The sequence below is a fragment of the Mytilus edulis genome, chromosome 8 (assembly GCF_963676685.1).
Source record: "Mytilus edulis chromosome 8, xbMytEdul2.2, whole genome shotgun sequence".
NCBI classification, from domain to species: domain Eukaryota; kingdom Metazoa; phylum Mollusca; class Bivalvia; order Mytilida; family Mytilidae; genus Mytilus; species Mytilus edulis.
The window spans coordinates 39,519,188-39,591,276 of NC_092351.1; the positions used below are offsets into that span (position 1 = coordinate 39,519,188).

General features: G+C 31.6%; 4 protein-coding genes across 6 annotated transcripts; 1 reads left to right on the plus strand and 3 right to left on the minus strand.

Annotated features, from left to right (window-relative positions):
* Nucleotides 1-4,172: 4,172 nt before the first annotated feature.
* Nucleotides 4,173-7,339, plus strand: LOC139487001 (uncharacterized). Its single transcript, XM_071272026.1, has 5 exons — nucleotides 4,173-4,251; nucleotides 4,423-4,893; nucleotides 5,691-5,834; nucleotides 6,313-6,394; nucleotides 7,195-7,339. Exons 2-5 carry the CDS (start codon nucleotides 4,830-4,832, stop codon nucleotides 7,283-7,285), a joined length of 381 nt encoding a protein of 126 aa, XP_071128127.1. The 5' UTR covers nucleotides 4,173-4,251; nucleotides 4,423-4,829; the 3' UTR covers nucleotides 7,286-7,339.
* A 7,623-nt stretch (nucleotides 7,340-14,962) lies between these two features.
* Nucleotides 14,963-47,692, minus strand: LOC139485525 (cubilin-like). 3 transcript variants are annotated; one of them, XM_071270070.1, is made up of 21 exons: nucleotides 47,636-47,692; nucleotides 40,048-40,101; nucleotides 37,223-37,459; nucleotides 36,510-36,608; nucleotides 36,128-36,240; nucleotides 35,345-35,442; nucleotides 34,590-34,705; nucleotides 33,928-34,029; nucleotides 33,290-33,452; nucleotides 32,084-32,160; nucleotides 31,052-31,399; nucleotides 30,369-30,534; nucleotides 29,495-29,682; nucleotides 28,931-29,032; nucleotides 27,672-27,834; nucleotides 26,561-26,637; nucleotides 25,583-25,942; nucleotides 24,417-24,582; nucleotides 20,923-21,113; nucleotides 20,323-20,451; nucleotides 14,963-17,791 (listed from the first exon to the last, which is right to left on the minus strand). In XM_071270070.1, the coding sequence occupies exons 2-21, from the start codon at nucleotides 40,097-40,099 to the stop codon at nucleotides 17,646-17,648; spliced, it is 3,093 nt and encodes a 1,030-aa protein (XP_071126171.1). In that variant the 5' UTR covers nucleotides 40,100-40,101; nucleotides 47,636-47,692; the 3' UTR covers nucleotides 14,963-17,645. The 3 variants fall into 3 exon arrangements, with proteins under 3 accessions (XP_071126171.1, XP_071126170.1, XP_071126169.1); XM_071270069.1 differs by lacking the exon at nucleotides 47,636-47,692 and adding an exon at nucleotides 44,352-44,445; XM_071270068.1 differs by lacking the exon at nucleotides 47,636-47,692 and adding an exon at nucleotides 41,785-41,833.
* Nucleotides 47,693-57,102: 9,410 nt separating this feature from the next.
* LOC139484082 (uncharacterized) lies at nucleotides 57,103-59,949 on the minus strand. Its single transcript, XM_071267806.1, has 3 exons — nucleotides 59,863-59,949; nucleotides 58,354-58,987; nucleotides 57,103-57,255 (listed from the first exon to the last, which is right to left on the minus strand). Exons 2-3 carry the CDS (start codon nucleotides 58,984-58,986, stop codon nucleotides 57,103-57,105), a joined length of 786 nt encoding a protein of 261 aa, XP_071123907.1. The 5' UTR covers nucleotide 58,987; nucleotides 59,863-59,949.
* A 6,810-nt stretch (nucleotides 59,950-66,759) lies between these two features.
* LOC139485526 (uncharacterized) lies at nucleotides 66,760-71,545 on the minus strand. Its single transcript, XM_071270071.1, has 3 exons — nucleotides 71,283-71,545; nucleotides 69,399-69,587; nucleotides 66,760-67,014 (listed from the first exon to the last, which is right to left on the minus strand). Exons 1-3 carry the CDS (start codon nucleotides 71,524-71,526, stop codon nucleotides 66,779-66,781), a joined length of 669 nt encoding a protein of 222 aa, XP_071126172.1. The 5' UTR covers nucleotides 71,527-71,545; the 3' UTR covers nucleotides 66,760-66,778.
* Nucleotides 71,546-72,089: the final 544 nt, after the last annotated feature.

Genomic DNA, 72,089 nt, shown 5'->3' on the forward strand with positions numbered 1-72,089 from the left:
AATTTAACATTAGCAAATATAAATGACTCTTTATAAATTATATGCGACCAGAGCGCTTTTCCGTGTTTAATTTCATTTTGGAAAGCCAAATTCATTGATTGGGTTCGTGTTGCTTAGTCTTTAGTTTTAAATTTTGTGTCTTGTGTACTATTCTTTGTCTTTGCTTTGTCTTTTTTTTTTTGCCATGACGGTTGTCAGATTATTTTCGATTTATGAGTTTGACTGTCCCTCTAGTACCTTTCGCCCCTCTTTTGCATGCCAATGGTGTACAAGTACCGAATACTTTCGAACAAATGGCTTAAACTTTGCCATCAACAACCTGTTGGTTTTTCGAAACTTCTCTTTGTTTTCAATAACATTTTCTCCAAATTCTAAATCAATGATTGATTACTTTTTAGCCTCTAAATAGCAACAATAACATTAAGAATAGTCAAGTTTACATTTTAATTGGATGGTAATTTTTAACTTTTGACCTCTCAATTACAACATCCAGTTTCCACTCGAAGATTCCTTGCCCGGCTTTGGTTATATTTTTGTTGTCCTTTTCTATTATAGCTCTTTATATTTTTTAATAAGCTTTGGATTTTCAAATGAGTTTGTCCTTGAGCATCACTGAAGAGACATTGATTGTCGAAATGCACATCTGTGCAAAAAAATTGGTACTGTTTATATTATTACTACCACTGGATCGATATCTCTGCTGCATGGTGGATTGATTGTCCCCGAGAGTATCACCAGCCCAGTAGCCAGTACTTTGGTAATGGCCGGAAAATATGAATTTTATGTTATTAAAATTTGCTGTTACAAAATTTGGTAAATTATTTAAAATTAAGGAATGCATCTCCCTCGTACAAAGCTCTATAAGTCTATCAATATATACAGAACACATGCATAGATGACTGAGCTACCAAAACCCGAAGGCTCCGTAGGGGTATGCAAATCCAGCTTCACATGCGGCACCCGTTGCATAACTTTATATTCAAAAATGATATAGTAAATATATTCTTCCTAATGCTTAATTTCCTTCCACTAGTTTTAATTCTTTAGTCCAGTTTTGCTTTTGCCATTGAAAAATACTAAAAGTTTCGCATGTAAAGAAAGATTTATGTTTATATCATTCCCGTTCGGTTGCAATTGGAGATCACAATGTGCATACGTTTTATTGTTTGTCCATGTATACATTTATTACTTGTGTCTTCTTACTTTTTCAATTTTAAGGTGTTTTTTTCTGTATTTTACAAGTTTGAGGATAATAGTTATTTTTGATACATAACTTTAAAAAAAAATCTTTGTTAGCAAAAACATTTTGTATCCAAAGTTCCAGGGGCCTGGTTTTCGAAAGTATCTTATGACTAAGACATGTCTTATGATGGTCTAAGGACATGTCATAGTCGTAAGATATGTTTTCGAAAGTTTCCTAAGTTACGATTTGTCATAACTTTTGTCGTAAACTTAAGACCTCTCGCGACATGACTTATGATGGTCTTATGATTGTCAGCTAAAATTTTAATTACTTTTCATGACTTTTTTGGCATAATTTCATATTAATTGTAATAAAAATATTTGTTGCGTTTCTCGGGTTAGCTAAATAGTAAAGAGTTTATTACTACGTGAATTAAAATTTGAATCTCCTGCGACATACAATTTGGAATTATTTTCTAACTTATGGTTTTGTACAATAGATAATCATATTATTTCGTTCCTTACTTATATTTAATAGTAGTTATATTAACGTATCTGCACGGGCATTTCGTTAAGCGGGTACTCGATGTACCGAATCTAGAAAGTTTTCACAGTTAAATAACAATGCATGTATGATGATACACGAAAGCGAAGTTCAAGATTAAACATATATAACAAACTAAATTTAAACAAATTATGAACTCATATTTCAATTCCTTTTAGTATAAAATTTCAGGTTCATTATAATGAAAAAATAAAATATTCGTAAATATTAAGAATAGTAATAACTAATATGTTCATACATACATTTTCATTCTTATATTTTATACTTTTTAAACATTATTTAAAATAATAGAAAATAATGTTCACTTATGACAGTCATAAGAGCATCATAGCTATGACTCTCTTAAGACAGCTTTGATTTACATCCTATGACATATCATATGATAGTCATAAGATGATCATAAAATATGTCCTAAGATATATCTTATGACATATCTTATGATACTTTCGAAAACCAGGCCCCAGATTAATAAGTCACGAGATGTTTAAATTTTTGTGTGTGTGCCGTTTCTGTATAATGGTTGTATCGTGACTATCGTCCATACCGATTTCATGCCATACTACAAATAAATACAACTACAGCTAAGCAGTGCTTATGACGGTTCTCCCCAAATGATAACAACTATTTCAATCAGATAGAAAACGGTTATCTTTTACATAAATAAAAACCTGTTATTTCTGTTTTGATCAGAAAATAAGATTACTCATTATTTAAGCTTTCACTGATTATTATTTACCTTCTGGTGGTAAAAATACATTGTCTGGGGAAGTTCACACGTATTTAACATAAATGGTCAATTAACGAAATAATAATGCAGTTCTACAAAATTTCGACATTAACTAAACGGACAAAAAAATATTTAACGAAAGTCATTTGATGTTCCGAAAAAGCATTTGTGTACGAAACCGAAGTTACGAAATCGGAATTCAGAAATCTGAACTTTAAAAGAACCTTGGCGGCTTTCGTATTAATGTCTCCCAAATTTTTATAGAAAATATGGTCTTAAAGCTGTTTTGAAATAACTGCTGAGATTAAATTTGTTATACATTGTGAGGGGTGGAAAACTTTTCTTTTTAAATTTTCTTTTACAATTTAATTTTTATGTGCATATATTGTAAATAATTATTCTATAGCAACTACATTGTAGAAATTCTCAAATGCATGTTTCCCATAAATCAAGGATTTGTATAGTTTGTATAGTAACTATACAAATCCTTGCATAAATTAATAAATTTAATCTTTTTCATAATAACAAATAGTGAAAAAATTGAAAAAAGATAATTTTTATAGGCCTCATTCTATAAATCCTTTTGATTATAATATTTAGACACGGTTTCAATTTATACAGAGACGTTATATGTCTCTGATTTATATAAGAACTAAATGATAAAAATAATGAAAAAAAACATGCAAAATCCTACATAATTTGTATGAATTAATAAATTACGGAAGTGTGGTGACATGTAGATTCGGTCAGCGTGACTCCTAGTATATCAAAGAATAAAATCGTCAGTAGTATATTTTTTATTTTGATTAAGCACAAAAGCTTAAATCGTTCTTATATATTTTATTATGATTAGGTACAAAAGAGGATTATTCAATTATTAAATCAGATATAAAGTTGTCAATCACCCCACTGATAACTGTCACTATAATAAATATGTTAATTAGAATTAGGTCAATATTTACATAATTTGGATTTTGACGTTTTATTCCCTGAAAAGGAATTACATTCTTTACACGTTGTCCGCGGGATATTTTTGTTTGATTCTTTTTACAATAAACTGGTTGTCCTGAAAATGTTGATAATTTACTTCGAATGCAATGGGAATGGTCACTGTCAAATGTTTCGAAAATTTTGGATATTTTATTATTTTTCTTCATATAATTTCCGCTGACCACAGTTTTAACGGTAAGTAGATTGTTACACTAACAGCTAGTTCTATACTTATTTATACAAATGTCTGCTCTATGGTCGGGTTGTTGTCTCCTTGGCACATTCCCCATTTCCATTCTCAATTTTATAAATATTCTAAATACTTGTTAAATGATAGTGTCGATGGTTTTACCAGGCTTTCCATCGAATATATCTTTACTTTTACTTTTAGCCTTTTCTATAAACACTAATTATGATAATAGTCAGATTATATTTGTTTCAAACGGGAAGCCGATAGATTCCGTATCTAAGATTGTAAATAGAAATTGTCCTACTTTAATTTCTATATGATTTTTCTTCTAATCAATTTCTCACATTTTTTCGATTTAATTTCAAATTATGCATTTTCGATATACTGATATTGATAACAAGAACAATAAAATGATCACTTAATTCAATAGTTTTTTTTTTTCGGAAAAAGAGGCTGTCCAGAATGATGCGTGTGAAACGTTGACTTCCATTGGGAAATCAGGAAATGAAAAAAATTCACTTCCTAGATGTCAACTACTGACACAACTGCATCATTCAGATCAAATTACAGACGACCACTAAAGAGAATCCTGACATTGTGAGTCCTTCAATAACTAAGTTGATAAGTCAAAGCCAAAGAAAGTTAGACCCCTCGCTCAGTAAAGTGTCAAGATGTGTACCTAACTCTAATTAGCAACTAAAAATCAAATGAATAGATGCAATTTAAATGTTGATATTGGTAGTTGACATATATTTGTTTCTTTTTCAGATATAGTGTTTGCAATAGAACGGTCATCAAATGTCACAGAAACCGAGTTCCTTCATAGTATCGATTTTATATACAACTTGACGGATTTCTTCTCCATTGGACAGAATGACACATTAGTCTCTATATTGACATTTTCGAGTTCTGCTCGAGTAGAATTTGCTCTAAATGATCACAAAAATAAAACATCACTCTTAGAAGCAATTTCATCCTTAAAAAGTTTGCGAACTGATGAAGTTGCCAATATTCCTTTGGCTCTTAACATTATCCAGGAATACATTTTACAAGAACAACAAGGAGCAAGATCTGGTGCCAACAGAACTATAATAGCACTAGTTAAAGGCAGGATTAATGTTACCTACATTTCTGGAATACTTTTAAAGGATGAAATAAATGTTGTCTGCATTGACATGGCTAAGATAGAAATAACAAATGCACTTTGTACAGTCATCTCATCAGTCAGGCCAATAAAAGGTATGTTTATTGTATATAAAATGATATCAAAATAAGAAGATATCGTGTGATTGCCGATGAGCCAACTTCAACAATGAACATAGCTCATACCGTATAACAAGCATATCTTATGTATGAGAACTTACAATTGTCAAAACAATTCTAGGTGTATTTTTTATTCTTATTCTAATACCTCGTTTAATAATGAACAGCACTGCTAGTGTTTTAAGCAATAAATGGAACGAAAAATACGTGATAAAATGGAAAAGCAGGTAGATTATCAAATGAATAGCATTCATTTGCAAATCAATAGATAATTGAGACCAAGTCGGAATTGAAATAATACAATGTTGCGGAAAATAATGGCATGTATGGAAATTGTATTGTATTTATAGATTATCGGTGATCATCTCAACGAGATTGATTTTCTCGCTTGAGCCGGAACGGCGAAAGCGAGAAAGGCAATCGAGTTGAGATGAACAATGATAATCTTTTTATCGCTATTTTACCTATGACGACGGTGTCAATTTCATGTCAATTTCGTTAGCAACGCCACGTGCATGCTTAGTTTCTAGCGATAATTTTCCATCTCAAGCGAGTATCTTGATATGAAAATTATCACAAAAAAAGATCAAAGGAAAAATGCACAAAATAGCGATAATGTCTTGTATCGTTTCCTTTGTTGACTAGTATATCTTTGGAAGGAATCGTATATTTTTAAAACCAAATAATATTTAGAAACTACCAATTCAAACAAACCTTAACAGTATTTTGTTTAATTTATTGTTGTATAACCTTTCAATATATGTTTTTTTTAGATGACAATTTCAACATAACATCTACAAACTGTGTGTCTGACGACATTTTCAACGTTAGCCAGTCAATTTCACAAGACGATATTTTCAACGTAAGCCAGTCAGTTTCCAGTTCTTTAATAAATAAAGAACCTGAACACACTTATGGTAATGCGATATAAAAATATTCTATATATTTTTTTTAAATATGAGTTTTTGTGTATACAACAATCTTTATACAAATTATTATATACAAATTATTTATCTCCATTTCAATAATACTATTAAACAAAAATTCGACTGAGTAAAAACTCTTTTATGGAAAACGTTTTCGGAATTGTTGGTCCTCAATGCTCTTCACTTGCGTTCTTCTTTTGGTCTTTTTTTATTTGAGCTTCACAGATGTGTCTGGCGAATAAAATAATAAGTCTGTTAGTATCCCTGATTAATTTTATTTCGTATATACTGCACCTTTGAAAAGAAGTTCCAGTGGTTTTATTGTATCAGCATTATTAATTTGAGTTGCCTCTTTTCTGCATCTGCATCTGCATTTGTCTCAATACTATAAAGAAATTCGTTTTACTTGTTACTTTTGAAGAATTTCACGTTACTTTTTCCAGTATATACATGTTTTTCCTTATTTCAGACATTCTCGTGATAATATTCGCATCAGTTGCCATAGTAATAACTGGAAATCTAATTTATTTTACAAGAAGATTTTGGAATACGTAAGTATATACATTAAGGAAAAGATTATAAAAATAACAGCCGTTACGTTGGGATCAGTGTATTAACACTAGCTAATATTTAAATTTGCTTATAAACAAGTGTGGACACAGATCAATGTGGATAGTATGTTTGGATGTTTGGCCGTGTTTTCTGACAATTTTTCTTCTTCTGATTTTCCTTATAGGGTTCTATTTTGAACTGTTGTGCACAGTGACAGCCAACCTATACCTATCACTGAAAATAGCAGCGTCTTTTATTTGATATTGAGTTTTAATGTTCAAAACGGTCATGGAGGAGACACTACCTTAAATAAGTGCTGACCGTTCATAGATTTTATTTAGCTAGATATTGTTAAACTTAATCTGGGACTATCGTAATATAATTCGTCCCATACTTCACGAAGCTTACTCTTGTAAAAAATGTATTGCACATTAAACATTAGTGTATGTTAATTTAATCACTTCACAATACAACACTTCAGAGATACAAACCCTAGAAGAGTAAAACTTAATATATTACCTCCAGAGACCAGATACATGATGCTGTATGGGTTTTTCTGTCTCTATCTTTATAATATTTAAGAACCTGTTGTTCTGCAGACCCGCCATTACCTTCTGAACTTACACAATGAGAATTCGGTCTAATACAAAGGAAGGATCACATTAAAAAAGGCTCTCGTCTCGCTATGCATGTAATATTTGCCACTTGACGTTTAAAACCAATTCATCATTAACAAACAATTAAGAAAATTCATTTGCATTAATTTAATATAATATATGTAATTTTTTTGTATTTTAAGGTGTTCCAATCTAGGATCAAAGAAAAGGCGAAAAAAATCATTGGAGATTGAAAACAATTCTATGTTGGACTCGATAAGTCGGAACAATTAATATCGTTAACTTATTCCATATTTGTAAAATATTTTCATTTTTATTTATTCATTTATAAAGAATCATTGCACAGAATTACTTCAAGTTATATTTTTCTTGTGTTAGTCATGCTTGAGCAATGAAATTGAAAATGGAAATGGGGAATAAGTCAGAGACGAGAACCCGACCAAAGAGCAGACAATAGCCGAAAGTCACCAATGGGTCTTCAACGCAGCAAGAAATCCCAAACCTGGAGGTGGTTCTCAGCTGGTCCCTCAATAGTAATTGTATACTATAGTTCAAAACTACATGTATGAGGGCCCTCATGGGGTTTTTGATTATGTGATTACTTGGCCGTTTTTTTAATGATTATTTGATTATTAAGCCAAATATTTCATGATTATTTGATTACCTAGGACTGTATTTTTAGTTTATGATTATTTGATTACTAAAGATAAGCAAATATTTAATGATTATGTGATTATATTGGCAGAAAAATGGTGATTATGTGATTACTAGGACCCCCCATGAGGGGCCTCATGTATATGTTCATACTATCTTAAAAGTGCATACTTTATTCACATTTATCATTTCAAACCAACATGAAAGAGAAAGTGGATGTTTACTTAAACTTGCATTGAAACATTCATTTATCAAGTTAAGAAAATCATTTGGCATCCATCTCTGGAACATAACACCTGATAGTTAAGACCATCAAGATAGATGTTAACCATCCAACATGTACAAGGTTATTGACAAACAGTCATTTTGAACAAACAATACAACCATCAAACAAGGTTTTATTTCTTATGCTATATATATACTAAATTACAACAAAACATCAACTTTAGAACTTTTTGTGGTTTGCTAGTTTATGAATCAGTAACATGTTCTGATGGGAAGTAACATCTCCTACAAATTATCTAATACAACTGCATACCCATAATCATAGACTTCTCAGGAGTGGTTATCTTCATAAACCCTATCATTTAAACTGTAATAGAAAACTTTTTAAAAATGGTATTTCACATCCTAAATTTTACGGTAATATTGTACTTAAAGCGAGGAAATCTCATCAAACCTTTAAACAAACTTATAAGTAAAGGTTGTTGTACCAATATTGTAATAAGATCTCTGAATATAGTTTAGATTGGCACTAATATCGATTTTGTCATTAGCAAATTAAAACATAACTAAATTGTATCTTCTTTTGAGGCGGGATGTATAGAGATACAGACACGTTCATTTTTATCTCTATAGAAGTCGCTCCTCACTATCCTACTACCTGTCGATACATTTATTTGGCATTGCACAAGTCATGTCTTCTCTGACTGTTCATGACGTTAAAATACTAAATTCCTGGGATGTGTTTTAGTTGATTTTAATCTCTGATGCATGATTTTTTTATCATTAATTGTTTTTGGCTTTTTACTAGCTGTTAGTAACTGGGAGTACTCTCACATCATATTTTCTTGTTAATTCGACCTGTTGATACTGTTTATAATGCTTTTTTGTTATTTCATATTTATATGGATCTTGTCTATATACCAGCTTTGATTATTTGGAATATATTCTTAGTTTCACTTCTTCTTACTACATTTGTATATACTTCAAGATTTACCTGTATTTTTTTTAAACCGTTTTTTTTCTTTCTAAAGTGAATATTTTCAAAGGGTTAAAAATTTCACAGTGGTGACTTGCCATGGCTTTGTTTGGACTTGTTTGTTTGTTTTTTGGCCTTGATTGTTTGTCCCTAACATTTAATTGCTTTGCATTCAGATATCGCAGATAAAATTTATTAGTTTATAGTGAATTAATGTATGTTTTTTGATTGAGTTAAGCCTGCTAATTGATATTTTACCCTGTGTTTTTCAATGTTGTGATGTTATGCTATTGTTTCAAAAAAAGGGAGAAGGTTTGGATCCATTAAAACGTTTAACCCCGCTGCAAATGTTTGCACCTGTCCTAAGTCAGGAATCTGATGTACAGTAGTTGTCTTTTGTTTATGTTATTTATACGTGTTTCTCATTTCTTGTTTTTTTATTTAATATAGATAAGACCATTTTCCCATTTGAATGGTTTTACACTAGTAATTTTGGGGGCCCTTTATAGCTTGTTGTTCAGTGTGAGCCAAGGCTCCTCGTTAAAGGCCGTACATTGACCTATAATGGTTTACTTTTTTAAAATTGTTATTTGGATGGAGAGTTGTCTCATTGGCACTCACACCACGTCTTCCTATATCTATGTGTTTATTTCTGTTAATAGACATCAACAATTCAACAATTATTGTGACATACTTTATTTGTATATTCAATCTATAATATTTTTAAAGCACAAAAATATAAATTTTATGAAACATTAAATGAAAACAAATTCGTATCCCATTCTACTAATACAGGATATTCCAAATAAGTTTGAAAATCGACAATCCTGTTTGCAGCCTAGTAAAATATAACCTAACAAGGGATATCCGAGTTACCCTCCCCTTAATGCTTCTATCACATAATCTTAACTTTAAGTCATCTTCTCTTCTTTGAAATTACAAAATACAAATCATGCATTACTGTTACTTCATATTTTAAATAAAAATAACAATATAATTTGGTGCATTGGAATTCTCTCACTTTTAAATTTTTTTAATACTAGCTATTCATGTTTAAAGTGTTAAATGTTTGAATGGAAATAACAGAAAACAAATGAAAATATAAAGAAAAAAGATTCTTAATAGACATATTAACTAAGGGCAAGTAGAGAGATTCTTAGGCCCTATATTAACTGAGGGGAAGATGAGAGATTCAAAGGGGTGTCCAAAATTTAAATAACGTGCTAGTTAATTTATATCAAGGATTTGTATGTATATCTTACTTTACAAATCCTTGTTTATATGAATAACAAGAGGCTCTCAAGAGCCTGAATCGCTCACCTTGATTTTTTTGCATTTATCTTTTGTTTAAGAGTTTAAGTGTTCAATTTCATCGTATTTTGTTAGTTTGGTTGGAATTGGTTCATTAGTTTCAAAGGAGAAGATTTTTAAAGTTTGAAAACATGATAAACAAATTTTGTAAAATTGTCCTTAAAGGGTAATAACTCTTTAAGGGGTCAATTGACAATTTTGGTCATATGAACTTATTTGTAGATCTTACTTTATTGAACATATTTGCTGTTCAAAGCAATCATCTTTATCATTAATACTATTCAAGATAACCAAAAACTGCAAAATTTCCTTCAAATTACGAATTAAGTGGCAGCAATCCAACAATGTGTAATTAGATTCATCTGAAAATTTCAGGGCTGATAGAACTTTACCTAATAAACACTTGTATCCCTTGTCAGATTTGCTCTAACTGCTTCGGTTTTTGAAATATAAGCCAAAATTGGCATTTTACCCCTATGTTCTATTTTTAGCCAAGGCAGCCATGGCAGCCATGTTTTTTGATTAAACAGAGTATAAAACCCAAAATTTATTATTGACACCCTAAGGATCATTCAGCTTAAGTTTGGTTTGAATTGGTTCAGTGGTTTCAGAAAAGAAGATTTTTTAAAGTTAGAAAACATGATAAACAAATTGTGTAAAATTGTCCTTAACGTGTAATAACTCTTTAAGGGGTCAATTGACAATTTTGGTCATATAAACTTATTTGTAGATCGTACTTTCCTGAACATATTTGCTGTTTACAGCAATTATCTTTATCATTAATACTATTCAAGATAACCAAAAACTGCAAAATTTCCTTAAAATTACCAATTTTGTGGCAGCAACCCATCAATGGGTTATTAGATTCATCTGAAAATTTCAGGGCTGATAGAACATTACCTTACAAACACTCTAACCCCTGTCAGATTTGTTGTAACTGCTTCGGTTTTTGAGATATAAGCCAAAATGGCATTTTACCCCGATGTTCTATTTTTAGCCATGGCGGCCATGTTTTTTTACCAAACAGAAAATAAACTTTATTCTAGATACCCTAATGATCATTCAGCTTAAGTTTGGTTGGAATTGGTTCATTAGTTTCAGAGGAGAAGATGTTTGAAATAGTTTACAACAGACGGACGACGATGACGGAGGACGCCAAGTGATGGCTAAAGCTCACTGCTCCTTTGGAATGGTGAGCTAAAAAACAAGCTGACTAGCAACAGAGATCTCGCTTTACAAATCATTGCAAGTGAGCACATAAAAATATCAACTGAAGGGTTAAAATGATGAGATTCCAAGATAGAAATTAAGATAAAGAATTCAGTGTGTAGAACATATGTTTTAGTTTATTTTTTAAATTATTGACTCTAAAATTGTCATGCACAAAGTAAAATAACAAAATTCTGAATTCAAAGGAAAATACCTTTAAAAATCAAATGGCAGCATTACATAAATGGAAAAAAAGATATCAGTAAAAAATAAAATAAATTAAGTGAACGTACTTCATATGATGTAAAACAATAAGGTAACGAACAAATCAAGGTGTAAAGAAATTTCATTAACACATTCCTGGTATGCATATATACCACTATGAATTTGCAGGACTGTAAATTTATAACCAACATCACTAACATTTCAATTATTTAACAGTTTCATGCAACATCTGACATCACACAGTCTGATAATTGAACATGTATTTTTTCCATCTTTGCTGAAAAGTTTCTACAATTCAAATAGAAATAGATTTTTTCAAATTTTTTAAGAAAAATTGACAGAAAATAATACAATATTAAAAAATACAACTAATAATAAAACAAAAAAATTCAACAAAATGTGCCAAAATTAAATGCTGATGATTGCAATACTTATGAATATTTTTCTTAAACATTCTAAACAATTTTATTTCTTAGTATAAAATTACATATAACTAAATATAGCCATTTTTTCATTTGCTAAAAGCAAACTTATGAACATTTCTATAAATCACAGTATTAAACCATTTATACAAATTAAGAGACAACAGGAACAAAAACAATATCTCTTAAAATATCATAATTGAAAGTGTTAACACATAAACATTTGAAAGTAAAACTTAATTCCAAAGTCATTTAATACTGAGCAGATAACAATTGCAAGGAATCTCCAAGTATGCAAAACATCTAGCTGTAATTACCTACTGTTTCACGCAAATAAAACTTATTGCTACGTTATTGAATGTATGTACAAAAACGGCTTTAAAAAAAATTATTATATAAATAAATCTATTGTAAGCAATTAGATTAAAGATATTATAAACTATGCTTTAACAACCGATTTAACATGGGATTTTAGTAAAGATTGCATGAAATGCAATCAAAAGCCTATGTTACTGTTTTGATATTTAAATCTTCCAAGGCTTATCACTACCTTTTTGATACCCAAAATATAGTGCATTGATCATAACTTTCTATACATTGTATCCATGAACATTTTCAGAAATTTATCAATGTATATATATATATGCTCATATAGTTAAGTCACAAAACAATGTTTCACCAGTCAAGAAAATAACATAACTTTTGCAAGGTGCAGGAATCTAAATCTTTTCTAAAAATATAATTCGTAATAAATGATGTCATTTTTAAAGTCATCTTTTAGTCATTTTTAAAGTCATTTTTAAAGTCATCTTTAACCAGGTGCTCCGCAGGGCGCAGCTTTATACGACCGCAGAGGTCAAACCCTGAACAGTTGGGGCAAGTATGGACAAAACATTCAAGCGTGATACAGCTCTGAATTTGGATTGTGATCGAATTTTTGACATTACATGGTTTTTTTATACACAAAACAAATGTCAAGATTTTACAAATCAATTAAAAATTTCTTCTTCAAACTTTTTAAATCTAAAATTAAATAGTTGACACAGCATAGGTTTCTGACACAGAATGAATGTGGTTTAATGAACTTAAAAGTTTTTTTTGCCTTTGAGCAATTCACTATGCTGTTGAATATTAATCCTCTCAAAAAAATGTTTGAAGAAATTTTCTTTTTATTTATGAAATCTGAAATGACAAAAATTAAACCCCCCCTCCTTTTTTTCACATCCCCGTTTCCCTTTTTCCAAAACTGATATCAATTCAAATTTCTAATGGAGTTTGCAACAATAACTACTCTTTTAAATACATCATAAAATATTAAAATGTAAAATAAAGTGCTTGTTATCACTGAATGGTAAAGATTGCTTGGTAGTAAAAGTGAATATACATTGTTTATTGTATAAAACAATAAAAAAAACTTCATCAGCAACATTTTATATTGGCAAATTTCCAATGAAGTTATTTACATAAAGTTATTGGCAAATAAAAATAGAAAATGACATCATAGTCATGTCTGGCAAATGTCCAACATACATTATCTAAAAACATTTTAGATAAGATAAGGAAAAAAAGCTTCATCAGCAACATTTTATATTGGCAAATTTCCAATGAAGTTATTTACATAAAGTTATTGGCAAATGAAAATATAAAATGACATCATAGTCATGTCTGGCAAATTTCCAACATATATTATCAACTACTATTCTATACAAAGAAAGATAACTCCAATTGAAAATTAATTGCTATTGCACAATATTGTGCAATTAGATATTTCTTGCTATTGTGCAATACTGTGCAATTGAAAATTTCTTGCTATTGCACAATACTTGATATGGAATCCTGATTTGGACCAACTTGAAAACTGGGCCCATAATCAAAAATCAAAGTACATATTTAGATAAAGCATATCAAATAAGCCCAAGAATTTAATTTTTGTTAAAATCAAACTTAGTTTAATTTTGGACCCTTTGGACCTTAATGTAGACCAATTTGAAAACTGGACCATAAATTAAGAATCTACATACACAGTTAGATTTGGCATATCAAAGAACCCATTTATTCAATTTTTGATGAAATCAAACAAAGTTTAATTTTGGACCCCCATTTGGACCAACTTGAAAACTAGGCCAATAATTAAAAATCTAAGTACATTTTTAAATTCAGCATATCAAAGAACCCCAAGGATTCAATTTTTGTTAAAATCAAACTAAGTTTAATTTTGGACCCTTTGGACCTTAATGTAGACCAATTTGAAAACGGGACCAAAAATTAAGAATCTACATACATAGTTAGATTCGGCATATCGAAGAACCCCAATTATTCAATTTTTGATGAAATCACACAAAGTTCAATTTTGGACCCTTTGGGCCCCTTATTCCTAAACTGTTGGGACCTAAACTCCCAAAATCAATACCAACCTTCCTTTTGTAGTCATTAACATTGTGTTTAAATTTCATTGATTTCTATTTACTTAAACTAAAGTTATTGTGCGAAAACCAAGAATAATGCTAATTTGGGCCCTTTTTTGGCCCCTAATTCCTAAACTGTTGAAACCGAAACTCCCAAAATCAATCCCAACCGTTCTTTTGTGGTCATAAACCTTGTGTCAAAATTTCATAGATTTCTATTAACTTAAACTAAAGTTATAGTGCGAAAACCAAGAAAATGCTTATTTGGGCCCTTTTTGGCCCCTAATTCCTAAAATGTTGGGACCAAAACTGCCAAAATCAATACCAATCTTCCTTTTGTGGTCATAAACCTTGTGTTAAAATTTCATAGATTTCCATTCACTTTTACTAAAGTTAGAGTGCGAAAACTAAAAGTATTCGGACGCAGGACGACGACGACGACGACGACGACGACGACGACGACGCCGACGCCAACGTGATAGCAATATACGACGAAAAATTTTTCAAATTTTGCGGTCGTATAAAAATTGGAGTTATCTCCAATTGTCCAGAATACTAGTTTATTTGACTTCCTACTGATAAATTAACACAATATATACCCGATTGTGCTTACAAGCACTTTGATTTTTCCTTTACCCCATTTACCTTTGTCTGAAAAGTTTAAACAGATTCTCGTTCATATTTCAATTAAATTTCTTACTATAAAATACATGTAAAAGGAGAACACAACTATCAACAGAATGAAAAATACAACATATACAATAACAAGCAATCAATAAAGTCTAAAAGATAATCTGTAAGAAAAAACTGTGAATCAACAAAACAAAAGTAAATAAAAAAATGTCCATAGCTGTGTATAATACGCATCCACTCTATCAACTAATTTTCAGGGGTAAAAATGTGTACTAAATACACCTAAAGAGGGCAAATGTCATTTAATTTTCATTTCAGATATTATGCTACCATCAAAAATGAAAAAAGAAAATATTGAACATACACAAAGATCTGTCAGAATTCTCATCTCTATTATACAACCTTATTAATTTTACATCAAACAATATTTTTTAGCAACATTTCAGATTTTTTAAAAGTAATAAGGCTTACAATAACCAAGGATTTGTATTGTTTACTATAAACAAGTGTGGACACAGATCAATGTGGATAGTATGTTAGGATGTTTGGCCGTGTTTTCTGACAATTTTTCTTCTTTTTTTACTATACACATCTTTGCTATAACCTAAAGTGGGAATTTAATTGATTCAGAACATTTTGTTTCCAACATACAGTTCATTTTGTTAATGGGTTAAATATGTATTGAACTACAGTAACTAATCTTGATACTTCTTGGAATGTGTAATAACTGAGCATTGGCATCCAAGGAATCCTACTAAGCTATATCATATATATTGAAGCAGGAATGTTGCTGAAATCTGTACATATAATAAGGGAAGTAAGAGAAGTGTCCTTTAAAGGGGCACTAGCTGTCTAATTCATGTTCACCGATTTTTATCAAATTCTCATATTTGATTAATAACAATGTAAAACATCTATCAAAACTATTAAAAGTCTAAAATAAACAATTAAAAGAGCAGGGGCACGAACAAACATAGCTTCGTTTCGTGTGTAAATCAATCTAGATGCCATCTAATCAACTATCAAGTTGACCTCTACAGTCATCCAATGACCATATAAGCGATGTAAACATAAATATAGATTATAGATTAAGCAAACTCGTGCTGTTGTGTTTTTCTAGGTCTTTTTAATTTCATATTATAGTTGGAAAATAAATGTTTATCATCATTTTTACCTGTATAAGAATGATTGTTTGTGGATCGAATCAGTCAATCAAATGAATTACATTTGTTTCACTTTCAATGTTGACATTCTTTTCATTTAAATAACTTTACACATATAATTCACGTGTTATTCATCTCAAGGTTAAGGGTTAAATTGAAGTTCACATGAATACCGATTCAATGAGGTCGAATTATTCAATTGCAAATGAATAATTCATAATTAATGGTTTTTTTTTTGCTTTTTTGACAAAACTGAACCGTACTTGCTGCTAAAAATAAATTATTATTTCACTATTTGCATTACATTAATGATTGAGCAAAAACATTAATACATTAGAATTTTTATATATCTCATAGCTCCTCTAAACAGAGAGGAAATTTTCACATTTTTTTAAAAAATAGCACAAATTTGCAGAAAGACACATGAGTTGCACATGGATGAATTGATTTTTTGTTGCTGATAATGATTCTTTTAGAATGAAATAGTTTTGATGGAATATGCAGAATTGTTTGAACAATCAAATCATATCATACATCCTGTGACACAAAAAAAAATTAAAGAAAAAGTCAGCATCTTTCGCCTATAAAACATTAAACAAAAGTAAAATCAAGAAGTATCATAGTATTATGCTGGACAAAAAAATTGTGTAGACCAAGTATTATGCTAGGAAAAGACCCTTAAATACCTTAGAAACACCTAGAGGTTGAAAATATCAAAACAGGACATTTTTCCCTTTAAGATTTCAAGTTAAAAAAACTGCCACTAACATAAATGTTATTTATAGAGACTTAAAAAAAATATTATAAACAATAAAAAAAAACAACTTTAAAATGGGCAGTTAAAAATGGTTTATATTTCAAAACCTGACAACCTGAATCATAACATACTAACATCATACATGTCTTCACTCATCAGTAATGTAAAATACCAAAATAACAAACAAAAAAATCTTAAGTTTAACAATAAACAATGTACATCAGATAACAGAAACCTGTTAAGAAGCAAAATAAGTATTAGATAATATATACATAAATTAAATATTGGTCTCATTAGACATACTTCAAATGTACATTGTATTTGCAAAGGGCACTAAAAAATAGCTCAAAATTGTATAACCTTCTCTTTTTACCGAAAAATATCTGTATCAAAAACTGTAAGATAAGTTTTTATCAACGTTAAAATACATTTTACATACATGTTTGCTTAGACAAAAATCTTAAGTTTTGCATTCCTATATTTGTTGCCTTTGACAGCTATTATATTATTTACATACTTTAGTTTATACTACAAGTCAATTACCATAGTTCTGTTTTATCATCAAACATTTTCTTTCTCACAAAAGTACATTTGAAACCAGAATATCATTTCAGTGACTATTGTCCAATAAGAGCCTCCTTCTAATCAACAATTTATGAGATTGATGGATCCATGATATCTTTCAGTTGGTTGTAGTTAGGATATTTCCACCTCTTGTAGAGGGCAGGCAGTACTATTGTCAAGACAACTCCAATCAGAAAGCAGATGATGCACAAGACAGCTGTCAACCATGCTTTTACTAAAAATAAAATAAGAACTATTTATATTTTGATCAGCAATTTGTATCTTTTGTTAGTTTAAACATATCTATTTATAGTGGATTGGGAAACTAGTTATTGCAACTTATATTAATCCCTTTCCACTTTGCAGGTGCAGTTGCTGCCTTGTAGCGGCATTAGTGTACTCTTTTTCGAAATCTACAAGAGTGTCTTTAACGTGTAAGAGATATGGCTCTCTCTTAACACAGGTCAGCCATTTATCGTTCCGTTCAGACAGACTATCATCATTTCCTCAAGACCATACTAGCAAATGGTGTCAAGGGAGAGTCAAACTTTTTGTTATCTTTTTGTGTATATTTTGTTATCTTTATCTTCTTATATCAGTTACTGGTGTAGGTTATTATCTTAACAATATAATTGACAAAGAAGCATATAGTGTCATTGAACAGAGCAATATAATTAGTATTTTATCAATAGAATGTTTTGATTTGGTTTGGTAAGAGAATTAGATGAGGTCTTTTTATTAAATTTTTGTTTCATGGAAGAAGCCAGATTTGAACTCACAACCTCACTGTTGACAGGCTATTGATACAGTAGTTTGACTACTAAGACCACTTGTCCACTAAAGGTCCCTGAACAAGTTATTGAAAAATCCAGTCTATTGTTACACATGACTTACCTCCCTTATCTTTATAGGATGAGATACAATCTGCCTGGTCTGTATTGTCACCACAATCATCCAAACCATTACATTTACAGTCAGGATGTAAACAAATGACTTACCTCCCTTATCTTTAGAGGACATGATACAGTCTGCCTCATCTGTATTGTCACCACAATCATCTAAACCATTACATTTCCAGTCAGGGTGTAAACACATGACTTACCTCCCTTATCTTTAGAGGACATGATACAGTCTGCCTCATCTGTATTGTCACCACAATCATCTAAACCATTACATTTCCAGTCAGGATGTAAACACATGACTTACCTCCCTTATCTTTAGAGGACATGATACAGTCTGCCTCATCTGTATTGTCACCACAATCATCCAAACCATTACATTTACAGTCAGGATGTAAACAAATGACTTACCTCCCTTATCTTTAGAGGACATGATACAGTTTGCCTCATCTGTATTGTCACCACAATCATCTAAACCATTACATTTACAGTCAGGATGTAAACAAATGACTTACCTCCCTTATCTTTAGAGGACATGATACAGTCTGCCTCATCTGTATTGTCACCACAATCATCCAAACCATTACATTTACAGTCGGGGTGTAAACACATGACTTACCTCCCTTTTCTTTAGAGGACATGATACAGTCTGCCTCATCTGTATTGTCACCACAATCATCCAAACCGTTACATTTACAGTCAGGATGTAAACACATTACTTACCTCCCTTTTCTTTAGAGGACATGATACAGTCTGCCTCATCTGTATTGTCACCACAATCATCCAAACCATTACATTTCCAGTCAGGATGTAAACACATGACTTACCTCCCTTATCTTTAGAGGACACGATACAGTCTGCCTCATCTGTATTGTCACCACAATCATCCAAACCATTACATTTACAGTCAGGATGTAAACACATGACTTACCTCCCTTATCTTTATAGGATGAGATACAGTCTGCCTCATCTGTATTGTCACCACAATCATCCAAACCATTACATTTACAGTCAGGATGTAAACACATGACTTACCTCCCTTATCGTTAGAGGACACGATACAGTCTGCCTCATCTGTATTGTCACCACAATCATCCAAACCTTTACATTTACAGTCAGGATGTAAACACATGACTTACCTCCCTTATCTTTAGAGGACACGATACAGTCTGCCTCATCTGTATTGTCACCACAATCATCCAAACCATTACATTTACAGTCAGGATGTAAACACATGACTTACCTCCCTTATCGTTAGAGGACACGATACAGTCTGCCTCATCTGTATTGTCACCACAATCATCCAAACCATTACTTTTACAGTCACAATGTAAACACATGACTTACCTCCCTTATCGTTAGAGGACATGATACAGTCTGCCTCATCTGTATTGTCACCACAATCATCCAAACCATTACATTTACAGTCAGGATGTAAACACATGACTAACCTCCCTTATCGTTAGAGGACACGATACAGTCTGCCTCATCTGTATTGTCACCACAATCATCAAAACCTTTACATTTACAGTCACAATGTAAACACATGACTAACCTCCCTTATCGTTAGAGGACACGATACAATCTGCCTCATCTGTATTGTCACCACAATCATCCAAACCATTACATTTACAGTCACAATGTAAACATATGACTTACCTCCCTTATCTTTAAAGGATGAGATACAATCTGCCTCATCTGTATTGTCACCACAATCATCCAAACAATTACATTTACAGTCAGGATGTAAACACATGACTTACCTCCCTTATCTTTAGAGGACATGATACAGTTTGCCTCATCTGTATTGTCACCACAATCATCCAAACCATTACATTTCCAGTCAGGATGTAAACACATGACTTACCTCCCTTATCGTTAGAGGACACGATACAGTCTGCCTCATCTGTATTGTCACCACAATCATCTAAACCATTACATTTCCAGTCAGGATGTAAACATATACCATTTCTACACTGGTGTTTACTGCCACAGCCTAGAAAATAAATAAACAAGAATGGAAAAAGTAACTTATCTTAACTTTAAATTAAACCTTTAGTCACAGATATGTTTTGTAAATTCAAAACACAAATATGAAGTGTCATATAAAGATATTAAAATAGTACTCTTGGTTAGTTTCAAAAATCAAAATCTGTCAATAGAAAAAAAAGATTTGTGTTACATATTTTTGAGTGCACAAAGGAATAAAGACTTTATGAAATTGACATTCTTAACTCATTTAAAAAATTCAGCTTATTTTCACAACCTTCACCAGTTGAAAAATTAAGCAAATATAATTGTCGCAAAATTCAAAATTCTATCATTCCTTATGATGGCTTATCAAATAATATCAAGAAAATTTGACATTCGCAAATTAGATCATGGCTAAATAGGGCTAAACCCAATGTAAAGTATCCTAATAGTTGGTTCACAGTATATCACATTTACTTCCCTTTAATAAACTTACTGAATGTCTTGAAAGACAACTTGAATGAGAACTTCGTGTCTGACATGATGATGTCCCCTGTGGTATTTCTCCTGTAGTGGATCCATAATACATTATATCTGGTTAGGAAAGATAAAGACTTTGTCATAGACAGATCATGATTCAACAGAGGTGATGTTGCTCTTCCACCGTCTCTCAGCTCTAAATTCTGCCTGTAATAAAAACAATAGACACATGTTTTTAAACCTTGAAGTCTTTTGGTTATTTTCATTGTTTGGTTTCTGTCTCAATGACATATACCACCACATCTCCTTCTATTCATAATACAGCAAATCAACTGTTTAAAATTAGAACCAGGTGCTCCACAGGGCGCAGCTTTATACAACCCCAGTGGTCGAACCCTGAACAGTTGGGGCAAATTTGGTCACAATATTCAAGCTTGATACCGTCTGAATTTTGATTGTGATCAAATTTTTGACATAATATAGGTTTTTGCCACAAAATTAATGTGGTTCAAGATCTAACACATCTATTGCACAATACTGTGCAATTGAATATTTCTTATTGAAACTTTTCAAAATTTGAAATTTGAAAAATGTTGAAAAAAAAAAAAAATCCCTTAAAAAAAGGGTAAACTGAGATCCCCCCCCCCCCAATTTATTGAAACCTCCCCCTTGGAGCAATAACCCTTCAACTCAATCCCATGCTTTCCTTTGTAATATTGAACCTTGTAGTACGATTTCAGAGAGATCCATACACTTAAACACAAGTTATTGTCATGATTGTTTGGAAACTAGAAACATGCTTCTTTTTGGCCCTTTTATGACCCTTAATTCCTACATATTTTGGGCAATTAACCCAAAACTTAATCCCAGCCTCCCTTTGTTATATGGTACATTGTGGTACAATTTCAGAGAGCTCCATGCAATTACACACAAGGTATTGTCTGGAAACTAGAAAAATGCTTGTTTTGGCCCCTTTTTGGCCCTTAATTCCTAAACTTTGGCCCCATAACCCCTTAAATGAATCCAAACCTTCTACTTGTGATTTTAAACATTGCAGTATACTTTAAGAGCAATTGAAATACTGGTAAACCAGTTATTATCCTGAAACTAGAAAAATGCTTGTTTTGGCCCCTTACGGGCCCCTAATTCTTAAACGGTTCGGACCATCATCCCCAAAATAAATCCCAACCTTCCATTGTGGTATTGAACCTTCTGAAAAAATTTCATTAAGATCTATTCACTTAAACTAAAGTTATTATCCGGAAACCAAAGTGTCTTCGGACGACAACGACGCAGACGACGACATCATACCATTATACAAACCCAAAATTTTTTTGGGGTCGAATAAAAATATGAAAAGAAAAATACTTTATTTTGATTTTTGATGCCTTAATGATTGTTCAATAAAATAAAATAAATAAAATAATTATTTCATTATAGTGTCACATATTTGATCAGACAATATATATATATATACAACAATTCATAATACAAACAGAGATCAAATATCCAGCCTTAGAATAGACTTATGAGACACTTTAAAACACATCAGACAACTGTACATTTATATAAAAAAATATAAAACTAGTAAATTACTTCAGGAATGACTGTAATATTTTTTATGTCTATGAAGAAATAACATAAACAAGAGGCTCTCAAAAGCCTGAATCGCTCACCTTAATTCTTTTGGTTAAATCTCTCATCAATGATTATTTTGGCTTTTCAATTTATTTAAATGTTTTTTGGATCGTCCTATTTTCTTCAAAAGCCAAAAAAATAATCATTTTCTCCTATGTTCTATTTTAGCCATAGGAGCTATGTTTCTTGACATACAAGGAAATAAAATATAAAATTTATACTAGATACTCTGAAACTCATTTAGCCTAAGTTTGGCTGAAATTGATACAGCAGTTTCAAAGGAGAAGATTTTTTAAAGTAAGTCAACATGATGAACAAATTGTGAAAAAAGTCTTTAAAGGGCAATAACTCCTTAAGGGGTCAATTGACAATTTTGGTCAAATTGACTTAATTGAAGATCTTACTTTGCTGAACATTATTGCTGTTTAGTTTATTTCTATCTATAATTATACTCAAGATAATAAACAAAAACAGCAAAATTTCCTTAAAATTATCAATTCAGGGGCAGCAACCCAACAACAGGTTGTCTGATTCATCTGAAAATTTCAGGGCAGATAGAAATTGACCTGATAAACAATATTACCCAACGTCAGATTTGCTCTAAATGCTTTGGTTTTTGAGTTATAAGCCAAAAACTGCATTTGACCCCTATGTTCTATTTTTAGCAATGGCGACCATGTTTGTTGATAGATCATAACTTCGGATACAATTTACAAACTAGATACCCTAAGGAACATTCAGTTAAAGTTTGGAAGTATTTGGCCCAGTAGTTTCAGAATAGAAGATTTTTGTAAAAGATTACTAAGATTTACGAAAAATGGTTAAAAATTGACTATAAAGGGCAATAACTCCTAAAGGGGTCAACTGACCATTTCCGTCATGCTGACTTATTTGTAAATCTTACTTTGCTGAACATTATTCCTGTTTACAGTTTATCTCTATCTATAATAATATTCAAGATAATAACCAAAAACAGCAAAATTTCCTTAAAATTACCAATTCAGGGGCAGCAACCCAACAACAGGTTGTCTGATTCATCTGAAAATTTCAGGGCAGATAGAAATTGACCTGATAAACAATATCACCCAACGTCAGATTTGCTCTAAATGCTTTGGTTTTTGAGTTATAAGCCAAAAACTGCATTTGACCCCTATGTTCTATTTTTAGCAATGGCGACCATGTTTGTTGATAGATCATAACTTCGGATACAATTTACAAACTAGATACCCTAAGGAACATTCAGTTAAAGTTTGGAAGTATTTGGCCCAGTAGTTTCAGAGGAGAAGATTTTTGTAAAAGATTACTAAGATTTACGAAAAATGGTTAAAAATTGACTATAAAGGGCAATAACTCCTAAAGGGGTCAGAGGAGTAGTTTCAGAGAAGATTCTTGAAATAGTTTACGACGACAGACGACAGACGACATTTATTTTAAAGTTCTAAATTCCATTTTAAACCAGAGTAAACCATGGAAAAACTATGATGATGTCACGGTCACATGACTAAATTATGTCTATGAGCCAAAATGCAATCAGAAGACGCGTTACATCCAAAATTAAATTATATATAAATAAAGGAAATGTGGAGTTAATATCAATATTTAAATAAGACAGCAACCAATTACAGGAACATTTAACAAATGTACAGTTTAGACATTCACAACATGGATAACCATAATTCAATTCGTCAATCATGAATTAGATTGGGTTTAATCTTTTAGGACTGGTACACGAATATCTTTATCATTATAACATGAAAACCAGTTTTTGAAGAATGAAATTGTAATGAATTGTAAATTAATGCTCACACCCAAAACAAGATGTTTGTCCAGACAACCTCAACTTAGAAAGCTCCCATGAGTAAATATACTTACCATTTAGCAACTCCTTTAATGTCTACATTGAAGGAGACAATATTCACTCCAGTTTTGCCTGTTGTAGGAGGCACAGTTATCACCCAGATGCATTCCGAAGCATTTGTTGGAATATCTGTTAAACTACTCAGCGTTCCATTCTTTGCATTCAAACTAGCACCACATTCTATGAAAAAAAATCAGAATTATTCAAATTTTGGAAAAGGCAAAAAAATGGCAAGATTGCGCCTAATGTTTTTTCATCTTTCTTGATATTTTTTTTTCTTTTCAATATTTCACATTGAACATATAATTATATTCTCCAACAAGGAAAACAAAGTCTTTGTATTTTTATATACCTATTTGTTGATTATTTTTTTTTACAACTTCATTTCTATTCCTCATTTTGATTGATGTTTTTCTTAATTCAAGGCTTTTGAAATCATATTAGATTTCTGATTATACATGTCTGGCCTTTGTTAGTCTTGTATTATTTTAATTTTAGTTTCTTGTGTACAATTTGGAAATTAGTATGGCGTTCATTATCACTGGACTAGTATATATTTGTTTAGGGGCCAGCTGAAGGACGCCTCCGGGTGCGGGAATTTCTCGCTACATTGGAGACCTGTTGGTGACCCTTTGCTGTTGTTTTTTATTTGGTCGGGTTGTTGTCTCTTTGACACATTCCCCATTTCCATTCTCAATTTTATTAGTCAATAAAAAATACCCCTATATAATTTTCTTTCCTTTTTCTGCCCTACATTTATATTCAGTGTTTATGTTTTTTTTACTCTTGAAGTTTTAAATCCAAACCTGGAATCAGTTCATACACTAGAATAAAATCAAATTTCAATTAAAAAAAAAACACCTTGCACATTGTTTTTATATATATGTTTGATAAAATAGAGGAATACTTTTATAAGGGCTTAATAAGATCCACAAAAAGTGAAGAAAACAACTTAAGATCGACTCACAATAAATACTAGCAAAAATCTTAAACAAAACAGGCTTACATCAAATCAAAACAAAATGAAAGTTTTAACCCTGTAAAGTATTGCAACACTAATTGGCATAAATTTCTAGATACTGATTGAGTTATTGAGTTGTGATAAAAAGAGAGTAATATCTGTTCATAATAAGAATATTTATCCATTGGTACACTTTCCAGTTTTTATCATTATAATTACCCAGAAATCTATAGGACAAGCTAAATCCATATCCAGGAGTTTCTAATCCAGTTCCATTATTCATAATACTAGAATCAAACACAATGGAGGCTGTAACATTTTCTGTAACCATGGCAACTGTGTCAGGTAAAAGTTCACTTCCTGTGTAGTATGACAGGGGTTTTCCCTTGTTGATGACCTTGACATTGTTACCATCTCTAAGATCTACTTTGTTGATAGTTACATATACAGATGCTGTTTTGTTTCCTGGTAAAGGTTTAGTGGTCCATGTACAGTGTGAGTTCAATGGATACTGGTCTGGGTATAAAGGACTGGTCAAGTTTTTAATGGTACTTGTACTAACTAGGTCAGCAGAACAATCTGAAATATCATATGGTAAATTATAATTACTTTGGAATCATTATTATTCATTGTAAACCAATTATTCGTGGATCTTGTTGGAACTGGGGAACCACAAATCTAAATGTTCTACAAATTACAAATTTTGCCAAGCCACAAAATTGGATATCCATGATAAAGCCAGTTTTCCTCATTCCATCTTCATTATCATGATTATTGAAACCACAATGTGCTTACTAAACAATTTTGAAAAAGTGCATAACTCTTTGGATTAGCAATAGACGAAGATGCTCTACTGATACGGACACCTGCATGTTAGGCTATTTCAACTTACAAAGTTTCGTAAACACCTGGTGTTGGATAATATGCATCAATAAAAAGCATACTAAATAGGATAAACAAAATCTAAGTTCAGGGGTGGATGATTTCAGAAATACTCAATCCAGAAAAACATTCTTTATACATGTACTACAAAGTAAACACAAACTATAGTAAATATACAGAGGACTCAAGAGTTCATTCATTCATTGGTTTATTTGTTCTTTCGTTCATTCTTCCAGAAAGAAAAGACAGAGTAATTCCTATATACCTCATCCCAAAACTTTTGTAGGTTATAAAAAATATCAAGGAAACATTTACCTGGTACTGTCCAGTATGACCCCTGTACAACAACAGTAGAGTTACATGATGAACTTCCATCTTTTTTCATGTACATGCTGAAAATATTGCAATTGATTATCAATTAAAGGTTTTAATTTTGCCTTATTTTATTAAGAAATTGCATATGACATCCATTTTTATTACCAAGGGAAATTTTAATATATAAATCACAGTATACATTATTTGTAAACTGATTTCATACAGACTGATTAAAACTGTCTCAGACCAAAAGATGAAAAGAAGTTACTTCTTGCAGGGTTCAAATTACAATGGTGGCACTTTTTATGTATTGAGTGGTAGGGATAAGACACTGGAATAGGTCACCTTTCAAGCTTCATAATATATATCATCGCTATTTTACTAAATTTTCCTTTGATCTTGCAGACTGATAGTTTTCTTTCTCAGCGAAGTCGAATGATATGAAAATTATCACTAGAAACTAAGGACGCACATGCCCGTTTTCATGAAATTAATAATGACGTCATAGGTAAAATAGCGATAAACAGATTATTATTGGTCATTTCAACTTGATTGCTTTTCTCGCTTTCGTCGTACCAGCTCAAGCAAGAAAATCAATCACGTTGAGATGATCTATGATAATCTATAAATATTGCAGTAAAATAAAGATGAAATATAACATGGTAGCTGATTTATTCAGATGTAGATTTTTTTTTGACAGATGAGATTTGAACCATATAGTTTAAAATGCATCAGACATTTGTCTAATCTAATTGTTTCTCTGTGACAAAGGGGTAACGACCGTAACGATGATAGATAAATATGATAGGGTACGCAATTTGCCCAAAATGTATAAAAGGGTAGGTCAGCTGCTCACCCTTTCCACAAAAGATTTGAATATATTTTATAAATAGTATTATTTATGTAATTTTTACAATGCTTACTATTTGTTTGTCATTTTATGCTCACTTCCAGTGCTGTCACATATACAGAAAAGGGTAGTTTCATTTAAATTGTGCACATATACATATACATGTAATCTTATAAATTTCAGTACAAAATAAACAAAGTCCTCAACCCAAGAAAATAAATGAAGCCACTGTATATAATCATTAAATGATGGCAATCCTACCTCAAACCTTTCTTCACAGATGCAGAAAATTTGGGATATCTGGTCGATTGTGTTGTCTTGGTAACAGTTCCTAATTTTCTACCAGTCAATGGACCACCTTCATACACATACAGTGTTTCATTATCACACAGGTCTGTTGATCTTATTTCAAATATTATGTTTCCTACAAAAAGAACAAGATGTTTTTGTTTTGATGGTGTTAACTGTTATGGTCATTCAATGCTTTTTCAGCATCAGTCAATTTTCACACAAATTACTTTAGCCATCAATTTGAGACGTATATCATTAAAATATAAATTGGATTAAAATGAGTTAAAGGAATATCTTTTAAATGTGAAAATGTTTATATTATGTAGATGAAGATGTGGTATAAGTGCCAATGAAACAACTCTCCATCCAAGTCACAATTTATAAAAGTAAACCATTATAGGTCAAAGTACAGTCTTCAACAAGGATTTTTTTTACTAAAAAACATCTATCGAAATTTGTGAACTTCATAAATTGACCATGGAATGGATTGTACAATAAAGTTGATTTTAATTGATAAAATCATAATGAAAAATAAGCATAGTAATTTAAATAAGTTGTGAATGCAGAATATTTTAACCAGAAATTCAGTTAATAGCATAAAGATAAACAGCTATTTCCTAGAGAGAAATAGCCCATTCATTTCTTTTCATATTACATATTTAAGTTTTGTAAGATGTCCTCTTAATATGGAACTCTTTACAATCTATTTTGACACTACATGTGCTACCAGTTAATAGTATTCAAAATTTTTTTGTATATCAATGCATAGTTTCGATTGACACAATTTTACAAAGAATTGATTCCCTTTTGTCACAATGATGGAAGTATAAGTGTGCAAACTGCTTCATAAATTGACAAAATTCAGCTTGTTATACAGCTTCTTGACGTTATAAAAAAGGCTTTTTCTACATGAACAATTCAAATTTCTTTTAGCCTACCTTGATTCACCACTACAATCAAGTGGGGACCTCTTATCAGACTTGTTATTACACTATTATTTCAGGTAATAGTGAAGTTTGGTTTACTTTTACAAAATGTGACTTGGATGAAGAGTTGTTGTCTTTTATCTATATATTGTATTCATCACATGTTTCAATTTGGTAGGTCAAACAAGAAAATTAACCATTTGCCACTCAAAAATGGTGGAAATAACTCAAATTCATATCATGTCAATGGAAACTATCCATAGGCAAAATCTTCAATAAAGTAAGAAATTTGTGAATACAAACCTGAGGTCTGATCGGGAGATATGGCCCATGTACACTTGGCAGAAAAATTCTTCCTGTGTAGAATATACTCATCATATGGTAAACGGGATACTTTATTGCACACTAAAAATTAGAATCAATAAAATATAATGATTACTTGTTGATTTCTATAAATATATTCATATGATAATTCCAATGAAAATATAATGAATTGTGTTGATGCTCAACATCTAGGATAATATATATAAGCCAAGGACATGTGTTATGATTGCCATTGAGACAACCTTCCAACAGAGACCAAATGACAGGAATTTAAGGAACTAAAGGTCATAAAACAACCTTCACCAATGAGCAAAACCCATACCATATAGGCAGCTGTAAAAGGTTTTGACATGACAAAATGTGAAACAATTCAAACCAAAAAAAAACCAAACTGCTATATATTGCCTTAAAAAATGGTAAATAACTTTTACAAATTTGTTAAATGAAAATCTGGAATTATCTCCCTTCTAATTTAGAGGAAAAACATTTTTAAGTGAACTTAATCAGTAAACAGTATTATCAGTGAAATAATGTTATACTTACAGGGTTTTGTAAACGTATCAAAATATAGATTAAAGGATGTGTTGGCTGCAGCTTCGTCATTTTCTGTAGAATTTCGAGCAAAACGCACCCATACCATGTTGTTTGTGGTCACAGTAGACATAGACTTTAATCCTGAATATAAAAGTGGGGATCTGACTGAACCTCCATCTCTTAGCTCTATCTTGTACCTGGAAAATTATATAAAACAACCTAAAAATTTATGTTCTAGATCTAACTATTTTCTTGGAAATTATATATAAAGTAAAAGGAAAATGTGTCTGAGAACACAAACGCCCTGCTGAAGATTTGCAATTTTCAAATCAAAAAGGGACATAACTCTAGAACAGTTAATCAGTCACCGCCAAAATTGTAACTCTGTCAGCTTTTTGTTGTTTTAAGCATTGTGTGTGAGTAAAATAAGATATGGGCAAGGCAAATTTAAACCAGAGTTAAAATGCAGAAACAAAAATGGGACGGAGGGAAGGACGGTCAACATGGTCAAGGGAAACTTTTAAAAAAATTGTATGCATCTTATCTCTATCCTGTACCTTTTTAAAAAAACATATAAAGCTTGAAGACAATTTTATTTACATTCCTATCTCTAAAATACTACTCAATATGAATTAGGTTATTTATTACTAAATCCCAAAGAATCAATCATGAAATCTTTTGCTCAGATCATGAAATATTTTCTTAATAAAAAAATGAAACTTTCAAAGTCAAAATAATGAAGGAGTTTGAATGAAATATTATGTTTTATTACTATATAATTCTTATGCATGAAATATCCTTAAATCTTAAATTGTATTTAATAAAATATAAGAAAAATTGCCAATAACTATAAAGAAATTAAAATTAAAATAATGTAATTTACCCTTTTCCTCCTCCTGCTATAATTAGTTTTAAGGAAACAATATTCTTAAATTGTGATGCAGCCGTCAGGGGCACAGTTATCACCCATATGCATTCTGTAACATTATCAGGAATATCGGTATCACTGCTTAAAGTACCATTGCCTGCATTTATCTGGTTACCACATTCTGTTAAAAGAAATGTTTAAAATTATATTTATAAATGCTGCATGCATAGTAAAGACAAGAAAAATACCAGTTGTAAAGTACTTTGATAGATCTACTAACTGACTAAACACTAAAACTCCTGTTTATATTTTCACAATAAAAGATAAAATCTCTTCAGATTTTTAAGCAGTCACTGATCATTGAAAATTGTTTTCTAGGACAATAAACATAAACCATTTACATCTGCAATACAACCACTTCTTCTTCACAGAGAGTTTGAAATTTTACAAGACTGAGTATCTTTAGAAAATTATTCATCAAAGATTTCTTGCCTTTAATGAAAGGAAGGATCAGTACCTTTTCAGTAACATTAATGCAACCACAATTAATTACATGCAGCGACATAGGTCCATCCTGGTATTAGTCTTGTTCAGCAAGTATCTACAGATTTTTTTCTATACTTCATTTTTACATGACAACAACTTTTAAAATGTTAGTGTTTATAAGCTAAACTGAATACAATATACAATTAATTTACCCAGTATTTTATAGGACAGGCTAAATCCTTGTCCTGGAATCTCTATCCCAGTTCCTAGGTTACCAGTATTGGAGTCAAACACAATGGAAGCTGTTGTATTACTTGTTACCTTAGTAACCAAGTCAGATGCTGGCAAAGCACTTCCTGTATAATTGGCAACTTGTTTTGATTTGACATTAAGATTGATGGTAGTAGCACCACTCAGATCTAGTGTGTTGAAGGTGACATACAGGGATGTTGCCTTGTCAACAGGTTTTGCGTTCCACTGACAGACATAGTTCAGAGGATACTGACTTGGATACAATGGACTTGTTATCGTACCAGTAGGCTGGAGATCACTAGTACAAGCTGAAAGTAGAAATACATGTATTAACTATGTATTTCCATTGTATCACAGATCAAATTTATTCCTTAATTGTGTGTTAACTTGTGTTACTGTTTTTTAATTGAGTTAAGCCTTTCAGTTGATATCTTATAGTGTGTCTTTCTATGTTGTGATGTTATACTATTGTTTCAGAAAAGGGAGAAGGTTTGGTACCATTAAAACGTTTAATCCCACTGCAATTGTTTGCACCTGTACTAAGTCAGGAATCTGATGTTCAGTGGTTGTTGTCTGTTTATGTGGATCATAAATTCAGTATTTCTCGTTTTTATATAGTTTAGCCCATTGGTTTTCCTGTTTGAATGGTTTTACACTAGTAATATTTGGGGCCCTTTATAGCTTGCTGATCAGTGTGAGCCAAGGCTCTGTGTTAAAGGCTGTACCTTGACCTATAATGGTTTACTTTTATAAATTGTGACTTGTCTGGAGAGTTGTCTCAATTGCACTCATATCTTCCTAAATCTATGATCATATAAGGATAATTATAGTGACTTTTATCAAAGGACAAATGTTCCAATGTTGGTTCTTTAGGTCATATAAAATGATTTTGACAGTATTTCAGAATTGTTTTATAGTTTTAAAACTGTAGAAGCAATAGTGATACATTGTGTAAAAGTAAAAAGAGCAAATGATAATGTCCTCATACTAACCTGGAACCGTCCAATAAGAACCAGAGAATGGAGGTGTTATACATGTTGTATTGAGTGCTGGTCTGTCTAAAAATATGCTGAAAAAATAAAGGTATTGCTTTCATAATATGTAATACACTGTAGATCAAAGAAGAACTTTATTACTGTTAATCATTTTGAATGTTGTCATAAGGTAAACTTTATGTAAACCCAGTTGAAACATTTTATTTAGAGTTATAGTTTTAATAAAATAAATCTTTAAAAAAAGCTTTAAAAAAATTAAGGCTGTTAAAGGAAACAATTCTTAAATTACTCTTGGACTAAATAGAATATGTATGCTTGGCAAAGGAAATTCAAATTCTGCAGATTCATTATTGTTCTTTCAATACCATTTTTTATGGAATTTGTGGGTACAAGTTAACCACAAAATCATATCTTCAAAGAATGGCATTTTTTATACAGGTTTGTATGCAGACTTGGGCAACACCACAGAATTAAACAAACACGAACATACAAGGTTCCTTAATCCACAAAAATAAATGAATCCTCAGTATCACACTGAAGCTTCTTTCAAATATGATTGTATACTGTGCATTCCTCATTATTCGTTGGATACCAATTGTCGTGGATTACGTCAGTACAGGTAAACCACGAAATTAAATGTTCAACCAATAGCAAGTTTTCTATAGGATTGTATGTAGACTTTGGCAAAACCACGAAAAATAAATATCCACGAACATGCGAGTTTTTCCTAATCCACGAAAGTTGGTACCCACAAAAATAAATGAATCCACATTAGAATGTTAATAAAGCATGCAACAGTATATAATCACCATACCATCTAGAGCTCACAAAGCTTTTGAAATTGTCATATGGTAAATTGTACTTTTAGAAGTTGATCCCTAGATGTCTTTTGCTTTTTATTTAGTTACTGTGATAATGCCATAAAAGCACACACCCGGTATCTGCTATTAATCATAATTCAATGTCTTGTTACTTTGGATTAATTATGATTCTTTGGATATCAATTTTCATGCTTTTCGTGGGTACAGGTGAACTACGAATTCAAATATTCAACCAATTACAAATTTTATAGGCCTTGTATGCAGATAGAGAATAAAATCACAAAATCAAATAGCCACAAAAACGCAAGTTTTCTTCAATCCACTAAATTGATACCCATGATAATAAATGAATCCACAGTATCTAACTTTATGAAATATTTACCTCAATCCATTACCAGCTGGTGCTGATAACAAGGGATAACTGGTCAACTGTGTTTTCTTGGTTATGGTTCCAAGTTTCTGACCAAAGGAGGACAATCCTTCATAGATAACTAATGTCTCATTTCCACATAAATCAACAGAGGATAAGTCCAGTATGATATTACCTGGTAAAACAAAACAGTCTTTGGTCAGAATTATTGATTGTATTATTTAAAGAGTGTAAATATTTTGTTTATCACTATGCAAATCCTTAAATCTTGCAAAAAATAAAAACCCAATTTATCAGGAAATCCCTAAATTCACATTTTTCATCTATTTAAGTGGTCTAAAGCAGTTTAGTGAGAATCCTGTATCCTGCATCTTGTTGCCATAATAACACCTGTTATTTCCAGTGGCCCACCAGACTTTGTTTCCCGTTTTCACGCTTAATCAATCGACTTTCAGGTGTCAAACTTTAAAAAAAAATTGTCCAATCCTGCGTTACGCTTAGACCCGAATTAGACCTACTTCTAATCAAAATTCATTCATAAAAAGTTGTTTTATCATTTGTATTGTTGAGGTAGGATCAGACAAAAATAAATGACAATACAAAAATAGTAGATGAAGTATTTATGAATCATTAGCATAGTAAATACTAACCGGACGACACTGTCGGATTTATTAACCAATTACATCCTGTCATTAAATTCTTTCTGTCCAATGAAAATGTACCTGATGACTCAGATGAAACTTTATGACAATCTGAAAACAAAAACAATGTGCATGTATTGAAGCATGCATTCTGGTGAATAAAACATATTTCAGCAAACTGTCTGAATTTGTGCTTTAATTAGTCTGCAGATTTATTCATATTAAAATATTACCACACTTATTCCTAAATATTTTTTTCATGTTGACTAGTTATAAAAAAAACAGGGATAAGCTTATGTTGCCTGCCAAGTCAAGAGACTGTGGTTGTCTTATTGACTGAATGTCACATTTGTGTTATCTCAGGCTGTTGGGGTCGTGTTTGAATAGCTTTACATTCTGTTAAGGCCTTGCATAGCTTACTGTGGGTTTGCTCTTGGTTGTTGTCCATAATATAGTGAACAACAGTTGCTTACAGTTATGTCTTTTGGTCTATGGCGGAAAGATGTCTCATTGGCAATCATATGTCATATGCTTAATTTTTCAAATGAGTATGCCCACTAAATATAATTTTTCTATTCATGAGAATAAAAATTAGATAACAAAGATTTAAGTTCCTTCTGGACAACAAATCTCAAGCCAAAGAAAAAAAAGATGTGTTTTATAAAACATACCTGGCTTTACAGAGTCAAAACTGCCACCAAAGTATAGTGCCTCATCATTAAAGCCTTCTGTGACAATCAATAAATCCTGCTGGCTAGATGTGATAGGAACGAACTGTTCTATTGTCCTGTACATAGATTAACTATTATTAAAGGTCAAATAAATGGAAGAGAAAATAAAAAAATTGTCAATCAACCAATATAAAAAAGGATATCTAGATGTTTAATAACTGCTGTAATTCCATGAAATGGAAAAGAAAACATATTTACAATACATAGTTCTGTTTTTAAAGTCTACAATTAATATTCAGACAATAAGGGATGGAAAACAAAATAGGCTATTGGCATATAAATAATTCTACAACAAATATCAAACAGATATGTCCTGTTCAGGAGAGGATATTGAGGTATAAATACCAGTTGAGAGAAGATAACATTCCATAATGTCTACATGATTGGTATTTTTCACCTCCTTAATACAATACATCCATTTTATTGAAACATGGTGTAAAAGTAGTGTTTGTTTTTCGACTTATGAGTTTTAATATCAATTTGGTATCTTTTGCCTCTCTAGAGAGAGTAAAAAATAGATATCCTTGTGCATGTACATATAAATACTGGTACTATGGCTGCTATGCCAATAGTCTATTGATACTTATTTCAATGATTATCATAAGCTGAACAAAGAATCAAGCTGATGGGTATATATGCTTATGAAATCATCTTGAATCATGCATAAATGTTAAATTGAAATATTAAAATATTACCTGAAGTTTGCCAGCAATGGACCCTGATCTGATATCCCATCGTACACTTTTACAGAGGACTTAGGGTACATCAAACTGTCATTAAGTATTAGCTGGATCTATAATTAGTTAAAAAAAATTAGTTCACCATACAAATACTTACAGAACATGCTGCAAGTTTTTGGACATAAAAAATATATTTGATTATATTTAATTTTATTCTTATTGGTTTATTCTTATTGGGAGGTGAAGAAAGGTCCTTACTCCCCATTTCCACCTTTCCAAACAAACAAACACCATTTTTGACAATCCTTGATCTGCCATTGTAAAGACAAAGTTATGGACAAATTTTTAACTATTGAATATCACTAGGTAATTCCTCCTGTTGTAATCTAATTGATAAGAGAAAAATTGTAAAAATTTTGAATAAAAAAATAACTCATGCCAAGAAACTTTCTGATTATCATTTTTTTTAGGGATAATAAAAAAAATTGCAGTTTAAAATAATCAACTTTTGATTAGTGTAATTCTTCTCCTGAATAACAATTTACTGTGGATAACATCATTATTTGTTGAATACCAATTATTGTGGGATTTGTGGGTTCATGTGACCCACCAATCTCAATGTTTAACTTATTACAAGTTTTCTATAAACTGTGTATGCAGAGATTGGCAAAACCATGAAATCAAAATCCGTGAAAAAAGCAAGTTTTTTCAACTCCATGAAAATTGATACACACAAAAAAAAAATATTTCACAGAATGCCACTTGTCACTTTCATACTGTAGAAACTGAAATAAATACCTGTAGTTTTTCATCAGAATCCTTTATGGTACTGTGAAGCTGGTAGTATGAAGAATTGTCTGTACTATTTTTTAAGGTTATGTATCCTTTATCATAAAATCGTCCACCATTATCTATGATTAACAATTGATTGTTAGTATTATAATTCCACTTTTGTTAATTAAAAAAATGTATTCTCAACAAATTCAAATTTAATGCAAAACAAGCAGCAAGGTGATATTTTCTATTAATAAAACCAGCACCCTAATATTGATGTTTGTAACGATTAAAATTAGTATGGGAGTAAAGGAAACTCAAGACTTTAACTAAACTATGAAATATACAGACACTGACCCTGTACCTAGGTGTGTACAATATTACTCAAATAAACACACACACTGACCTTGTGCCCAGGCTTCAACACTGACTATTCTTATGTCGTTATTGCCATCAAGGTATGTCTGTAGCAACATTTTGTTCTTGCTGGAAATCAAAAATGCACCTGAAAATATAAAACTAATTCATAAATTTACTTTATACATATAGAATACAGATTTCCATTTTCCCTCAATGATCTTCTATCCTTTTTCTGAACAAAACTTGTGTTTGCAATTATCTCCCTATAAATCTGGTTAGAAGTTGCTGTCTATTCCTAGCAATCTCAAAAAAGCTGCTATAAAGACTATTAAAAGCCTTAGGCTTTGCTCATTGTTGAAGGCCATAAGGGGACTTATGGTTGTTAGTTTCTGTGTCACTTAAGAGTTATCTGATTGGCAATCATACCACATCTTCTTTGTTATATTATAAACATATTTTTTTCAGCTTTTTACAAAACTAACGGTAAACAAAGAACTTGCTGAACAAATGATTGATCCACTGTTTCTTAGTTTACTTATTGTAATTATTTAAAACATGTTAAGGTATGCATAAAATAATATTACAATTAAATCTATCAATAATGAAATCTATATATTTTTTATTTTTTTTTAAATCAAGGTTTCATGGAGTTTAATAGACAAACATATAATGCCTTTATGGCTAAAACAAAGTCTAAAGCAATTGGTTGAAATATTAGCCATTTTAAATTAATTGTTCAAATATTATAAATAGAGTCACCTTTCAAGTTACAATATAAGCCACACTGCTGTATAACTGTTTTATTTTCATCTGGTCCATCAAGGGCAATAACTCTATCTAAGCCTCCCCGTAACTGGATGTCAATTATCTTGACAACTATTGTTGTATCGTTAGGTGAATGTAGATTCCAGGAGCATATATTTGGCTTTGTAGTGTCGTTTAGGTCTATGGTTGTTACAGAGCTGTCTATGTTTACGGTTTTATCACAGGTTGAAACTATAAAATAAGACAATTGCGAAATTTTAATGAAAGACAGTATAATTAACTGTTTTATAAATTAGAAATTTATTTATAAAAGGAATGATTTCTTGTATGTCTGAAAGTAATGAAATTTGTATATATTAAAGGGAGGTTATCTATAGTTACATTTTGTCCTAAATTGACAATATTTCACACCAGTGAAATTGATTGTCATGCAATTTTGTCTCATCAAAGGAAGGTTATAGAAATTAACAAATTTGACAATGCTATAATAGACAACTTTCGAGTTCGATGCATTTCCGTCAAAAACTCTGGTTTTAGTGAACGTCATTTGTGCGTTTAGGGGCGTCGTCACTTCCATTCCAATGTTGAGCGAGTGGTTGGAAAACTATAATTCTATATTGTACGAATTATTCGGCAAATTGAATTCTCAAAATTGACAATCAGCATTGCTGTCATTAGGGAATTGTCATTAAGTACCTACAGAACAACCATTATTTCTAGTTTATCCTGCACAATGACGATCACTTAGACGCTTGATGAACGTAAATAGTGCAGGGATACAGGCGACCCCCTCTATCTGGTAAATGACATCATAAAGGCGCCTATAATTGACAAGTTTTTTCCGGTGACAGATGAACTCGAAAGTGGTCTATTGTAGTCAATGGAAGTGTTTTATTTTATTGAATATACAAACTATTGAAAGTTAATACTGTGGATTCATTTATTTTCCTGGGTACCAATTTTCATGGATTGAGGAAAACTTACACTTTCATGGGTATTGAATTTTGTGGTTTTGCCTAGGTCTCCAAAAAGCCTATAGGAAATTTGTCATTTGATGAATAATAAAGGAGTATAGGTAAGGGCAGATTTTGGCCTCAATTTTCAGGTTTATTTGACGAAAGATTTTGGACACTTTTTAAACACTTTAGTGTCTATTTCATTTGATTCAATTAGTTAATGTGAAAGATTTTAACTGAGTTACTCATTAAAAACGCTACGATTGAAGCTTAAATATGAAAAATCTATCAAATATGCCAAAAAATGTCACTTTTCAGATGGTTTTTGTCAAAAATGAAAGTAGCCGCAATCCGTGTTCATCCTCAACTTTAATATATGATATGTATTATCATCAAATACAACTTAAATTTCAATATTAAGAATGAACACAAATGCGGCCACTTTCATTTTAGACGGAAACTAAAATGCTAAAATTGTGAATATTTCAGTAATTTATCATGACTTAATGATGCTAGTACCCAATATATATGCATTGTATTGTCAAAAACAGCCTATATTTATGTAGCTGAAGCATTCTACTTTCCAATAAATAACTAAAAGTTTAAATTTTAACAATTTTGTAAAACCGTTATATTTTGAGGCCAAAAAGGGGTTTTACCGAATCTACTCCTTTTGTGGTTCACCTGTACTCACGAAATTCATGAAAGTAAGTATCCAATGAATAATAATGAATCCACAGTTATATTTATTAACTATAAATTCACATTTAAAATTACTTTTTATATATGTTAAATTACATATTTGTTTGATAGTTATAAACTTTCTATACATGCTATACGAAATTTTTCAGTTGTAAACAAAAACAAGAGGCTGTCACGACGACAGCAAACCGGATTTATTAACATTCATTTGTGTCCTGGTAATATCACAAGAACCATTACTGATGAATGGTGAAAGTGAAAATCGTCAATATCAAATTTGACCTCCATTTTGTCATCAGTATAAACATATTAAAATTTGACAAGCTTAGATTGAATGGTTCATGAGTAAATGCAACAACGTGAATGGAAACACCATTTTACGATCTTTCAAGAACCATAACTCCTGAACGGTAAAAGTCAAAATCGTCATTATTGAACTTGACCTCTATTTTGTCATCAGTAACAACATATTAAAATTTTAAAAGCTTTGGTTGAATGGTTCATGAGAAAATGCACGGACATGACGGGAAACACCATTTTTCAATCTTTCAAGAACCATTACTCCTGAACAGTAAAAGTCAAAATCGTCATTATTGAACTTGACCTCCATTTTGTCATCAGTAACAGCATATTAAAATTTCGGAAGCTTTGGTAGAACAGTTCATGCATAAATGCACGGACACGACTGGAAACTCCATTTTTCAATCTTTCAAGAACCATAACTCCTGAACGGTAAAAGTCAAAATCGTCATTATTGAACTTGACCTCCATTCTGTCATCAGTAACAACATATTAAAATTTGGGAAGCTTTGGTAGAACAGTTCATGCGTAAATGCACGGACACGACTGGAAACTCCATTTTTCAATCTTTCAAGAACCGTAACTCCTGAACGGTAAAAGTCAAAATCGCCATTATTGAACTTGACCTTCGTATAGTTGTCAGTAATAACATATTAAAATTTTAAAAGCTTTGGTTGAACGGTTCATGAGTTAATGTACGGACAACATTTGATTGCCGGCCAGCCGCCCTCCGTACATCCCCAAATCAATAACCGACATTTTTGTCACAAAAAAACGGTAAATAATGTTTTTGTTCTGTAACGACACCAAGCATTAATGATAAATATTGATAACATCAAAAGAAACTAATTATCTATTTACCTGCAGATGCAATGTCAACAAAAATAATCACCATGCACACAAGGCGAAACATTTCTGAAAGATAAAAAAAAAAATCTTTTCAAAAGAATGAATAGATGGTTTATACATAGGGCCTCAGGATAGGGCTTTATACACTATATATATGGGCTAGAATTAAATAGGTGAGATACACTGACAAATGCTCATTGTTAATCTGTTGATAACATCGATGCTACAGAAAATTCCCAAGAAGACAATTTGTTCACTTTAAGATAAAATGGCAAGTAGAGTATGTGTGATTAAACGTACATTATCAGTCAGGGGACTTACTTAAATAAGTGATTTTTAAATCACTTATTTAAGTAGCAAATTCAAAGTTTTGTCACAAATTGTGATTATGTAGTTTTACAAAAAATTTAAACACATAGATTAAATAATATCTTTTCATTAGTAAAATTGAAAAAATAAAGACCTTTTTGCTTCTTTTAGGTAGCAAGGTTTATGCCTTTAATGCTATCATTTAGCTGCAAATTCTATTTTAGTTGAAAAAATGCTATAATAATGGCTTTACATAATAAACTGATACTTTTTTAACCGATTTTTCCCAGAAGTGGAAGTATTTTCCTTTGAAGTTCAAGGTTTCATCTTTCAGATAATGTAATAAAATTCTACTGTTCGTGATTAAAATTTCACTGTTCGGGGATGTTGAAATTAGTGGGGGTTATTAAAATAATGATACTTAAAGAAGTGATTTTTGGGAAGGAAATTGAGGTATGATACTTAAACAAGTGATTTTTATTTCATTATCCTAGATTCAGTACAAGGTCATCACCTGAAATGACCTGGTCATCCTAGACAACACAGATGTTGGTTCTGATAATTTTAGAAACATAATTAATCCCTGGATCATTATATTAGTATTTTATATTTAAAGCTACAATAAAATTAAATCACTTCTTCTAGTGATTAATTTGTACTACTTAAATAGGTGATTATTAAAGAAAGACAACTCTAACTTCCAACCCTTGTGAAAATAATGTTACTTGATTCAGTGATTTAGTAAATCACTCATTTAAGCAAATCCCCTGACTGATTATGCATATAATACACATATTTCTACAAATCTATATATAAAATTGAGAATGGAAATGGGGAATGTGTCAAAGAGACAACAACCTGACCATAGAAAAAATAACAGCAGAAGGTCACTAACAGGTCTTCAATGTAGCGAGACATTCCTGCACCCGGAGGCGTCCTTCAGCTGGCCCCTAAACAAATATATATACTAGTTCAGTGATAATATGTACATAAATTTTGGTTTAAGCTGTAAAGCAGCAAACCAGCTAGCTTGTTCTATATACTGAACTACAACTTGATTGGTTATTCACAATTCTGGAGTTATGCTTCAATGAACCTAATCTATGTATACCAATGAGTGGTCAATTATTATGTTAGTAGGGATTTTTTTGCCAAAAAGTGCAGAAACCTTCATTTTATTCCATAAAACAAAGACATGGTTAGGCAGTTTGGCTGTTCATGTACAAAACTCATTACCAACAGCATACCACAACCAACATTCAATCAATCAATCATTACAGACAAAAATATCTCATCCTCATATTTAAAGTGATATTGTTTATATAGTTTAGTAAAATTTAGGTAGGACCCATATAAGTCAACTAAAATTGAAATAGGTATTCATATACATTTATGAACACTTACAGTCATTGACAGTCCTGTATCCTGTCTATAAATTACCTTTTTTGAGTTTGAAATTCTCACTTTTTGGCATTTACAAACTGTAACGAGTAATTCACTCACAATATATATTTATGAATGTGCTTAATATTATCTGCACAAATACACTTAGATCTCTGATGCACATGTGTATTTTCAATATTGTTCTAAAATTTCACACTATACATTGTACTTATAAAAGTTGCAATAACTTGTTTCCCAATCCACTATAAATAAATAGGGTGTAACCTATTCTTGTGTAATACCAGAAAATGTCAGATTAAGCAGGGTTTCGGATTACTCAGGTTTTTCTGCAAGGATAGGCATATTTTAGGACCATGAAAATGTGTCAGTTAAAGCAGGATGTTAAAATACTCAGATGTCAAATTTGGCAGGTTACACTGTATGTTTAAACTATAAAAATATAACTTTATAAAATTAAATAAGATTGAGAATGGAAATGGGGAATGTGTCAAAGAGACAACAACCCGACCAAATAAAAAACAACAGCAGAGGGTCACCAACAGGTCTTCAATGTAGCGAGAAATTCCCGCACCCGGAGGCGTCCTTCAGCTGGCCCCTAAACAAATATATACTAGTCCAGTGATAATGAACGCCATACTAATTTCCAAATTGTACACAAGAAACTAAAATTAAAATAATACAAGACTAACAAAGGCCAGAGGCTCCTGACTTGGGACAGGCGCAAAAATGCGGCGGGGTTAAACATGTTTGTGAGATCTCAACCCTCCCCCTATACCTCTAACCAATGTAGTAAAGTAAACGCATAACAATACGCACATTAAAATTCAGTTCAAGAGAAATCCGAGTCTGATGTCAGAAGATAGCATATAACTGCCTTACTTTGATATTTCTATTTACAATAGTTTCAGTGTTAAATTTGTATAAATACTGAAAGTTGGAATTTCCACTACCACAAAGAAAAAAGTTGTATTGTGAATATAAAACAAAAACTAATTTGAACATACATAAATCTATAAAAGGGGGCAATAATTTAACGACTGGTAATTAAACTATAATTCATTAAAATTTTAAAATGCATTATATTACCATAGGCATATCCAAAGGGGGGAGCTTGGGGGCCTGCCCCCTCTTTGTGGGAAAAATTTGGATGATTATATAGGGAGTCACTGAAGCATGACTGGAGCAGCCCCCCCCCCCCCCCTTTCGGTCAGTCAGTGGGCCCTTTACAAAAAGTTCTCGATCCACCACTGATTACAATATAAACCTTAGTTATGTATAAATAACATTATAACATTTTGTATCAAAAACAATTGCACTTTCAGTTTATAGTTTATTGATACTAGAACACACCCGCGAAATCGTGGGCAATCAGAGCGTGGTTGAAAGTATGTAAAGTGTTGTAGGAAGAATTTTGCAAAAGATTTAATGACTGGAGAATTTAAGGAAAAGTATCAAAAGTCATAGGTACTTGGGGACAGGAAAATGTTTTTTTTTATCCCTCCTTTATTTCCCAAATTCCCATTTTTTGGTTTTCTATTAATTTCAATATGAACATACATTTAGTATATTAAATACATTCAAATCAGGAGCCTGTGATTCAGTGGTCATGGTGGTTGTCGTTTGTTTTTGTCTTATATATTTTTTTTGTTCATTTTTTTGGTACATAAATAACGCCGTTAGTTTTCTCGTTTGAATTGTTTTACATGCATTTCGGGGCCTTTTATAGCTGATTTTGCGGTATGGGCTTTGCTCATTGTTGAAGGCCATACTACCTATAGTTGTTAATTTCTGTGTCAATTTGGTTTCTTGTGGAGAGTTGTCTCATTGGCAATCATACCATACCTATTTTTTGTTATAATGAATTTTTGTAAAAGATTTAATTGATGAAGAATTTCAGAAAAGGTATCAAAAGTCAGGTGCTTTGGAACAGGACAATTGTTTTCCTAGCCCTGCTCCTCCATTATTTTTCAAAAAATTCCCATTTTTTTTAAATTTCTATTTACATATACATGATTGATAACACATGCATACTTTTAGCGCTTAACTGTATATAATGAACATCCTTTACTTTTAATAAAGTGTATTTGCTTTTTACTTTCAATGCTCAGGTTACTAATCCATCCACGGCGGTCATTTCTATATTATACAGACTCTCTCTCTCTTTCTCTCTCTCTCTCTTTAGTTTACTCTGTGACCACAGTGGATAGTAAACTTGAAAAAGATAGCAGATAGAAAATACACTTTATTCGTAGTATATGTATGTTCAAAGAATACAGAAAAACGCAAACCGGAAGTCTAATATGACTTAAAATTTTGCCCAATGACGGAATCAATATCCGGATGCGTTTTTTCTAGTTTTTCTCCCAAAATAACTCAATCTGAATAATCATAAAAATGGATGACAAATGCGACTATGCACTGTACCTATAGGGCACAGAGGCATGATGATTACTTTATTGTGGAAAGAAGAGAAGCGATACACAAAATGAGGTCTTCTCGTTTAATAGTATAGATGATATGTAAAGTTCTTGTGAACTTGTATCCTGTTGTAGTGTTATCAGTTTTGCATTAAATGCACTTTTATAGACAAATAATAACCTTACCTTTAACAGGCAGTATCCTGCACTGATAGGACACTCTTATAATACACACTTATCACAAGACCATTTATCATAAATAATTATTATACCAACAAGGAAGTTACCTATTTAACCATATGTAAATATATCTATTTTAAACTTTTTTGGGATTTCAAAAATTAAAGTAATATCAAAACCAATGAAGCATAAATAAAATCATATCTAATTTCTTTTTTAATTTTTATAAATCAAGTATCTCCTTTTCATAAAATTGTCCTTATATAGGACAATGGACAGGGAAATGACAACGGTTTTAAATTTTTAGACTTTTTTCCATGGAGCATTTAAAAGTTGTAATTGCACAACTATTGCAAGATATTACTGTAAAAGGATGTTGTGTTAGGCATTTTTATTGGGAATGTTCTAGATGGTTTCACCTAGAAAAAAGATATGGTCTTATATCAGTGACATGTATGCATGGAGGTCTGTTGGTCTCCAAGTAATTTCTAATTTTCAGAATGTCGACCTAATTCCTGGCAAATTGTTAGACTGAATTTTCTTTACAATTGCAACTTATCAGTATCCAAACACTTATAGTTTGTCCAGAAATTTGTCCCAAAATCAACATATCAGAATTTTTTATCACTACCATGACTACATGAGAATCATGGTATCACAAGTAACAAATTAGAATCAAGTAAATGCAGTACATGTATATATACAATAGTAATAGAATTTATTCACTTTCAACACTGATGACAAGTAATTTTTTCAAAGCACATTAAATCTAAATACTTAATATATAATATTATAATAATTACTTTTTTTTAAAAGCAAGCTTTAAGTCCAGTTAAGTTCAATTTTTGTGGGGTAAATGATGAGTTATTAACTAGATGATATGATTATATGTCAAAATTTAATGGATCATTACAGGGTAAATATTTACTGTAACAGAGAAATATACTGTATTTGTTTTAGCACCCTCAAGGTTTATTCAACAGTAAAATCATGATTTAGTCCCAGTATCTATCAAGGTTTAATGCATGAAGTGAGGTAATATTGTCAATTTCAATAAATGGTTATCAAGTGGGACATGTAACAAGATAATTTTGAGATGCATTAAGTGCTTACATACACTTATTGAAAGTGTTAAGATTATTTTAACTAACAATATAATATAGTTAATCATCAGTCTATAAATAGAACAATATTAGAAGGACACAGTTAATTTTAGCCTACGGTGGTAACTATATGGCCTTGAATGTCAACTCTATCATATATCATAGAGATTTTAACATGAAATATTTTCTAAAATGAATACAATTCAAGTCTTAATTCTAGGTAAAAACAAATCCCCTCAGAAAAATGCATTATACATGTAGACTCAAAAGTCAGCACATTTTGAAAAATTTTCCAAAACACAAAACATGTAATTAAAATAAAGTGAAGTGCCAAAACATTAGTAAAAGTAGTATAGAAATTTATAGTATTTGTGGGCTGATTGAAAATACATAATAATCATGATAATCTCAGGATCAATTTTAACCTTTCATGAATCTTCTCCTTAATAAAAAGGGAGACATTCATTACAATGAAGACCCTAAATCTGGAGTGTTTGTCTACATGAGGAAGAATAACAGATCTGTTCATCAATGTACATAAAATGTTGACATTACATATTATACATGTTATACTGGCATTTTGAAGAAGTGGTCCCCTATATGGCTGGTAATGTTGTGGAAGTACAATTTTTCAACTATTGCTTATATAGAATTTACACAGAATTAAGCATTCATGATCCTGAGTGATATGAAAACCACATCACATTTTCAAAATCATACTCATTATCTAAAGATGATTTGCCAGTGCTACACTCTTATATTGCTGGATGGACATCATAAAGAGCAATAGCATAAACATTACAGAAAGACACAGTCTTGAGGGTTGTAATGGGAATACCTTCATGACGTTAACAGTAATTTTTAATGCATGACTATAAAATGTACACTTTCTTTCAGACGATAACAAATATCAGCTGAATTTGACGAATCATGCTATTTTTTTTCCTAAAAATAACGGTAACAATAATTATTTGAGACATCTGACGAATCACGATAAGTATATTTTGTCGAATCACAGTAAAATTTTAACCAATATGACGCTAACCATGCTAACGGTAGCTGAAAATGACCGTTTGACGCCTGACGGTAAAGGGCATTACCACCTTCTGTCTTGTGCAATGACAAGATTATACTGTAAATTTAAAAAAGAAACACAGATAATAGACATGATAGATATTCAAATTAATGTTCAATAAACATTAAGAACATTATAAAGAAAAAAAATCAGACATCTTGCTTGAAAAACAAGACTTTATTTGGTTGGGTGTGAAATATAACTTTTTATTGACAATTTTTCAGAGTAAATCTCCAATTCTATATCAACTCAATTTAGCTCTTAACATTGCTAAAAATGTTTCTCCTATTGCATGTATTGAGATTTTTTTTTCAATGAAATTTCAGTTTCAATTCTGCATTACTATTTGGAATGGTATACTAAAACTTTTAATCCATTGTATGTATGTATGTACTGAGATTCCGCCAATTAAGACGCACCCCTTGATTGACTACAAGGGTACAGCGGATCCATGTACACTCCCTAAGGATTAATGGAGATGTGTCCTTTACAATATTATCCCACCACCAGAACAATCCCCACCCAACACCGCCCAAGGGAGCGTGTAGGACACCGGGAAGTCTGTTATTATGGTGGAGGAAGCCGAAGTACTCGGAGAGAACCACCGGGCCACTCGGTGGAAACAGACAAACCAGAGAGATATCAGATGATCGATCTCCAGGTCAAAGTAGGGGACAACTTTGACCAACCGAGGCCCCCAAAGTACCCATTATTGACACTCAATTCATTATTTTTGTGAACATAAAACTTTAACAAGAACTTTTAGGCAGATGATTTTTTCAAGGTATCCAAATTTAGCAAAATTATATTCAGCACTGACAGTGCTTTTTGTACTCATGTTTGCAAAGAATTGAATTGCACTACCAAATGAGAAATTTCAATACAATAAAGCAAAGGAGATTATTTGTTACAAACTTATCAAGCAAATACAGCCAAAACAGCTATCCAGAACAAACCTGATGTCAGATTTGAACCGATTTTACAGAGTAAATAATGATTTTCACAATGAAGTAATTTGTGCAACAATTAGATAACTATTCAACAAGAAAACTTATATATTAGACATAACATGACAAAATGTTCCTATAAAGATAGAGCTGATAAAAACTTACTCTTATATTTTTCTAGAGTAAGACGCACTTTCACTTTCGACCGGAAGTTTTAATTGTAAATGCCATAACCATGATAACGGAAATGATAGAAAATCCGGGAAATCAATCCAAAGTCTACAAAAAGAGAATTTTTTTTTGGCACTATGATATAAAATGCCAGTTAACCTTTAGAATGACCACTCTAATTTTACCTTATGTTTTTGCTATTTAATAATCAAGTTTATGATTTATGACGAGTTTCTGTCATGAAATAGAAGTTCCTTCATAATAATAATATTCATGATAAGTTCCAAGTTGAAGTGATATTCAGTAATTTAGTCGAAGAATTGTTTAAGCCAAAAAAAAATCTATAAGGGAGCTACCATTTAATTTTTATAGGGGAAAAAAGGGGGGTGACATTTAGAAACAAGAATGTGTCCTCAGTACACGGATGCCCCATCCGTAATATCATTTTCTATGTTCAGTGGACTGTGAAAATGGGGGAAAATCTCTAATTTGACATTAAAATTAGAAAGATCATATCATAGGGAACATGTGTACTAAGTTTCAAGTTGATCGGACTTCAACTTCATCAAAAACTACCTCAACCAAAAACTGAAACATAACTCTAACCTGAAGCGAGACGAACGGATGAACGGACGAACGAACGAACAGACGGACGGACGCACAGACCAGAAAACATAATGCCCATAAATGGGGCATAAAAAGACAGGACAGGGGTTTTAAGTAAAAAAACCTAGTAGTAGCTCCCTTTATTAATGGTTTCATTGTGTTTTTTTTATTCAACAGATATGATCAGATATGGTTACACTTCTCAATGTTGTACTTTTTTCAACCTCTCCTTTAAAAAAAATCCTATATCTGTTAAAAAAATCCATAAAAAGTCTGAAATCCCCAAACTACCAGGTTCTCGAAAAGGTACTAAAAAAATCACCAATTTTACCAAACTGGACATTAATCATAAAATGGGCAATACCTTACTTATATAAAATTTGTGTAATCAATATAAAGTTGAATTTTAACATTGAACTAGAAAAAAATCGAAATCTCGCGAAATCATTACCATTTGTGTACTTATCAATAAGACGTTACCCTCCCCTCAGTGATAGTTTCTCATTATTATCACAATATTAGCTGTTAATGTACACTTTTTCGCATACAAGACAGTTTTATTCATCAGAAAATGCTGCGTTTGAACAGACAGCTACGATCATCTTAAATAAAAGTTATGTTCATCGTTGATAAAATAAAATAAAAGTTAAGATCATCATGCATCGTGATTTTTTGTATCTCGATTTTCATTCTTCTTGTTACTTTTCCATCATACACGAACAAATATTTTAATGTCAATGCTTATAAATATGTTTCTTAATTGCAGTTACGATCATCACGTTGACACCAGTGATATTTTTTCCAACGGGAACACATATGGCAATCGGTTTTTAAAGTCATATGAAACGAGTGACCGGCGAAAAAAATCTTATTTCAACTCTTGAACCAGTGCATACAAACATTATAAACTTAGTCTTCTGTGCAAGATTGTATCATTTTTTTCGCATAAATTTCGTATAATCGTCAATTTTTTTTTTCAATCGGTCAGTGTTGTTGTGAAAATATGGCAGGTTATTAAAGTTCGTGTTTTGAATCCGAAGTTTAACGATTGTCACCTGTTTGTCAACAATCAACAAAAAAGCATGGATATTGAGCACGTGTTTACATGCACAATCAGATAATAGTTTATATTAAGGACATCCATACGTATTGCGATCACCGGATTTTTACGAGATGGGTCACACTGAGGTCACTTTGCATACGGAAAATATGTCGGGGGAAGCAATTAAAATAAAGTAAACTTCTTCTAAATATGAACAAATCAAAGAATTTTCTTATAATGAAAACTATTCATTGAGTTATGAAAAAAAACAAATGCATTATTTTTTTTTAATTTGAGGTTTCTTATGACTTTAAACAAAGTTTCAAGAGGAATTTTATCAGGCGGAACAAATAATAAATATAACGTCATGGTATTTGACCGATTTGAATATCATATATTTTCAATTTCGGGTTTCAATTAAACCTTGCATAATATATTCATATTTATCATTAATACCGATTGTTGTTTTCTAGTTGCTAACCGACATTGTATAATAAATATTCATGTTATCTTTGAAACAGTCGAACATCATAATTTCATAGGAAAAGGAGGGGGGGGGGGGGGGCTCTATAGTCTATTCTGCATGAATGTTAATTAAAATCCTTTGACTGCATGTATGGTAGAGAGTTCAACAGGTCATGCTCAGCAACAAATAAAAGTTTAAAAAAAATAACTTACTGTGAACTAGTAGTATAGTACTCTCATTTCCTTTTTTTTTGCATTTAAAAGTACAAACACAAACTACATGGATTTCTTATATTTTTTTTTGTCTTCGCCGATTTTAATTTCGTGTATTTAGTTATAATAAACCTCAATATGATTCTACAATATCAGCTTGGCAATGTTTGGCATGTACATAAATCTGAGAAAAAAAATCTGTTTGCCGTAATTTGTTAATATTCCCATATATATTTTTTCAAAGAACTTAGCCACTTTTGAATCCTAATTTCGCGTGACATTAGTTGCTAGGATGTCTTGTTAGAACACATGCATGGATCCAAACATTTTGAAAAGGGACCCCGGGGATCTCAGCCACCAGAACACCATGAAACGCTCGCATACTAAAACTTACAAAAAAGTCGATTGTTTTGGTTCCAACCTGCGGAACACTCCCGGCATCCACCAATGGGACATCTGATCTCCATCTTCCGGACGTTAAATCATTTTCGGAAAACTGAAAACTCATGATGGCACATGGAATAGGTCTTGGCATTTCAGTTATATATTAAACATCGCACGATAAATTTGTATTTGACAAACCAAATTCAGAAATTAGAAAAAAACACCATCAAGAACCTATTTATCAAACTGTTCATCTACAACGGGATGTATTTGGCGGTGATATCTTTATTAGAAACACTGAAGATTAAAACTTTACAAAGCCACATTCAGGACACATTTGTGTGTTTGCTCAGCTGTGTATCTGTCACGCAGTGTTGTCATTTGAGCGATATATATTTTTTTTTAACTTTTACTTATTTGTAGATCACTTAAGCTTTTTTCTGGTAATTTTTTTCTGTGTTCAAATTCTGACTGTCTACGTAACGCAAGGAGTTGACAGTCGATTTTGGAGATGTTGAATCATTTTAAAATCATTTCCATGCAGACCTGTTGATCAATTTTGCTGTTAACAGTTTTAACCTATCTACTAAAAATTTCTGCAAAACTAAAAAGTGGATGCACAATCTATTTTGTGGGCGAATAATCATATACCGTAATAAATAGCAGAACAATTCGGTCATGTTGAATTATATATAGAACACGTGCTCCGGATTATCACGGCTTTTCTCATCAACTGGTGAACAATTTGGGGGAACACAATTTAGGACAACAACTCCTATAAAAAGTCGTCCAAAGTGACTTTTAAAATGGTTGGTAGACAGATCTTCGTATTCTGAACATTTCAGTCCTGATTTTCTCTATCCAGAACGGTTTACGACATAGAAAACAATACTTGCATTTCATCCCCTTTTCATATTTTTATTCGCCCGTTATAAAGGACACCGCTGCCCGTTTGCCGTCCATCGTCACCATGTCGGACAATTACTCTAAATGTAACATCATTTTTTTTTATATCAAACTTTGATTAATTGTTTATATCTTTTGACTTAAAGCTTCGATTCTATTTTTATGAATTTCAGATTTTACGTTTCGGAGTTATTTGTATTCATAAAAACAGGGAGTTGAGGATTTGCTAGTTTTTGGACTTTGGTTACTGGTTTATATCTATCAAGATAAGCCCCTTTTATAATATATAGAGAATAATACATGGCAAAATCCGTATCATATGTCGTATCATCCCGAGACATCAATATCAGCCCAAGGGCCTTTAGGCCCGAGGGATGATATTGGTCGAGGGTGATACGGCATGTGATACGGATTTTGCCATGTATTATACACTTTATCATATATTTCAACAGAAGAGTATTATATTATATGAACTGTTTTCTGATCCATAGCTATGGGTTACCTTCAGTTCTACTTTTGTCTTGTTTCAAAGGCCTTAAAAGAACTGCTCAATTACTTATCCGAAGCACCTTGGTTACCTTACAATTTGCGTGCTGTTGTTTTAAAAATATTTTGTTTATTATTGTATTAATTTGTGTGTTTTGTATTTTTCATAGTTGCATTTAGTGTGCCAAAAAAATGAAAACTTGACGTTCGTGACGTCACATACAATATGAAAACTCATCGTTCGTGACGTCACATACCAAACAATGACGTCATTCAAAAAATTTACCTATTTTGAGGAAAATTTTTCTTAAGCAAAAAAAAAACCAAAACTGACATTATGTAAAAAAAAAAAAAAAAAAAAAGTAGGGGTGTGATAAAGGGTAGGGGTGTGATAAAGGGTATGCGATAAAGGGTAGGGTTGTGATAAAGGGTATGCGATAAAGGGTGCGCATCAAAGTTGCGCGATATGGATTAAACAGCAGGCTATTTATCACATATGCAAAACTACTGTATTTACTACTAAACATATGATAAAGATCTTTTTAAAACAACAGCACGCAAATTGTAAGGTAACCCAGGTGCTTAAAGTGATCTACAAATAAGTAAAGGCCCTTGGGCTGATATTGATGTCTCGGGATGATACGACATATGATACGGATTTTGCCATGTATTATTCTCTATTTAATATATATCATAAAGGAGTTATGAAACTTTTTCAATGAAAAGCGACAGGGGATCATGAGCTAATTGCGCATTTCTATATCATGCTGAATTATCACACGTATTTTTCAAAACAGACAATAAATAAAACTTATGCGTGTACTGAATTTTGATGACAACTATTTGACTTGTAATACTGTTGCATGATGATATTATTACAAAAGGAAAAAAATATTAATAGAAATGTTTGCCAACAAGTACCGATTTGAAGATGAGAGAACATTCCTGTCAATGAAACATATCTAAAGATACTCAAACAAGTAAAATAACAAAAACACAGAACTGACAAAAGCCCAAACGCATTATAAAAACGAATTGAATCAACTGCCATTTCAAGACTTGGTACAGTCATTTGATTCGAGCGTCACTGATGAGTCTTTTGTAGACGAAACGCGTGTCTGGCGTATATATAAAATTTAGTCCTGGTATCTATGATGAGTTTATTTCCGTACGTAGTAAATGGTGGAGTAAAGCTGGTTTTATAACTGGTCAAACCTCTCATTTGTATAACAGTCGCATACAATCAGTATTTTGACAACAATATGTAAACAGTTGTCTCATTGGCAATCATACCACATCTTCTTTTTTATATAAAACAAACATACAAGATAAAAACACAAAAAATTGGGGTAAATCAGTCAGCATTGTAATATCATCTTAGCCACTATAAAAACAAACAAATATGCAAACAAAGAAAAAACAAAATGGCATTCAGACAAATCACATACGCAAAAATGAAAGACAAGAATATAAAAAATTACCATAGCACCATAAAACAACAAGTGTATTTACTGTAAATTCTTTGGTGGATCATGTTCAGTTTGTTTTGTTATGGAAGTATTTTTATTTACTTTTCAAGTTTTTAATTTTATAATTTAGCTTGCGTTCAAGGAAAACTACTAGATGAACTGAAAGTTGGAACAGAGTGAACAAGAGATGTTATGGTAAGATCAGTATGGAGGAAATAGCCGTCTACTCAAAGGGGAGAAAAAGCAACATTGATAGACGTGTGATTTGATGAACAATAATAAATTCAATTTATATATTATAACCGTTTCAAGGGTAAAAAATAGATGAAATTGTCGAAATTAAACTTTTATATTCATATCAATATTGTGGAACAGAGCCTGCTCTCCCTTCCGGAGCAACTGAGATCACCGATTTTTGGTGGGGTCTATGTTGTGTTTTGCATGCTGATGTTTGTCTTTTGTTCTTTTTCGGTTTTTTGCCATGTCGTTGTCAGTTTATTTTCGAGGTATGAGCTTCATTGTCCCTTTGGTATTTTTCGACTCTCTTTTACAAACATCTGAATGCTTTTCTTTTAAATATAGGAAAACCGTGAACCAAAACCCCACGGAAAAGAGAAAAAAAAAAGTGAATTGAAATTCTGACCTCTCAGTTGCTATAGGTGGGGATATCTGTGATCACTTGACCACATCTAGAGTTTAAATAGTATTAAATAAATATTCAATTTCTGAAAAGTTATTTTACTGATACGAAAGAATTATAAAAATTCCTTCTTGAAATCAAAATTGACAATCTATAGTTTATATTATAATGTTGTAAAGTGACATTCATTTATTAAAGAACAATGTTGTTATGTTTCCATTGTATGATTTCATTTTCCTTTCCTCTTTTTTTTTTTAAAATCATTGCAAGTTTCATAGTTCATACTTCATGAAGTATTTTGACAATTCCATTAGATGAATGGGTTGTGATCATTTGTCTCTGCTTTGGATTGTATCGTATCGAGGTACAATCCTTGAAGAATGGGTCTTGATCTTTATTTAAAGTTTTGAACTGTTTCCCATTAGATGACACATGTTGTACAGAATCATCTGTACAGAGAACATACAGACTACCATCTTGTAGTGTAGTTATTGAACAAGGTATTGATGGTAATGGTATATTTTTTATGTTGTCTTTGGTGAAGCTATACCAGTACAATTCTTTATTTTCATTTGAAGTTTGTTCTCTGTAGAATATTTTGTCTCCTGCAGCGTGCGAACAGATTGGTTGTCCACCTGTTTTTATTATCTTAGCTGTCTCTCCTGTGTTATAATCAACAAGCAGTAGTCTGCAGATACCACCTACTACTAAAATGTTGTTTATCATTGCAATACCACAATAAGGCTCCATTCCAGGTACTGATATGGATTTAAGTTTGTGCTTGTTGTTTATGTCAAACATGTCTATATAGTTAATATTGTACCAAGTGCTGACCATAACTGCGACTGTAGAGTTGTTGATTGGTGTAACACAATATGAGCCATCATTGACTGGTATTCTTGTTAACTGTGATCCATCTCAGGGGCGGATGCAGGAATTTTCGAAAGGGGGGTGCTAACCCAGGGCACCCAGGGCAAAGGGGGGGGGGGGGGGGGGTGCAAAACATATGTCCCGATACAAATGCATTGATCGGCAAAAATAAAGGGGGGGGGGGTGCGCACCCCCGGAACCCCCCCCCCCCCCCGCTGGATCCGCCACTGCATCTATGTTACAGATCAGCAAATTGCAATCGTGCAGCACGCATATCATCACCAGTCGACCATCATCCATCATCACCACACCGAATATAATTTCAATCGGTCTTATATTGAGTAGTAAATTCAGATAAATCTGACAATGTTGATAGAAGATATCTTGTCCAAGTTTGTCTTTTATGTCTATGAAATATAGAAATAAACATGGTCATCAAATTATTACATCAGGAAATGTTTTTTGGTTGTATCCAGTAATCAAAGTAATCGATATGTAATTTAAAATCAGCAGATTATTTTTAATTTATTCATCTCTGTAAATAAACTCATCATAGATACCAGGACTAAATTTTATATATACGCCAGACGCGCGTTTCGACTAGAAAAGATTCATCAGTTCATCAGTGACGCTCGAATCCAAAAAAGTTAAAAAAAAAAAAAAAAAAAAAAAAAAAAGCCAAATAAAGTACGAAGTTGTAGAGCATTGAGATCCAAAATTCCTAAAAGTGTTGCCAAATACAGCTAAGGTAATCTATGCCTGAGGTAGAAAATCCTTAGTATTTCAAAAAATTCAATATTTTGTAAACAGTTAATTTATAGATATAACATAAATTACTGTAAAGTAGATTCGTTTTGCATGGACATTTTTGGGCCTTTTGCATGAACATTGTTGATTTAATTTTGGTGAATTAAATTTGGGCACTCTGTCTGTCAATACAGATTTAAATTTTTACAGATGACTGGTTTAATTGCAAAATAGAAATGGATTAAAAGCATTGAGACTAATGGTAGTCATAGTAACATTCTAAATATGACAACTTACAAAAAATAAAAAAAAACCCAAATAATAGCAAAAATAATAATGTGAAAGTTTTCTTCGAAAAAGTAGATAAACTTCATTGTAGTATTTTAACATGATAAATGCAGGTAGATCAAATTAAGTTTATTTTTTATATGTTTTTTTACAATAATCAAATGGCCTAGTAACCCGGAAAGATAACTGAAATGTAATAATATCTGATGTACTGATCCTATTGATAATATATAATTAAATTGTTTTAGAGTTATTGCTATTTCCAATGAAATTAAATCATATCACATGTAATATCCTGTCTATTTTGTATGAGGATCAGAATTTATTGTGATGTTTTGAAATATGCAACAGGGTTATAATCTCAATCAATAAAACTCGCATTCTGAAATTTTATATATATATCAAACAGGAACTTTTCTGAATATCGCAAACATTAGAATCGCATTTCAGTGTAAATTCATCTGTTTATTTATAGGTGTTATTATTAATGTTTTAATCATGACTACAGCTGAACAATTACATCCATCTTTTTGGTAAATGCTTAATCTTATTTGTAGTGTTTTAGTTAGTCCATTTCATTTAAACCACAAAAGATGACTTTAGCCAAAAGCAAAATCACGAACATACTGAAAATTTTAAAAAGAGTCCCTAATCAAATGACAAAATCAATAGCTCAAATACATCACACGAATGGATAACAACTGTCATAATCCTGACTTGATACAGTCATTTTCTTATGTAGAAAATTGTGGGTTAAATCTGGTTATAATGCTAGCTAAACCACTCATTTGTATGACAACATATCCTGCTAATGTATGGTATCTATCAATACACTGAGGATATGAACAAAATCAAAATTGAAGGATGTTTGTTGTGACAATTTACGGTAAACCTGTTGACCTTGTTCACTCTTTTTTTCTAGCAGTACTAACCTATTGCTTCATTTCTAAGGTTATTCAATAGTTTCTGTAAAATATAGTAAATTATATACAGTAAGAAAAGTTTTATTTAGTTGTTTCTATATATATTAATGAAATCAGATTTTGCTTTGAAGTAGAATAATGATTTCTTGATTTGTAATTGGTTATAAACTCTTATAGACATATCACAAGATCTATTTTTAATCATCTTTACACTATGATCATATCTTAACCTGTGGATGATTGAAAGCAGATAAGACTCCATATTTGGTTTTGTAATTGTTATCCTCTTCACCTGCTACATACTTGCCATATAAAAATAGTTACTGCAGATGCCATATATAAAAACATGTTTTGTCATGGACCTTCTTTAAAATCTTTCTTTTTAAATTGGTAAATTAGAAATGGATTGCATATTAAAAAAGCTAAAATGTGTTGAGAATAAGCATATAAAATAGACATATATCTTCAATAATGACAATATGAATATCAATTCCATGAACAGTTGCACCAATTCCTTGAATTGAGCTATCAATACCATGTACAGATGAGCCTATTTCCTGAATTGTAATGTCCATCTGTAAAAAAGAATATGGATTAAAATCGTCAAAGTTCCAAACTACATAAACAAGTTGTTAAAGCAAAAGATCGAATAGGTCGCTATCATTATTATTATATGTATATCAAAATTTGTAGGCAACAAATTTTCCCGTCACGTTAATTAGACATGTTTCTATTTGAATTAACCAACTGAACTTAACCGTTTGTTCTGCTTCAGAGAACTTAAGAATTTACATATACAATCTATGGATTTATTAAATCTTGGCAAACAAATGAATTTCCATGGAATTTCATGGTTTGAAACCAAGACACCATGATATTAGTAAGTAAATAAGTAATATTACAGACAAAAGGTTACTGTCAACTACATGATCAAAATTGAAATTGCAATATACTGTTTATTAAGCTATTCATATATATAACACTACACGCCGATGTCGAAATCCTTTCACCGTATACTTAGCCAGCTTTCTAGGATGTTTTTTTTTTTTTTTTTTATCAAAAAGAAAATCTTTTCATTGTCATATTTAGTAATTATTGACTAGAAAAGATATTATTAAAAGTACTTTCTCTAAAGTCATTATACAACGAGCAGTGGAGAATAAAGTGGCACTCATCTGCTTAGAGTTTTTTTAGTCTGTTTTCCGGCTTTTGTATATTCCGAAGGCATACTGAAGATTTTACGGAGGGGACCAACCTAGAGTTTCTATAACAAAACTTACATATACGTTCATTCGGTTGATCACCGTTATATATACCCGCCTATTAAATTTAACATACAGTGGAATAACATTAATAAGTGTCTTGTTTCTTTGTTCTATAATATGAATACTATTAATTTTTATTTGTGAAATTCAATGGCGTATGCAAGATATCTCCCATATGGAGAAATTAACTGACCTTCATCGAGTTTTTGACAAACTACATCCTCAATTGAATTATTCTCTTTTGCAGAATTTCATTGTCTGAACACCAAAATGAAAAATCGAAAGGTCTTAATGTTGAAAACACAATGATTTGTTGTATATCAGATTATATTCACCGGGTTTAAAGTTTATGGATTCATGATAAAGTGTTTTATATTTGAACTTTTATTTGGAGAAAAAAAATCTTACTTCATTTAGTTTCTTGTGAATATTCAAAAGATCTATTATACTGTATTTTCTACAGAGTCCTTCATCAAGTAGTCTGTTCTCTATTCTCATAAGGTCATCTTGTTTATTTGGATCTAGTTGTTGGACAAAACTAATCAGGTCTGTCCACAGGCTTTTATATTCAGTTTCAATTATTGCACCCTGCGTGTTGTGGCTTAGGTATTCATTCTTATAGCGACGTAAGATGAGTACAGCATTTTTCTCAGTTGATCCAAGATAACAGCAGTTAAGTAATATTAAACCTGCCATAGTTATGTCAAGTTCTTTAAGCTGGACGGGGTTTGCTTTGAACTTGCAATGGCAGTTGTGACCACGTTGTCCTGGATTCTCAGTGTACAGTTGATTCCATTGAATATACATCAGAGGAAGTTTAGAGTTGTTGACACAGTTAGATATGTCTTTACAGCATTTAGCATTTCTGTGTCGTAAGTGAAACAGTATGTGTATTACTTGTTGAGTGTTTAGAAAATCTTGAAAAGACCCCAGACCTTTACTTGTGTAGTCATTTTCTAGCCTAGTTCTGAACAATGGTTGAACAACCTCCAAAAATACTGATCCTACAATAAAGTACCTTCGACGATCTTCAATATCCATCCTGTAAGTTAAAAAAACAACAACTGTTATAACTGATTTGAAATAAACATGATCGCGTATATATTTTATCTTGGCTGGTTTTTTTTTTAATGTATTCATGTACAATATGTAATGGACTTCATACTCAATAAATTGTATACCCCTTAGAGGCTGTATTAATGCCAGTTGACATAGAAATCCGTTATGGTGTGCCATTGACCTTTTTCTTTAAAAAATGACCCATCGTTTATACTAAGACGACACTACATGTGTGTCTTCTCGTGTAGGCATCCTTCTGTCCCATATCAGGTCAAAGTGTTGGTTAACGCTGTTTTTACCAAGAATTGGAGTGAATGCTTTATATTTTGAAACTTAGTTAAAACTCGCCCAATTTGAACATGTTCACCATGATATGATTTTTTTAAAATTCAACTATGGTTTTAATTTCGATTTTCAGGTTTACTCAAAATGTGAAAGTGGTAGTCTGGCATGGTGTCCTATAAACTCATATTTTTATTGTAAAAAGTGATGTTCAGTTCCACATGAAATGATAATTGACAAAAAACGGGGATTTGTCATAGATGCCCACATCACATTAACTGACGATCTGGCATAGCAGTCCAAGAAAAAACGTGTGGGAGATGTCTATCGGTTGACATCACTGAAACAAGAGCTTGGAAAAGAAAAAAATCACCAAAATAAGTGATGACGTAGTGCAAACATATGATGTTGAAAACTGATAAGAAATCACATAGACTCCTCAGTAACAAAACTTTTAAAGTGAAAGTAATTTTTTTTTTTAAATGTTTTCGGTTTTGTCATCATTTTAGGTGTTGTTTCAGTTTAAATTTCATCGTTCAAAAATCATTGAATGGTATAATGTCACACATCTTTTACCTTTTGAATTGAATTAGTTCATGTTATTTTTTTAACAGATGTAATCAAACATTCTCACCCAGGTACGGATCCATTTATTGGAAATACCCTTTGCTATTTATATTTAAAACCACATTATGTTATTTAAATACCACATCATACCTAGTATTTTTAAACTATCATTTCTTATTTAACCGAACTTTGATTAAATATTGAAAATATATTGAAACACATTTATCGACACGATCAAAGATAAATGTTATATTTATGTATATTTATAACAGCATGTAAAAGTGGATATCATTAACATTTATAAAATTATAAGGTGAAAAATTGTGCTGGTTTTAATCAGACTGAAGAAGGCCTTGTAAAGAAATTTCAGGGCTGTATAGCCAGTCAAGGTCGTTAAAAACTTCCATTTGTTTGAAAGCACATATAATTTTTCTAAGAGTAGGAGAAAAAAAATTACATAAATTCTACTCCCTTTTTGACATAAGAAAATGCATGTACTAAAAGTTATCAGAGGTACCAGGCTTATAATTTGACAGTTGTTGACCTTTCGTTTGATGTTTTAGAGCCTTGGATTTTCCATTTGATTTTGGACTTTCCGTTTTGAATTTTCCTCTTCTTTTTGTCAGTCTGTCCACGTGTCCTTCTATATTTTCCAATACATAGACTAAGGTGTTGGGACATGATACATTTTTAGTGAGTGTTTTATTTCAAAGATACAGAATTTTTATATTTCGATTACAAAAATACCTATATGTTCTTTACTTATCTAGAAATTCCATGTTACAAATTAATTATTAATGATTTCATAGTTACAATTTGAAATTAAGAAATTAAATTGAACATATAAAGAAATATCGTTTCACAAATTAATAAACGTAAAATGTCATGTAATAAAAAAAGAAAATGGGTTAACAAGTTAAGAAATTGCATTAACATATTAAGAAGTTACATTTCACAAATCAAGAATTATAGTAATTCATGTAACGGATGGTCATGTTACAAATTGAAAAACAAATTTTACATATTAAGAAATTGTATTTTTACAGATTAAGAAAATGCCATTTACAAATTAGGATGTGTATAGATATGTTATCTTCGTTTTTTTTTTTTATGGATTGAGGAAATCTGGTATTTTCGTAGATTAACCAAAATCTGTATAGGAAATGTTTGATTTGTTGAAAATTAGAATTCATGGTTAACCTTTTTCCAACGAACTTTGGTATCCCACAAATGATAATGAACCCACAGACCAAAAAAATAAATCATGGCATTCCTCATTTCTAAATAGTTCCATTCACCTACATCATATTTCCTTAAAATTTGTTACCTTTAATTTTATCGAAACACATCAGAATAAATTTCTAGTACTTAAAACATGTTATTTTTTCCCAATTTGCAGTTGTCAGAGTCAATAAGTTAAAACAATTTTATAAACTAAAGGATTATTTTAAAGGGTCATTAACTACGATTTACATAAAAACTCAAAGTACGATTAATGAGATTTTTAGTATAAAACTTTGATATACCGTTGATAATTTTTAAAGTATCAATAAAAGGGGAATTTAGAAATTTTATTTTAGGCAGTTAACTTGGCCCTCTATTTTCTTATTTTTCAAATTTTGTTTTGGAAAGTTACTTATCATGTTAAAATATTCTCTGAGGTTTGAAGTTTGTTTGGATGAACTTCAAATCATCAATTTCAGCAACTGGGTGAGGTGAAAATTTACACAATAAGTAAACCCGACAAGTCAACGCGTGCTCACTTTCGAGTGCACATACAAATCGCTTATGAGTTCTGTAGTAAGGGATAACGATAGCCTTTTTAGAATTTGTCCTACTTTCTAACACTGCCAAAAATTCTACATACACAGTTAATATAATTACTTTCATAATACTAATCAGACATGAATTTGAATATATATCATGACCGTTTACTTTTTTGCTATCTTTAAAAAACATAAGGCCACTAATATATTGCTGAAAACTAAACAGAGACAAATGTTTTATCATACTCTTCCACTGGGTTTCCAGAAAACGTTCTTTTAAAGGCAATCGTACTGCATTTATCATTTTTCAGATTAGCTTGAAATATTGGAGCAAAGGGAAGTTGACTGCTTAATGTCCGATGAGTTTTTGACAAAACTGACTAATATTGAATGTAAAATGAAGATGTAAAATCGTACAGAATTTAGAATGTATTTAATGTTTTCAGACTTTGTCATTTAGGCTTGATAATGTAATATCCATTTAGATGAGACTTTAACCTACCAACACAAGTGTAGCGATAAAATATCAAATATATTTTTGTAGCTTTGACTATACAGACATCACTAAATCTCTGTTTAGTTTAAATAAACTTGACAAACATATCTTATATTTGAAGTAAAATGAAGATTTAAAATCGTATCCAAGTTAACATGTATTCAGGACATGTGGTGAATGGGTTCTGTAAATAAGAAAAAATATCAACGCTAGATTTCTAAATGACAGCAATGGTTACGAATTCCCTGAGTAGACCCACACATAAATAGTTTTCTTAAAGCAAGCTAAAACATATTAAAAGTATGTCTTGTTCTACTCTAAGACTCTAAGACTCTACATTTTTGTCAGGAATTATAGAATAAAGTCTTCAAATGTGTCATTAAACACGTAGAAAGTGCAATGATTCTCATATGTGTATAAATTATATATAACTATGGACACAATAACAATACTTTACTTTTGTTTCCCATAGATATCAGGATTGAAATTAAGTATCAGCGCCAGACGCGCGTTTCGTCTACAAAATAATCATCAGTGACTCTCGAATGAAAAAAATGTTAAAACGGTCAAATAAAGTACAAGTTAAAGAGCATAGGACCAACATTTCTTAAAATTTTGCCAAATACTGCTTAGGTCATATATGAGCACCTGAGATCACCCCTAGTTTTTGGTGGGGTTCGTGTTGTTTATTCTTTAGTTTTCTATGTTGTGTCGTGTGTACTATTGTTTTTCTGTTTGTCTTTTTCATTTTTAGCCATGGCGTTGTCAGTTTGATTTAGATTTATGAGTTTGACTGTCCCTTTGGTATCTTTCGTCCCTCTTCCTCAAGTAGAAAAGCCTTAGTATTTCAAAAGTTCTAAGTTTGTAAACGGTTAATTTATAATTATGTCCATATCAATGGTAATGCATGTTGATTCATGTCTCATGACTGATTCCTCTAAAATCAGTCCATATGTGTGAAACAAAACTTTAGCAGTTATTGTATTTAAAAGAGTTGGTAATGTAGTGGGTAAAACAAACGATAGCACTGGTAAACAAGTAATTTCATTGCTTTTCCAATACTATAACTATAGGAAACAAAATCTTGTATGTTTGTTGTTTATTTTTTTGGCAGAAGGTGAAAGATTGTAAAACTCTTGTTTAAATGAGTGTCAAGTGGTGGAGTTGAAACTATCTCTTTGAAAATTCGAGGACGCCACCAAGAATTGATTGACCGCCATGAAATTTTTGTTTCACAGATGACGATGGATTATGTTCCAATCGTCATACCCACAATCCCGTCCTCCTTTTCCTCGAATGATATCTACCGTATAAGGCTAATCCCCGGCTTTATAGCTACATGCGTACTACGACGAATGCCACATATGTAACAGTATTTGTTTACGCTTCCGGAGCACCTGCGATTCATTCCTTAGTTTTAATGGTGTTCGTGTTAATCATCTGTTCGATTTTTTATTTTTTCAATTTTTGGTGTTTTAACGCCACTTTTTAGCACCACTTTTTGGCGGCCAGTTTTTATTGGTAGAGGAAGCCGGAGTGCCAGGAGAAAACCACTGACCTTAGATAGGAAAACTGACAATCCTAGGGTGCAATCGACAGTTTTTTTCTATGACGTCATATTTTGAGGGACCATGTATAAGTGACCCTTAGTGGTGGACTGATTAATGAAGATACCTGTATAAAACTAGATATCACTGGAATCAGAATGTTCTCTAGTTTATAATGGAATAAAAAAAAGTGTACTTTTAATAGTATAAAAAAGTTTTATCCAGAGAAACTGGGAAAAACATTGCCTAATTTAAGCTTAAAAAACCTGAAATCAGGTCATGTGCACACCCCTGAAGACATGATACCTGCACATTTTTCATTATCAAAGTTGTATGAATTTCCTAGTTTTTTACCTGGTCTTTCAAAAAATTCATGCTTCAGGGTACGTTCGCCTGCTCCGAAAAGAGCTACACTTTCACTGCCAAAAAAACAGACTGTTCACAGTGTTGTCTCCCCTCAAAACATGAATATTTAATCTAATTTTTTAAATTATAATAATCATCTAACCTGTTTTAATTGAAGTTAATTAACATATCTTTACAACCAAATACAAAAAACATGATACTTTTTCACCAATTATGTTGATAAAAAGGGACTTCCCTCCATGTCTATTTTTAGTTGGGGAATAACCCCTAGTTTTTTTTTATACGAAACTGTTTATAGCACCCCTAGTCAATTAAGATTGGAGTCGAGTGCACCCACACTAACGGGGTTCGAACTCACAACCTCAGTGTAGACTGGCCAGTGATTGCAGTAGTAACTACTTCAACCGCTCGACCACCGAGGCCCTTCTGCATGATCGACGTAATTCAGGAATATGACAGCTGTTATCCATTTGTTTGATGTGTTTGTGCTTTTGATTTTGCCATTTGATTAGGGTCTTTCCGTTTGAATTTTCCTTGGAGATAATTTCAAAATCAAAATCGTCTCGTTTGTCATAGATGCTTGTACTGAGATGACATTTCATGTTAAATTCGAGATATAAGTCTCAAAAATGAAGCAGAGGAGGCCATGTCCGTTGTTTGTATAATTTCTAAAGGATATAATAATGGAACCCAATCAATCTAATTTTTTTTATTATTGAGAAATTCATACAACTTTAAAAAAAAAATACCTCTTTCATGTACCTTAGTAAATTGGTATCCATCAAACCTTATACGTCGTAATATATTATTCATTTATGAATTTCTCTATGTTTATTGGTATTTCTTTGTTTGTACTATATTCCTGTCACGTAGTGTTGTTATTCCAGCGGTAGGTTTAACGATGCATTATAAGCGTGAAGTGTTGCTAGCCATAAAATCGGGTTCAATCCACCATTTATTCTTAAAATGTCATGGATCATGTCAGGAGTATGGCTGTCGTTATATTCCGTTTCTATGCATGCTGGCGTTTTCTTTTGTTATAGTTTAGTTTTTCTGTTGTTCCCTTGTTTCATCGTACACTTGACGTGTTTCTCTCGGTTTTGAGTTGTCAACCGATTTGTTTCTTTCTAAATCGAATTATTTACTTATGAACATATCTGCATAACTGTTGTCTTTCTATATATACACCAGTTGCTAACTGCAGACGATAATCAATGTGTTCTTATAAATGCCACTATGTAATTTACGGTATACCTTCTTGGAGAAACTGAATGGTTATAAATTGATTACTAACAAATATTTTTTTTTTTGCTACATTTTTATTGAAAATGATCGTTAGTATTTTCGTTTGACTAAAAAAAATTACTTTCGCCGCTATTCAATTTAAATGATTTCCAAAACGACGTAAAATGGAATGTTTCAACTATTTAGCATCATAATGACATTTACTGTCGAAATTTGATGTAGATAAATGTATTGCATCTAACCTTGAGTTACGTTAAACTTTATGTCGCATATATCCTATATCAAAGCTTCGCCAAGGGTCGATAGGTTAACTCAATTTGTGACAATAAAGCATAAGTTTTATGCCAAAATCAAACTCTCAATTATACCATACAACTGGATAACAACTTTCATATTCCTGACTTGGTACAGGCATATTCTTATGTAGAAAATGATGGATTGAACCTGGTTTTGTAGCTAGCTTAATCTCTTACTTGTATGACAGTCGCATTAAATTCCATTATATTGACAACGATGTGTAAACAAAACAAACAGACATAATGTAAAAATGTCAAAAATAGGGATACAGAAGTCAATTTTGTGTTATAATCTAAATCACTACAAAAACAAACAGATATGTAACAAGGAAGCACAAAAAAAGTCATATACATATTTATGACTTGTTGTGCTTCCTTGTTAAATATCTGTTTGTTTTTGTATATACAAAGCCTATCAGCAAAAAACACAGCCTAGACAACTTTTGAATGAGTAGAACGGGGATGATCTTCAACTTATGTGCTCATGAAAGGTAGGCAAATCCTGCGCCACATTTATTTGGCGACCGTCGTGTTGCTTATATAATCAATAACCCGGTGATAAGCCGAATCACGTCATATGTATGAAAGAAACACAAAAGGCATATAAACAAAACCTATTAACACAAATGAAAGACAAGAATACAAAAATTATCTTGGAGCAATAAAACAATGACGGGATGTATAAGTACAGAGCTACATCATATGTATCAAAGAAACACAAAAATGGTAAATTGACAAGAGTACAAACATTATTATAGAACAATAATACAATATCAAAGTGTATCAGTACAGAGTCACGTCAATGGAAATCACAAAAAAAAAACAACATACTTAACATTAAAAGTAATATTCATAAAGACAAATACAAGAATACTATAAAACGTTATTAAGATGATATGCAACGTCAGTACCCAGAATCTATACTTCAAGACCATCGTGTATTATTTGTGAAATTAATTCTGAATATTTATCAACAAGGTCTTGGAAATCTCCGATGAACTCAATTTAAGAAAAATGGACTAGACGTTCATTGACATAACCCTAGTTTATCACTTTCAGACACGGGTGACGTTTAACATAGTCTGAGTAGGAGTTGCAAGCTCTTGAATTTCGAATAAGTTGTGAAATGTATGCCATATGCAGGTGAAGATAGTATAGTGCTACTGAGGTAGGGGATTGATAAATTCATATGGTATTTAGGAAGAAACTTTATCTCTTTTCACATACATATCTACACGTCTTCGATTCAGAGGTAGGGTAGTCATGCCACAGTAAACCTGTTGCACAGACATCGATACCGAGATTTCTAGGCTGGTTTCCACCATTTGGTTGTCCAGCCTCCCAGTTAGTGTACCCAAATGGTGTTCCGTCATCGTAAGTCCAAACACCAGGTACAGCATAGTTACTTCCTTGCACACATACATACGCCGTATCAGGTAAACCAGCTGAAAAGGTAAAATCTATTTATTATCTCACTTTTTAAATAATTAAAAAACCGAAAATTAATTCAATTTAAAACATCAGAATTATCTAGACTAATTTACTGACAAACATAAACAATGCCTAGTTTAACTCAATGGGTAACATCAGAAATACCTCGATTAATTCAATGGGTAACAGCAGAAATACCTCGATTAATTCAATGGGTAACATCAGAAATACCTCGATTAATTCAATGGGTAACATCAGAAATGCCTAGTTTAATTCAATGGGTAACAGCAGAAATACCTCGATTAATTCAATGGGTAACATCAGAAATACCTCGATTAATTCAGTAACAATAATAAAAAATATCTAACTTAATTCTATGACAAACATCAGAAATATCTATATTAGTTCAATACAAACATCAGGAATATCTAAATTAGTTCAAGACAAGCATCACAAATACCTGTATTAATTTAATTACAAAGATCAGATATCTATACTATTAAACGAGAAGACCTCATTTTGTGTGTCGCTTCTCTTCCTTCCACAATAAATTAATCATCATGCCTCTGTGTTCTTTAGGTAACATGCATAGTCGCATTTGTCATCCATTCTTATGATTATTCAGATTGAGTTATTTTGGGAGAAAAACGACAAAATAGGTGTCCGGATATTGTTTACGATATCAGACTGACTATTCATAGATAAGACTTCCGGTTTTAACATGCACAAGAACAACCAATCGTATGATAGATAACAAAAATGCAAATTAAATAAGTCAATCAGAGCGTTCTCCATATCATGGTTTTTAGATCGCGAGAACCACAACTATTATACCTCCTTAGAGACAATTATGTTTTCGCGTTTATCTACTGTACACTACGATTAGACTACTATAATATACAGAGACTCTCTGTATTCTGTCTATTTTTTTCTGAAATATTTACTATCTAAGGGGTCATACCAACCAGTTGCATATATATTGAAATCAGTAAAACATGTGGAAACAAGAATGTGTCCATAGTATACGGGTGCCACATCGGCACTATCATTTACTATGTTTAGTTGACCGTGAAATCGGGTAAAATCTCTAATTTGGCATGAAAATTAGAAAGACCATATCATAGGGAACTATTTACTAAGTTTCGAGTTGGTTGGACTTCAACTTCATCAAAAACTACCTCGACAAAAACATTAACCTATAACGGGACAGACAGACGAACGAACGGACGAACAGACTAGAAAACATTAATCCCATAAATGGGGCATAAAAAAATATTGTTGAAAGTGAAAACTTTAAACTGAAACCGGACAGAAGGTCGGACAGACAAACGAACGGACGAACAGACGAGAAAACATAATTCCCATAAATGGGGCATACAAATTTATTGTTCAAAGTGAAAGTAGTAATTTGGCCAAAATAAAAGTAGGGTAGAGATTAGAGGGAGGCAGGACTTATTCGGAACTTCGGGATCGGGTGTTTTTAAGCTCGGGATTTCGGGATTGATCTTTAAGGGATGCGGGAATATTTTTTAGTTTATTTCGGGATGTCAGGATATGAATTTCGTTAAAATACGCACCCCGGGATTTCATTTTCTAAGCCTGGAATTTCGGGATCAGGGCCCCCAGACCACCCCTCAAATGAGCCTTAGTCATTTATACGAGATTCAAATCCTACCATTGGCATGTTAATGTGGCTCTCAAAAGGAAAAGCACTGATGGATTCTCCTAGAAGCACATTTTATTAGAATAATAATGATATATAAGCAGTTTCATTTATTTTATGTTTGAAGCGGTGCAAATTTTTAATTTAATTCGACTTTTACCAAAAATTGCATTGTAGCAAAGGGGAAGAATAGTTGTGGTATAAAGCCAGACACACGAACAATATTTGAATTTAACAGAAAGGAAACACATAACCGTAACGGACTTTGGAAAAAAGGGAGAGGACATTTGATACCTTATATGAAATTCTCCAGTCATAATATCTTTTACAAAAATTCATCCTACAACAGTTTACAAGCTGTAAATTCCCGCGATTTCGCGGGTGTGTTCTAGTATTTAAATTAATTTAAATAACAAAACCCAGAATTGCCTAGCTCAATTCAATTAGTAACCGAGAAGTACCTAGATTCTTTCAATGGCAATTATAAGAATTACCCAGATTATTATAAAGACACTCTTATCTGATATTATCAAGAACTTGTTTACCGATACAAGTGAGATTTTTAATGAGCTAAAAACAGGTTAACTCCACCAATTACTACAAAAGCAAAAGCCTGTACCAAGTCAGAAGTATGACAGTTGTTTTCCGTTCGTTTGATTTATAGGTTTTGTCATTTGATAAAGGACTTTTCGTTTCAAAAGTTCATCGAAGTTCGGTATTTTTGTTACTTTTTACCCAGAGCGTGTTCCATATAGGCTTGTTTCTCAGCTGAGTCTACACGAATCAGTTCAGACCCTTTGGCATTGCACTGGCTAACGATATCTATAGCTGGATCTTGCATGTTCATGTGTGTTCCATCTTCAATTCTGTAGCACAAATCCAATGGTCTGTAGTACAAAAAGTTTGTCGGACACCTTCCAGTTACTAAAAATATGAGACAATGTTAAATCTTATAAAGTTACTCATCTTTCTGCTGTACCTATTTTCTATGTTTATTTTCTATACCAGCACAAATAATTTATCACATGTTGGCGCCCTATAAATTTTAAGGATTCTCCATATATGGGATATCATTACTAAACATGTCCAATAAAAGCCCTGCCTGGGAAGTCAACCATTGGTATGCCCTGATCGAATGACATGGCCTTGTTTATGTGTAGAAGCAAGATATTCAATTAAAAGTTTTGACTAATCATAAACTTTCAACACGATGACCATGCAAATATTGTGCCATTATGAAAAACTAAAATTCTACGCTTACAAATGAAAATATGTGTTTGTTAAAGGAAGGCCCAGAGAGTGTCCGTGAACAATCCATTAACAGCGATGAACTTGACACGTGTCTTTTAAGTACAGAACACAATCTAACTGGAAAATGAACCAGATTCATAGTTTATAAGAGATTAAAAAAATCTCGTTTGGTTTGTTTGAGCTTTTGATTTGACCATTTGAAAAGTAATTTTCCTTTTTGAATTTTTTTCGGAGTTCAGTATTTTTGTAATTTTACTTTTTTCAGTACCCACTGTTTACACAAACTTAAACATGGAAAATTAATAGGTCTTCTAAAAAAGGATTTCAAAGTAAAATTGAAATAACTGTTACAGAAAAAGTAAAATTAAAAGGTCTTTTAAAAACATAGCATTTCACGGTAAAAGTTGCAAAGAATTGTTGAACAAAATGTCTGACATTCCTATACAATATTAAAAATACTAATCACAGGCTTTGTGCTGTACAGTTCGTGGCAAAACTCCTAAATATAAGTTTTGTATCTGTGGAACGTGATCATTTTTTCTTTTTGTACGCTATGGCATTGAAGTTAAAAAAAAAAGCAAAAAAGTCATCCAAAAGTACATATCAAGATTCAATTCAAAAGTTGCTGTTAATTGCCGGTAGAGCGGCAATAATCTATGTCCATAGAGAATGAATTTATTTGCACAAAAATGCACTTTTAATCGAGTGCGCCGTAAAATTAACATTTGAGTCGACCCCTGTCGTTTTTCTAGTCAATTTTGGTGTCAACAGTCCATACCGAGACTTTCCCTATATATCTATTTAGAAAGCATGTTGCTTAAACCAGACAATTACCACATTGATATATAATAATGTCCGGATGACAGAAAGACACAAGTAAACCCGGAACCTTACTTTATTAAAAGATATAAATATCTGATTGTCTGAAAGACACAGTCACGTTGTTTTCATTGTAAGTCTCAAAGATAACTCTGCTGTATAAAAGAATTTTTTGAATACTTGAGAGAAACAAAATCTCTAAAATCTTCCACGGTTCACGAACAACGAAATGTCTATTTTGTCCTAATATCGAGAAAAAACAATGAAAAGAACTGAAGTATCGAGATTGTACAGGAAAGGGGTGTTTCATTGCTATTCTAGATAAGAAAAGTTAATGACGAAGCAATGATTTATACGTTTAAATCACAATGTTTGCAAATTGACCTTACAATTCATTATACTGTACAAACATTTTGTACAACATTATCAACTCTCCAATATTCATTTCATTTGAAAATTGAAATAGTATTAAATATAAATTGAAGTTTTTAACATAATTCATTAAATCTAAAATATTATATAAAAATAGCTTTGATGGAAAGTACTTACAATCAACGATTTGATAAACCTCCCATCCCATTTCTATTCCAGTCGGGGACTTATAATGAAATGTCTTAGAATGAAGAATACACTGTTCATTAACATTTTTGAAAAATAATGTAAGACACGTGTTTGTCCGGAGACATAACATTAAACATTGTAATAAAGCAATGTTAAATGCTACACCTACGTTATCCTCGACTTGGTAGGTGTTTTTCAGACTTTCGATATTTATTCCACCTAGATGTTCCATCTCTTGTTCAAAGGATGAAATAATAGGTATAACGTGATTTAATTTGTATATACTTTGTAGTTTGGTTTAAACCAATAATTAGTATATATACCACAAGATCAACAAGATTCAAGTATTTCCGATGGGAAAAGTCATGTGTTTTCTTTTTAATCAATCAAATATATTGTATTTAGTATCCGAAAACCATATTTGTGACATTGCAAGCCACCCTAAGTTCAAGTTTTGTTTGCACATTGATTTTTCTTATTTGTATTTTATTTAAACTTTTCAAACAATGTTCATTAGAATATACAATAAAGGAGAAATAGAAAAGAACAGCAACAATTTAAGTACAAATGATATTGGGAATTCAATTTACCAATAAAAAAAATGTATTGATATTTACATGTACTTTTATGATCATTTATATCGTAATAAATTTCTTAATCACTAACTACTTAAAAAAAGATTGTTGTTTCTTTCAAACACTTATTAAAGTAAAATAAAAAAACAAATTTTAGCAATCATTTAGGTTCAATTTCGTCATAAGATAGACAACATCACTTGTAAATCAATAAATGAGT

Excerpts from the sequence above, each read along its gene's own strand:
- LOC139487001 (XM_071272026.1), top strand. The coding sequence starts at position 4,830 with ATGGCTAAGATAGAAATAACAAATGCACTTTGTACAGTCATCTCATCA. Across the intron at positions 5,835-6,312 it reads AGAACCTGAACACACTTATG|ACATTCTCGTGATAATATTC; the intron begins GTAATGCGATAT and ends TCCTTATTTCAG. Across the intron at positions 6,395-7,194 it reads ACAAGAAGATTTTGGAATAC|GTGTTCCAATCTAGGATCAA; the intron begins GTAAGTATATAC and ends TTGTATTTTAAG.
- LOC139485525 (XM_071270068.1), bottom strand. The coding sequence starts at position 41,818 with ATGCCAAAAAGTGAGAATTTCAAACTCAAAAAAG. Across the intron at positions 34,030-34,589 it reads TTTTGACTCTGTAAAGCCAG|ATTGTCATAAAGTTTCATCT; the intron begins GTATGTTTTATA and ends TTTTGTTTTCAG. Across the intron at positions 21,114-24,416 it reads ATTAAAGGAGTTGCTAAATG|GCAGAATTTAGAGCTGAGAG; the intron begins GTAAGTATATTT and ends TTTTTATTACAG.
- LOC139484082 (XM_071267806.1), bottom strand. The coding sequence starts at position 58,986 with ATGGATATTGAAGATCGTCGAAGGTACTTTATTGTAGGATCAGTATTT. Across the intron at positions 57,256-58,353 it reads TTCACAAGAAACTAAATGAA|ATGGACATTACAATTCAGGA; the intron begins GTAAGATTTTTT and ends TCTTTTTTACAG.
- LOC139485526 (XM_071270071.1), bottom strand. The coding sequence starts at position 71,526 with ATGGAACATCTAGGTGGAATAAATATCGAAAGTCTGAAAAACACCTAC. Across the intron at positions 69,588-71,282 it reads GGTTTATCAAATCGTTGATT|TAACTGGAAGGTGTCCGACA; the intron begins GTAAGTACTTTC and ends TCATATTTTTAG. Across the intron at positions 67,015-69,398 it reads CTATATGGAACACGCTCTGG|CTGGTTTACCTGATACGGCG; the intron begins GTAAAAAGTAAC and ends TTACCTTTTCAG.